This window comes from Sesamum indicum, linkage group LG9 (assembly GCF_026168435.1).
Source record: "Sesamum indicum cultivar Baizhima isolate 11 linkage group LG9, ASM2616843v1, whole genome shotgun sequence".
Taxonomy (NCBI): Eukaryota; Viridiplantae; Streptophyta; class Magnoliopsida; order Lamiales; family Pedaliaceae; genus Sesamum; species Sesamum indicum.
The window spans coordinates 21,324,894-21,396,467 of record NC_142665.1 but is presented as its reverse complement, the minus strand read 5'-3'; the positions used below and the strand labels follow the sequence as shown (position 1 = coordinate 21,396,467).

General features: G+C 34.1%; 8 protein-coding genes and 1 pseudogene across 10 annotated transcripts; 3 read left to right on the top strand and 6 right to left on the bottom strand.

Annotated features, from left to right (window-relative positions):
* The first annotated feature begins 4,808 nt into the window (after positions 1-4,808).
* LOC105177855 (EPIDERMAL PATTERNING FACTOR-like protein 2) lies at positions 4,809-6,625 on the top strand. The gene is made up of 4 exons (XM_020698999.2): positions 4,809-5,517; positions 5,605-5,639; positions 5,728-5,944; positions 6,166-6,625. The coding sequence occupies exons 1-4, from the start codon at positions 5,430-5,432 to the stop codon at positions 6,282-6,284; spliced, it is 459 nt and encodes a 152-aa protein (XP_020554658.1). The 5' UTR covers positions 4,809-5,429; the 3' UTR covers positions 6,285-6,625.
* Positions 6,626-11,051: 4,426 nt separating this feature from the next.
* NFS1 (nitrogen fixation S (NIFS)-like 1) lies at positions 11,052-12,894 on the bottom strand. The gene has a single exon (XM_011101125.3). It carries the CDS (start codon positions 12,738-12,740, stop codon positions 11,370-11,372), a length of 1,371 nt encoding a protein of 456 aa, XP_011099427.1. The 5' UTR covers positions 12,741-12,894; the 3' UTR covers positions 11,052-11,369.
* A 1,274-nt stretch (positions 12,895-14,168) lies between these two features.
* LOC105177857 (uncharacterized) lies at positions 14,169-18,101 on the top strand. Of its 2 annotated transcripts, none has more exons than XM_011101126.3 (2): positions 14,169-14,597; positions 15,492-18,101. In XM_011101126.3, the coding sequence occupies exon 2, from the start codon at positions 15,541-15,543 to the stop codon at positions 17,848-17,850; it is 2,310 nt and encodes a 769-aa protein (XP_011099428.2). In that variant the 5' UTR covers positions 14,169-14,597; positions 15,492-15,540; the 3' UTR covers positions 17,851-18,101. The 2 variants fall into 2 exon arrangements, with proteins under 2 accessions (XP_011099428.2, XP_011099429.2); XM_011101127.3 differs by lacking the exon at positions 14,169-14,597 and adding an exon at positions 14,693-15,365.
* A 770-nt stretch (positions 18,102-18,871) lies between these two features.
* LOC105177858 (cytochrome c oxidase subunit 6a, mitochondrial) lies at positions 18,872-22,118 on the bottom strand. Its single transcript, XM_011101129.3, has 4 exons — positions 21,880-22,118; positions 21,482-21,588; positions 21,280-21,322; positions 18,872-19,168 (listed from the first exon to the last, which is right to left on the bottom strand). The coding sequence occupies exons 1-4, from the start codon at positions 21,998-22,000 to the stop codon at positions 19,134-19,136; spliced, it is 306 nt and encodes a 101-aa protein (XP_011099431.1). The 5' UTR covers positions 22,001-22,118; the 3' UTR covers positions 18,872-19,133.
* A 2,807-nt stretch (positions 22,119-24,925) lies between these two features.
* LOC105178332 (uncharacterized) lies at positions 24,926-26,317 on the bottom strand. Its single transcript, XM_011101799.3, has one exon. It carries the CDS (start codon positions 26,118-26,120, stop codon positions 25,050-25,052), a length of 1,071 nt encoding a protein of 356 aa, XP_011100101.1. The 5' UTR covers positions 26,121-26,317; the 3' UTR covers positions 24,926-25,049.
* A 13,649-nt stretch (positions 26,318-39,966) lies between these two features.
* Positions 39,967-44,119, top strand: LOC105177859 (malate dehydrogenase, glyoxysomal). Its single transcript, XM_011101130.3, has 9 exons — positions 39,967-40,323; positions 40,635-40,850; positions 41,244-41,558; positions 42,390-42,479; positions 42,561-42,644; positions 43,330-43,365; positions 43,454-43,543; positions 43,659-43,753; positions 43,875-44,119. The coding sequence occupies exons 1-9, from the start codon at positions 40,246-40,248 to the stop codon at positions 43,945-43,947; spliced, it is 1,077 nt and encodes a 358-aa protein (XP_011099432.1). The 5' UTR covers positions 39,967-40,245; the 3' UTR covers positions 43,948-44,119.
* An 8,507-nt stretch (positions 44,120-52,626) lies between these two features.
* On the bottom strand, positions 52,627-56,617 carry LOC105177860 (Leucine-rich receptor-like protein kinase family protein). Its single transcript, XM_011101131.3, has 2 exons — positions 53,875-56,617; positions 52,627-53,270 (listed from the first exon to the last, which is right to left on the bottom strand). Exons 1-2 carry the CDS (start codon positions 56,462-56,464, stop codon positions 52,834-52,836), a joined length of 3,027 nt encoding a protein of 1,008 aa, XP_011099433.1. The 5' UTR covers positions 56,465-56,617; the 3' UTR covers positions 52,627-52,833.
* A 4,656-nt stretch (positions 56,618-61,273) lies between these two features.
* HKL3 (hexokinase-like 3) lies at positions 61,274-64,959 on the bottom strand. 2 transcript variants are annotated; one of them, XM_011101132.3, is made up of 9 exons: positions 64,261-64,959; positions 63,640-63,796; positions 63,269-63,448; positions 63,027-63,101; positions 62,788-62,943; positions 62,611-62,709; positions 62,395-62,525; positions 62,161-62,242; positions 61,274-61,980 (listed from the first exon to the last, which is right to left on the bottom strand). In XM_011101132.3, exons 1-9 carry the CDS (start codon positions 64,542-64,544, stop codon positions 61,660-61,662), a joined length of 1,485 nt encoding a protein of 494 aa, XP_011099434.2. In that variant the 5' UTR covers positions 64,545-64,959; the 3' UTR covers positions 61,274-61,659. The 2 variants fall into 2 exon arrangements, with proteins under 2 accessions (XP_011099434.2, XP_088740665.1); XM_088884539.1 differs by lacking the exon at positions 63,640-63,796 and having other exon boundaries at positions 63,269-63,395.
* Positions 64,960-67,535: 2,576 nt separating this feature from the next.
* On the bottom strand, positions 67,536-69,601 carry LOC148787005 (transcription factor bHLH19-like; annotated as a pseudogene).
* Between the last annotated feature and the right edge of the window lie 1,973 nt (positions 69,602-71,574).

Below are 71,574 nucleotides of genomic sequence, written 5' to 3'. Positions count from 1 at the left end.
GCGATTGATGCCACTAATTTTCTGTTTGTGGTCGGAATAATTAAATTCCTGCTCATGATTGAGAGGGTATTTACTTTATCAGTTTATAAGATTTTTAAAATATTTTGTAAAATGTCGGTTATATTTTGAAAATAAATAATAAGTTTACAGAATATAGAAATAAAATATTAAGAGTTTATAATTTCGTTAACAAGGAAATGAGTTTCTGACTTATTTTTAATACTTTAATAAGTTACTTGAAATTTTTAATTATTAACATTTTATTATTTTTTAATTTTATTTTATACAAACACTTTAATAACTTGAATAATACTCAAAAATTTATAAACTGAAAAAATATCTTATTAGATTTCATTAATAAACACTCTCTAATTCAACCCGATTCAACAAATAATAAAAAAGATATAATTTACAATACAATTAGATGCTTTTTTTATATTATACATCAATCATATAATAATTGAACTTAATTATTAAGTTATGTACTCAAATTCAGCTAATTTTCATTTGACATAGTTTTTCAAACGTAAATGCCTAATTTTTATTAGTACAATATAGATTTTTTAGACTATTTTATGTGCCTCTACAATTATGAAAATTGACTCTATACTAGTGTTCATAGTTGTAAAGACACATAAAATAGCCTAAAAAAAATCATATGGTACTAGTGTTCTTTTATAGGGTCATTTAAATGTGAAGATTTGATTCAAAAACTGGTTAAATACATACCACATTTCAAATCAGAGTATATTGAAATAATAATGTACCAGAAAAGTAAATATATCTACATCTATGAAAACCAAAGGTTGGTCATGTAAAAATAGCAAAATTTCTGGGGCATGATGACATGAGAGGCAACAGGTAGAGGGCATTAATGGCTGCATGTGGGCCTTAAGTTGGCGGGCCAAACTCTACATCTGGGTTCAGGTTGGCACTTTTGGGCGGACGAACACCACAAAATCTCCCCTCTGCCTCTCACGCTCGCTTCTACTTCTGGATTTTTGTTTCGGAATATGAATTGTGCTCAAACTTGTAGACGTGGTCACTCCACCACCATTTGTATATATCGCCATTTTTAGCCTTCTCTCCTCTATTTGCATTTGGACATCACTATGCAATCAATTACTGGCAAATTAATCGGGATAAATATATTTTTAATTTTAATTTTTTAATTAATATTAATAAATTTTAATTAATAATGAGATTATTTGTTAGACGAAAAAAAATTTATGGTACAAAATATAATTTTTTAAATTACAAGATATTTAAGTATAATACACCAAAATTTAAAGGAGGGTAGTATAGTTATTCTTTTTTAAATTCTGCTTTTGTAAAGGAAATATAAATTAGAATGTTAATAAGAAATAAACATATATCCTCAAAATTCAAATTTTCTATTGCAAATTGATAATGCAAAATTACAAGATCAACTTATAAGGAAATAATCAAATATAGATAATGAATTAATTAAAATGGTGTAGAAAAAAGAGCATACAAAATGTTGGTACATAGAACATCAAAATAGTTCTAAAAGCAGTAAAAGCGCATTCTCCATTTTGGGATCCATCTATTATGATGATCCATTTTGAACCCACCCGATAAGCTACCCATATCCAGCCTTACGCCGACACCGAAGAAGAGGTTTGCTGCTTGCGAGAGATGCAAATCGGGTGGGCCTACAAAGTGGGTCCGAGTTTGATATGATTTGACGAGGCTTTTGCTGACTTGGGACAAACAGATCGCTTTTATCCGAATTATGTAAAACAGAAAGGGTTTGGAACTTGGAAGGGCTATTTATAAATATTTCTATTTTTTTAATGAAAAAGATATAAATATATTGTAGATTTAATTATAGTAAAAGTCGGTAGCGTCTAAAAAATAAATAAAAATAAAATATTAAAATTTGAATACTTGGAAAAAGAAAAAACAAAAATTAAAGCGATAAGGCTGAAATGAGTCGAAAATTTAAAATACTTTAGCATAATGTATGCATTTCGGAGCTTTTATTTAAATTATTATATTTGATATTATATAATGTATCACAATATTTAATATTTTTTAAATTATTTTGCAAATAATGTAAAGTTTATATGCATATAGATAGCATATGTAACATGGGACATAATACAAAATTTTGCTTGATAGTGTAATATATATGTGGTATATAGTGAATGCATGTATAAAAGGTTATCAATATATATATATATATATAGCATAATAATTTAATATTTGAATTCTTAATACACGTGAGATACAGATATACCTTTTTATCAGTATATCAACTCATTCCAATTTTTCCAAAAACATTTATATATTATGCATTTATAAACATTATTATCAAATAAAATGGATGTAACAAATGTATTTGTACAGGCATTTGGATGGGTGCGGCAACATGGCTGGTGATGAAGGGTCCATCTATTAATAATTGTTAGACCGATCACTACATATCAATATCAATTAATAATGTAATATCAGGAGATTTGAAATTTATTTTTTAAAAATACACTCAGACACATATACGCACAGTTATACGTATCATGAGGTTTTTAATTGTGGAAACATATTTGGGACGTATTTAAAAAACCACAAATTTGTATGGTTGCTAGTACTTTCAAAAAAAGGAAAAAAAAAAATCAAACTGGAGAATCGTTGTTTATTTATTATAAGATAAATTACAGGTTTTTCTTGTGAGATATGTCATAATTATAAATAATTTTAGTCTCTCTGACACTTGAGATAAAATTACTATTTTTATGCTTGTCGATAAAAACATTTGAAAAATATAAAAATTTGAGGGTTGGTAAAATAAATAATCCATAAAGCATATTAATTCATACAAATATTTAAAAAATTCTGAAAACATATACATAATATGATCCAAATATTTTAGGCAATTAACTATAAAAATTGAATTGGATAGAAACTTAATGGAGGCTATGAAAATTGATTTATTGTTAGATGAATATTAAAATAAAAAAATATATTAATTATAATTTTTTAAATAATTAACGAGAATGTATTTGTAATTATTTCAAATTAAACATATTATGTTAGTGTATCGTTGTCCTCGTGACGACATCTTTTCCTAGGATAACTGGACATTAGGAGAGGCTTGAATTCGATGTAATTTATATGAATTGATGATAAATCAAAGGTAGTGGTGAGAAAATGGAATTGATAAAGATGGAGTAGAAAGAGAATAAAGCAGTAACAGCAGGTATAGGGTCTACGTCAAATAATATACGGGAAGGGGAGATGGAGATGGAGTTAAGACAGAGCAACAAGGCATTTGAATTAAATGAGGTGAGGCCATTTGATTAGGAGCATCTCACATTGACTCTATATTTGGATTGGATTCAGACCATATAACCACCCTTTGTCCACCTACCAAACCCCATTTTTGGTCCACATCCTTAATCCAACCACTCCTTGTTTGATTGGCGATATTGATGTCTCATAATTAAAAATTTATATATTTTTTAGTAATATATTAATTCAATTAATACATTAGTATAATTAAAATTAGTAGATAAATTACATCAATTCAAAACATAATAAAGAGTAAATAAATTATAATAATTCACATAAAAGTGAGACAAATACTTATATATCTGGTAAAACTCGAATCCATGACCTCGAACTTGTTCATGAAACCTCAATATTAACTTTAACCATTAGGCGAAGACGTCATCAGTCAAGAGATTGTGAATTTAAGTCTTGCAGATATACGTATTTAGTTTACTTTTAATAGTAGTATGTTATTTCGTTGTTTACTTTAAATTTGTTGGTTGATTTAGAAATATTGATGCGTTAATGTGGGCAGCTCTGCAAATTATACGATATATTACTATTAATTCAAGCCCTTAATTGTTGGGACAAATTCTCTTACATTGCTCAAAATCGATATCTAATTGAACAGTTTAATGAATTATAGCAATACGATTGTTCTGATTAAAAATATTATGCTATTTATTTGTAATGTAATTATGAGATTTATGAGTAAAGGTCGTTTGGTGGGCATGTTTCTAGGTAGTTGGCGCGGCCCGGCCCATCTTCATTGGCAGAAAGCCCAATTACCAGATATTCTACTTTATGCATCTTGTACAGTGGACAGACAGCCCAAAACCAAACATCACCTCTCTTGTTCCATGGAACTACTAAGCTCAATTCTAAGGGCAAAAATTACATGCAAACTTTTTATTCAAACTAGTTGGCTGGCTATATTTGATGTATGTGTACAAAAATTTACAATAATTAAGTATCATTTAATAAAAAAATTTATTGTATAAAACGTAACAATATGAAAATAATTATTATTAAAAAATTAATAATTTTGTTAGAGAATATCTAGAGTAAGAGAAAGAGAAAAAAATATTAACAAAAAATAAATAACTATTTAAAAAAATATTTTTTACCACCTATAAATAATGTGGGAGTTAGTAAGTAAAAGAAAATACGAAAAATAAGAAAAACACCGAAGAGGTACTCTCCCTTAATATATAATATACATTAGAATTTGATAGGAGTGTATTAATTATATAACAAATACAATATATTAGTGTCGTACAAATAAAAGAGTGATGATATCTAGAAAGTCACTAGAAATAATCCCTTTTGAGTTTTAGATCAAAATTAAAATATTTTTGGTAACGTTTTAATACACTTATTAAAAGTCAACAGTATCAAATTATCATTTTTAAAGGATAATAAATTCTTGAAAAAATATGTAATTTGTACTAGGAAATGGAAGTCATCTGCAGTGAAGTAGGTGGTGCTGAAGTGTGGAAAGTGAACAAGAAGTGCTAAATCCCAAGTAAACACGCTTGGCCTAACAGAGAAGTGATACGCCCTGTAATGAATCGGTACAATAATTCCCTGTCTTTGTGTGAGTATTTTTTTACTCTTTTTTCATTTTGTGGTACAATAATTCCGTGGGATGTTCCTGTCTTGGCCTCCCCTGTTCTCCCCTCCCTCATTCATTATTTTTCCACCCTCTCAAAATCCTAATCCTCTCCGTTTCGTTCTTGGCTCGCTCCACGAGGCTCAAAGTTTTTCCCTTCTTTGATCTTTCGCTGATCCTGATCGATCTGCTATACTCCTCTGTCCTTCCATCATTATCACATTCTCAACCTCACTAGAAATAAAATACAATCAACATTCGGCAGAGAGAGAGATTGACAAATGTGACAACACATGTTGTAGTTTGTAGCCTCCTCTGTTCACTCGCTGTACGCTGATTTCATCTTATTTCTTAGTTTTGGGCAAAAGTACAAAGGAGAAAATGATCTATCCCTCCATTGCCATCTCAATCACTCAACACTTTTCTACTCATCGTTGCTTGTCTTGATTGAGTTTTCTACCGGTATATATTGTTGCCTGGATCGGATCAATTTTCTCAGCTGCAAAGTGCAAAACTCCATCGCATTATGGTGTGCTGTCATCGCCTTGCTGTTTCTATTCTTGTCATTGTGATTTCCACCTCGTCCCAGTTCAGATTGTTCGGGATTGCTGAAGGTAAGTGATCATTAGCCATCCCATGTTCTTCAACACACACGCAATCATGGCCTGTGTATTAAAGTTGTCATCTTTTTCATGTTTCAGGCAGAAAAATGGCCCAAACAGCTGGCAATTTCCAGGTAAGAAAGAATTCGCCATTTCATCATGCACTGTGTGTTTTCGTGTAGTTTACGATGATACTGAGAGTAAATTCTATTCATCTGGCAGACAGTGGAGGAAGATAAGAAGACAATGTGGAGAGCCCAGATCGGTTCGAGGCCGCCGCAGTGCGAGCGGAGGTGCAGTTCTTGCGCCCACTGTGAAGCCATTCAAGTGCCGACAAACCCGCAAACAAGGAGCGCAATCGAGAACTCAGCCTCAGGTTCTTCCGCCGCCGACGCCAGAGGCGACGACCACTCCAACTACAAGCCCATGAGCTGGAAATGTAAATGTGGAAACTTCATTTTCAATCCTTAAAATCTTACCCTGTTGAATCCTGTACATCACTAATTGACATTTCCAGGAGTGAAATAACATTATTTTTCACCAGATTTTCAACTTTTTGGCTCTAATTCTAGTCTGAGGAAACAAGTACTCTGCTTTTATGTGGGCATCTTCAAAGTTTCCCCATCTGTCTTATAATTATTGATTCATAAATATTTACAGCTCGCATTGGCGATCAATCATACGCAGCTCTGATTTCTGGGGTTTTGAGATATTGTAGCAGAGATTCTGATGCGTACAATGCTGTTACGCATATTAAAGGGGAGATACGCATTGAATGAGGATGAAAGATTTGGTTGGACTGTGAAAAGCAGATGGAGATTCTTTCTCCGGCCCTCATTCACTGTGTGTGTTTGTGTGTGTTGGGAGAGTACTGATTTTAGCACAGGGAACCATATTGCGTTTGGGTCTTTCTTTCTCAGAAAGCTGTGCTTTCTGACCAATAATGTTAACACGCAACGCAACAGCAAGTTACCCTTATTAGGTAGATTTATTGTAGGGTTATGGGCAGCAGTGACTAGTGAGTGATTGTAGCGGAATGATTTCTTGATTTTCAAGAAATCTGCGCCTTGGCCTCCCATCGATCAATCTCAGTTTTACTTTGTTTGATTTGCTTAGTAAAGCAATCTGTCATCGTCTCATGGCAAGCTTGGTGAGTATTCTTTTCTGAGAAAACCATATATGCATTTTTAGTTATACAGTATTGTTTAACCAGAAACTAAAAAAGTAAAGAACTTTTAATTAAATGGTTGCGAGTTTAATATTCTTTATAGTGTAAGAATTGCATTCATACATGATTTCCAATTAGCTTTTTAAGCAATCTATGGTTCCAGATGCATGTAGTAATTCCTAGTGATAGACTGGAAAAAAAACCATTTAAGAAAAAAATGTAATAATAATAATAATTAAAAAAAAAAAAGATAAAGACATGTCATTGGACATCCTTATGTTCAATCATACACTCTTTGTCCTTGTATCGCGTATTTGATTTGACATAGATATTAAATATCAGTTCGACATATCTATATATTTTATAATATTACTTTCGAATTAGAGTTGACAATATAAAAATGATAATTTTACAACAAAGAGGATATATATATATTTTTTTTTTGAAGTGAAGAGAGGCACTGGATAAATTGATAATAATGATTAACATCAAATATTGATATCTAACAACTAACGACAACAATAGCAATCATATACTATTTTTTAATATCAAATACTATAAATAATTAATACATACTACCAAAGTGGAGACACCCATACATTAGTGAGATTTAAACCCACACCTTAGAGTCATGGTCATAATTTTGGTGATTGAGCTAGACCTAATCGGCACAACGAAAAGAATATCATAAATACCAAATTTCTAAAGAGATAAACCGAATGTTGGAGTCAACTTTAACTATTTGCATGCAGCTGAACGTTCTTCATTCGGGTCTATCCATCGTGCACAATGAATCAGGTGTGAGGTATGAGACATTAACACAAATTAAGCTTACATTTATTCGGTCTAATTGAGCATCTCGAGAGATAGCAAGCTAACTTGATGAGATGATAGAAAAAGGTAGGAATCAATGTGGCAAGAAATGGTAACTCTCCATCTGTCCATCAAAAAGGCATAATTCTTGTAGCAGATACATCAAAAGTTGTTGTTCCTATCTCCAATCAGTATCAGAATGATGGGACAATTCTTATGCCATCTCCACCTCCATCCTTCTCCACAACCTCAAAATACTGCAATCTAACTGCAAATTCATAATTGACCAATTTCACCTTAGTTGGGATCACATATAAATATTTATATGAATACACATAATTTGAATTATGTTATATCCTTAGTGAAGTTTATATTGTGTTAATATATAGTGTGGAATCAGGTAATGGCGTTGAGCTGCCCTGAAATCCCAAGCTTCTTTCTCTGTCCATTCTCCTAAAATCCAAAGTGAAGAGAATGTTTTTACACTCTTGATCGAGAGAGAGAGAGAGAGAGAAGCTAAAAGCTGACGGCAAAGGGATTCTGATTCCCAAACCCCCCGTTCTTATCCCGAAGCTTTTTAGGGGCGTCCACTTGAAATATCAGCATCCCTCCCAGGGAAGGACAAAGATTGTACCCAACTGCTTTTAAGTGGTACCCATCAACTATTCAGAAAAGCCAATAAGCTATTCGTACTCTGGGAATCAAATAATAGTAGAGGCAGGACCATCATGGTAGTTATGATAGCGCAATAACTCCTTGTGATCCTCCTCCACCAAAACTGCTCATCCTGCACTGCACCAACCTTTCCTTTTCCATTGCAAGTTTTCAAAATCAAGAATTTTGAATTGACGGTCCAGATTTCTATAACAATTAAATAACTCAGAGGTACTATGAATTTCCCCTGAATAAAATTTTTCCCGTTTAAGGGAATCCACAATCACTTAAATTTTTTCAACTTAATGTCTAGCAATTCATTTGTATAGGTAGATGATGCTTTTGAGTTGCACTTATTCCTTGATAGTTCTTGCGCGGGTTTTAGTGAAGATTCAAGCACATAGAGCCAGGTTTTTTGGCAGCATGTTCTCATCCCAAGCAACCTGTAGAATAATTCCTCTCCTCTTAGTAAGAGAGGTCCTGGATTCAAATCCAACTTCCTTAATTTGGTGATGTTGTGGAGTTTGCTCCAACGACCAGGGATCTGAAACCAGTATCGTCACCTGCTGTGTATATGGAAACCAATTCAAAAGATGTCCCAAGTTCTGAAAGACCCTGAAATATCGGACTTCAGGATGAAACTTCTCACTTTGTATTCTACTTTATCAAGGTCAATCCCAGACAGACTTGCTGTACAAAGGACAAGTAGAAGTCTCTGCTTGTGCCAGGGATAATTAGTTCAATATCTTCATTACAGTAGATACTGATGGAGAGACACCATCTCTAATTCAAAAACTGAGGGCTCTAGAAATAAATACAGGGTAAGTTTGTTGCATTATTTCTATATGCACACAACTACAGTTCTCAACTCCAAATCATTTGTTGAGAAATTGTTGAGAAAGGAATATGAGACATACACCAGACAACCTACACTGGTGCAAATGTTCAGTTGCAATTGGTGTAATTCAATCTACTGAGGGCACAGACCATCTTCATTAAACCGTATAGATCACTTCAAATTAGCAGCACACTTTTTTAAAAGGTTACTCTATATAAAACTCGCCAAGAAAAGGGAACACTACAACACAGAGATTTACAGCCTAGCTGTACATTACCTTGAAGACCATTTGCGGGCCTAGGACATGCCATTACAGTCCATGTTCACAGAGAAAGAAGCCATTGGGTCCAACTGGGACCTTTATCTTGCTCAGTAAATGAGGCCACAAGCTGACCGAACATTCAAATCCAACCAGAGACCCATCACATAAAAACAAACCATTAATGATTAACCTACTAAACCTTAGCTAAACAACTATAATAAGCAGCATCACCAAGTTGTCACTCACCTTTCATCTATTTGCAATCACTTTTTACTGCAAAAAGAAAGCTACAAAAGGATAAGGTTACAGATATTCAGGTTATACCATATGCCGACTGGAATCTCTCTGCATTAAGCAAGATTGTTGAATCACATATCACAAAGGTCTTCAACGGCTACGAGGAATTTCTTCAATCTTCCATTATATGTCACCTCATTTTCTAAGTGAACTTTGAAAATTTTCAAAATCAATATTAAAATTTGTATATTTCAATCGAAGTTGTGATAAAGCAAAAGTCCAATTCCCTGACAGATTTGAATTCTCTAACTCTTATCTCTTTGACGTGCAATAAAATCTTGCTGGAATATCATAAAATTACACCTTCTGAATGACATTACTGCCTCAATGAACTTAACCTTGAATCCAGTTAATAGACACAACTTTGGAGCTACAGAGAATGCATAGACTTTCAAAAGAATTCAAGTCATGGCCAAGCATCACTAATCAAGCCTAATTCAGAAGAGGACAGCTGTCTAGGTGAAACAAGAAAGAATCCATATTACGTGGAGGATATAGTCATTCTTGTCCTATCCTATGAACAAAGCCTTCAGAGCCTTTAGTATAAAAGTCTAAGATCCCATAACTTATTCCTAGCGGAACGTACTACATGATCGCTATATCACAATCAAACTCTTAATCCTATGTCTTGAATAGAAATGTAAAATCAAATAGAAGCAGGCAAGAGAAAATATAAAACTACACCAGGTCCCATTCTACAAGAACATCAAGATGGGTCATATCCTAATTATAACCAAGTAATTTACCCTCTCTTGCTAGAGGACCGTGATGATCAGATCTCATTGTCCCTCCTACTTCATATTATGCACAAGTCAGTCAGAATACCTTGATCCTAAATCATATGGGCACCACACTGTTCCACTTTTCTAAGGACTAAACAAGATGATGCCTACCTCCTTTTTGCCCAGACCAAAACTGGGAACATGCAATTCAAACTCAGGAACCACCACGAAAGACCAAATAATATGGCCACCAAGCAGAGCATACTTCAAATCCCATTTATGACATAATCTTCAATTAACACACAAAAACAATCTCTGGTGCAAAAAGCTGATATCAATTGGAAAATTGTCCTACAAGATACTGGTAAGGAAAATGAGTGTGTTAGGAGGAGGTGAGAATCAAGAGGATGAACACCAAGCAAGTTAATGTTATAAAAGTCTTTTACTTATAGTAACAATTTGCTAAAAGAATGAAAAGAGACAAACAGTTACTCCAAGAGCACACAACCAAGGCACCTGTAAACAAGGGTGAATGTCGATTCTTGGGAATACAACAAAATTATGCAAGTATTCAAAAATGTGGCACACACACTCACTCTAAAACATTAGCATTCAAATGAACCGCACCATCTTGAGCATAGAACAAAAATCTGCATCATTGGAACATTACAGTCATGAATACATCTAAGAGCGAGTGACAACTGAACACACCTCAACAGAGCTACAACCACATATTATATGCAACCAATTTGTTTATATTGAATTATGCAAAAAAGCATAAAGAGCAAGGCATCAAGAAGCATAAATCCCATTCCAATTCTTACTCTACCAAAAGTATAAGTACGTCCTGCTTATAACATGATATTTTATTTGTTTAATATCATGGCATAAACATCCAAAAGATTTCATCTAGGAACAAACTTAATTGTAATGCAACTACGTATTGAGGTCCTGAAACATGTAGAGCAATCTCAGATGAGACCTGGTAAAGCCCATTGAGCATTCAAATGCTTTGCCAGCAGAAGTAAGCACTCTGTATGAGTGACCTGCAACTCCATAAGGCTCTCTTAATTTATCATCACGATCACAATATCCCATTATTCCATTCACTCAGTGCTGTGCCCATTGGATACTCTTAATGTCAATCCCATCCTTATACATCTCATATAGTGGGCTCATTTCTCTCAATTTCTCCACCTGCTTTACAGTGAGCTCGACCGCTTTATCAATTTCCTCTTCGGTCGTGAACCTCCCTATCCCATATCTTATCGAGGTATGGGCCATGTCCTCATCAACTCCCAGCGCCCTCAACACATATGATGGCTCCAAACTTGCACTTGTGCAAGCACTGCCACTTGATACAGCCACCTCCTTCAGCCCCATTAACAAGCTTTCCCCTTCCACAAAGGCAAAGGATAAGTTCAAATTCCCAACATAACGGCTCTCCTCACTTCCATTCACTACAACCCCTTCTAGTTTTGATCTAATTCCATTCAATAACCGCTGCTGCAACGCCCTTATCCTCGTTTCATCATACTCCATTTCCTTCATAGCCAGCTCGCATGCAGCACCAAAGCCGACAACCAAGGGTGTTGGGACTGTCCCACTCCTTATCCCCCTCTCTTGTCCACCCCCATTCATTTGGGGCTCCACCCGGATCCTCGGCCGCCTCCTCATATACAAAGCCCCAATCCCCTTTGGCCCGTAAATCTTATGTCCACTCAAAGACATCAAACTTATATTCATTTTGTTCACATCAATTGGGATCTTGCCCAAGGCCTGCGCAGCATCAGTGTGCAAAGGAACATTATGTTCCTTGCATATTACCCCAATTTCCTCCATCGGCTGTATCACACCAATTTCATTATTCACCATCATCACAGAAACTAGCCCAGTATCAGGCCGGATTGAAGCACGCAGCTTGTTCAAGTCTACAAGCCCATCAGGGTTCACGGGAAGATAAGTAATTTCAAAGCCCTCCTGCTGCAAATGCCGGCAGGAATCCAGGACACACTTGTGCTCGGTCTGGGTGGTGATCACGTGGCGCTTCTTGTCCTTGTAGAAGTGCATAACGCCCTTAATCGATATGTTATTCGACTCAGTTGCGCCGGAGGTGAAGATAATTTCCTTTGGCGAAGCGTTAATTAGGGCTGAGACTTGGGCTCGAGCTGATTCAACTGCCTGTTCCGATTCCCAGCCGTAAAGATGGGTCCGCGAATGAGGGTTCCCGTAGCGGGAGACATAATAAGGAAGCATGGCGTCAAGCACCCTCGGGTCCACAGGCGAAGTTGCCTGCATATCCAGATAGAGGGGTCTGCCGGAAATTTTGACTCCTTTCATTGATATTCCACTGGAATCCTCTTCCAGAGGCTCGACCGCGGCCACGGCTGCGGCGGTTGAAAAACGGCAAAGGCGGAAGGAAGCCCCAGTGGACTTGCCGATACTACGGCGGATGGCGTTCGCGAGAAACTTGGAGGCCATCTCCACAGTTGTTGAATTTTTCTTGACTTGGTTTTGCCTAAATTGATACTACGCTGCTGCTGTGAGGGTTGTACCACAGATACAGTCCTCAACGATATACAAATCGGATTGCAAGAAGCTGAAAGCTTTGAATTTGATTTTTTATTATCCGGAGAAAGTAGGGTATAAATTGAGTGACCGACTCAAGTCACGGTCACCAACCGTGGGAGCATCCATCTACTCGCTCTACAAACATGACACGTCATAACGTTCATGATTCTCTAAGGAGTGAATGATTTTGACTTTGTATTTGGGCCAACCAACCATATCTCATTTTGCCTAAGCCGATATGGGCTGATATTAATTAATCATATCCAAGGCCCAATAGCATTCGGAGGCCCAGCCCACATGCCATAATATATTTAGACTTGGGAGATCTGGAGATCTTTGCCTGCGGGGCCGCACGTTATCTTTGCATCGCTGTCCACTAATATTTCAACAACATGTGTGCCAATCTGATTTCTTTTCCAATAAAATAAGCATTATTTGAAAAATCATGATTTTTATATGAGCAAAATAATCAAGTCTAATAGTCCCAGTTCTAAGAAAGAAAACTTGCAAAACAAATGTTACAATTTCAATGTTCAATTAAGTGATTGGATAAATAAAAATGTAATAGAATGAAGTATACAAGTACAATTGATTACTTGCGTATATAAAATTAAAAATTACTGATTGAGGGAACCTGCTATTTATAGATATCCTCCAAATTAGGGATAAGAAATAATCCCTTCAGATTCGGATATGTAATTAAAGGATATGTTTCTGTAAGAAGAGCTCCTTGATTTTCTGGTAGTAGGTTATGTTTTTAAATAAGAACATTTTCAACTTGTCTCTTTCCTGTGGCTATGGATCCTAATTTTGGTGATTGGGACATATAATGATGTGGATTAGAGATTAGCATTTGAATTTAGGAGCATTCTTGTGTCTGGACACTTACTCATATTAGGCTTTCATGGCTCTTTCGAGTTTATTTGAGCCTCCTATTTCCTTGGGTTTAATATTTAGATTAATATGTTCCCAATCTCAATTTTATTTGTTCTATAATTTTTATTTAATAATTCTCAGCATTAAAACCAGGACGGAGATAGGGAAATCAAAGTATTATTTTTTAATCTAAAAAATTATCAACTTGAGAAATATAATGTTTATGTAGAATTTGGGTTTAATCTAAGACTATATTTAAACTGATAAATTCAAATTGTGTATTTTAAATTCCTAATTATACGGACTTTACTCAAAGAGTTGGCAATTCTTTTTTGTTTTCATTTTTTTTCCTTCTAAAAAAGGTTGGAGGTGTCGGTTCGCTGACAGATTTGAACGCGCACGAAAGTGCGTGAAGACAACCTCGAAGTCCCTGAAAACCGAAAAGGTCGATAGCCCAACACATCTTTCTCTCTCCAGTCTCCATACACACACACATACATATATGTATATATACACACACACATTATTTACACAGACAAGGCGTAGAGTGAAGCAGATTTCAGATCTATTTCAGAATTCAGCAACCAAACCATCTTTTAGCATTGCTCAATCCCTTTGATAGTTTCATTTAACCTTTGGAAATTTACTTCATACCCACCACAAATCCTTTGCGTATCCTCTCAACAAGTGTTGAATTTGAAGGGCACTGCCACTCTCCCTGTTGCCTTTCACTGTATTTAAGCAACCCTCAAGAACCTATATTATATTCACATTTCAAACCTTTTCTTGGAGCTTAATCAATAAAGCCTTAGTTATCAGTGTAAAAAGCATACTTTCTGCATCATTAAAGAGGGATCTGTAGAGCTCTCCATTGTGGCGTACTGGCATCAGGTTTGGCTTCTCTCTTCTGGCTCTTTTTTATCTCTTTCTCTAAGATTTGATCTTTGGCTATTAATCGTGCAATGTGATGGGAAAAGATGCGTGGATCTGTATTGGATCAGTTACTGGATTTGGAATTTTTATCTGTTTATAGTCTTTAATTATTGCCTTGTCTTACTAATCATTAACATTTATTTCCTTGTTCTGGATTGGCCAAGAATGGTAATAAGTTACGTGATTTAATTACCATTTTCCCTTTATTTTGATTGAATTTTGTGGGGTTTCTCGATTGAATTCTTTAAGTTAGAAAAGTATATGTTGGTAGCAAAGAAGCATTTCAGGTAATTTCAGATTCAGTTCCTTAAAGATTGAACTCATTGTCTTGAGTTTTGGCAGTCTAAGAAGCTCTTTAATGTTTGTAGTTTGTTGTTTGGTTATAACTATTTCTGCTGTAAATTTATAATTACTTGGGCGGACTACTTAGATTTGATGACACAATTAGTGAACAAGGCAGTTTCAAGATTATGGTTTGTCAACATCACCTGTTGTTTTGTACTCTGTTCTTGTCTTTTATTAGGCAGCCGGACCTGGACGGCTTAAACAAGTCCTTTGGTCTTGCCACCCTTAGACAATTCGCTTTTTGCTCTACCTAATTTTCTTTAAGAGCTTGCCCTTTGAAACAAGATTGAACGCCTATGTTTTAAGTTTTCTCTGTTTTATGTTCTAGACTTCCGCTTGATTATCTCTATTCAATGAAGATTGTCTAGTCTTATACTAGAGGTAACAACCATCTAGGGTTTATGATTTAGTTGATCTTTCTGATGAATCTTTACCTATATTATTCTTAAAGTTGTCATATTGTCTCTTGCCAAAGGTTTCTTTAACCTTCCAGCTATTCTTGGACAGAACATTTGCAAATTGGAGCTTTTCTAGTCGAGGTTTAAGTGGACTCATCATGTTCCGGCAATCGCCTCATCGCTACCAGAGAAATAAAGGAATCAAAGTGAAGCATGTGCTGCAGATATGTTTGCTACTAGGAATTTGCATCTGGCTGCTTTACCAGGTGCAGCACTCCCGTGACAAGAAGGCATCCGTAGAAAACACGAGAGTTTCAGGAAAGATCGAGGGTGGGAGTGATAATATCAAGTTGGGAAGAAAGGATCTCCAGCCCCGGATGGAAAAAGAGGATGCTGAAGATGAAAAGGAGAAAGAGGATCAACAGGAGGAAAGAGCGCATTTTGATGATGAAAACAGGCCGGACGATCGGGGGCAAGAAGAAGAAAAAACAGAGGAAGAAAGTGAACATAGAGAAAATTCTGTGGATGGGGTAAGGGAGACGGAAGAGAGCAAGGAGAATGAAACTAAAGAAGATGAAAATAGTAATAAGGAAAGTAATGAGGGTGCTGAAACCAGCGAGGATAAGACCGATGGAGAAGAGAAGGAAAAACGGGTGGAAACCAGTGAAAGAAGTGAAGAAGAGGAAGGTGGAGAAAGAGGTGAAGAGCGTAAAGAGAAAGAAAGTGAAAGGAATGGGTCTGTTGAGCAGGATGTGAAAGAAGAGAAGGGAGAGATTGGTGAAAATGAAGGTGTGCATGCTGAAGTGAAGGGAAATCAAGAAAATGGTGGTAACGAAGGGGATAACAAAGAGAATAAAAGTGAAGAAACAGTAGAAGGGAATGGGAGCAATGAGAACGTGAATGAAGAAACAAGAAGGGAGAATGAGAGCATGGAGAACAAGAGTGAAGAAAGTACCGGAGAAAATGAGAGCAAAGAGAACAAAAGTGATGAAAGTACAGGAGAAAATGAGAGCAAAGAGAACAAAAGTGATGAAAGTACAGGAGAAAATGAGAGCAAAGAGAACAGAAGTGACGAAACAACAGGAGAAAATGTGAACAAAGAGAGCACAAGTGAAGAAACGACAGGAGAAAATGAGAGAAAAGAGAGCAAAGGTGAAGATACGACAGGAGACAAAGAGAACAAAAGTGAAGAAGCAAGTGGAGAGAATGAGAACAAAAGTGAAGAAGTAACAGGAGAGAATGAGAACAAGGAGAACAAAAGTGAAGAAGTAACAGGAGAGAACGAGAACAAAGAGAACAAAAGTGAAGAAGTAACAGGAGAGAACGAGAACAGAGAGAACAAAAGTGAAGAGGTAACAGGAGAGAATGAGAACAAAGAGAACAAAAGTGAAGAAACATTGCATGAAAATGAAAAGAGAGAAAACCAAAATGAAGTTAAGGAAGAGAAGGAGAACGAAAGTGAAAAGCAGAAGCCGACAGAAGATCAGGGAGGTGTAGAAACCGAAGTCAAGCAAGAGAAGAATGATGGTGGGGAGCTGAGCAATGTGAAGGATGGCGAAGGTAGCAAAGAGCAAGAGGAAAACAGCAAAGTCGAGAAGCACAAAGATGGTTCAATGGAAATTTCAAGCTCATCAGAGGGTGAGACCCAAGGCAGAACTGATAAAACTGAGGGTGTGAAGGAAGAAAATGGTGTAGGAGAAAGCACCTCTGGTGACAGTGACACAGTTCAGAATTCTCAAAACATAACAGAAACAGAGAAAGTTAGTCTGGCTAATTTGAATGGGGAGGAAAAGACAAGTAATGAGAAACAGAATGAGTCTGAGGAAAATAGCGGAAGTAATTCGGAGTCGAGCAATGTGAACGAGCCAAATAGTTCTTCAAATGCAGTATCTGCTGAAGGTACAGAGTCTGGGCATGATCATGATTCTTCAGCAGGAACAACTGGAGCTGATGAACACAAGCATGATGCTAATGACAACCCTTCCAATGATTCCACTCAAAGTAAAAACAACACATCAGGCGACGTTCTAAACGAGCAGAAAGAAAAACCTGATACTACTGCTGAGAAATCAGATTCAAATTCAACAAGTGGGAATGTCGATGTGGAGAATGGGGGCTCGAACGAGTCTGCTAGTAACATACAATCTGGTGCAGTAGATGAGCAAAAAGTTGAATCCAGAGGTGTGGAGAACAATTCTGAAACTTCAGCTGAAAACGAGAGCAACTCGGCTGAGAACCAGAAGACTGATGATGATTCTGGAACAGATGGGAAAATGGCTTCCTTCAATGACGTTAATGGTACTGATGCTGGCGAAAATAGATCGGAAAATTCTTCTGAGACTTCGCAGCAAGATCGTATTGATTCGTCCACTTCACTTCCTCAAGAAGTGAAAGACGCTCGTACAGACCTGGATACCCTTCCGGATACAGGAGATGGAGCTAACAGCCATGAAGCAACTGCCAAGTGAAGCTTGTCATAAATGATTTGTAGTTAAAAAGGTTTTTACTTTACATTCTTTCCGCTACCCCCTATTTTCACTTGCAAAGGCAAATGTGATAGTACTGAACTTTATCATCTCTTTCTGCTGAGCCTCATCAAGCAGCATAGAATATGGCAGCCATAGTCTCAAATGTGGAACTTTATTTGAGTGTTGATTAATTCTTCTCTCTAGTTTTCGAAGTACAACAATTGGTAACCTCAGTAGTACTTTTCTTTTCAGTTTATGGTTTAACTCTCATTATAGCGTCATGTCTTACAATTTGTCAGGCTTATATTTTCTTGTCTTCTGTGTAAGCAAACTGTCTTTTGGATTTTACACTACCAATAAGTGCTTATTTTACAGTTCTAATAAAATTTACGCAGCAATTATATTTCTTCAGCTCTTGCTTTAAACCATAAAACATGATTTTTTGCTTTCTGGTAGAGCAACACTGGACGCCTAGGAATGCAAACTAAGAGTGGAGAAATATTGATCAGACAGCTTACGAAACCAAGGAATTCAGAGTAAAATTCTATTAGAATGCATTTGAATTGATGAATTTGAATTTGAAAAAAACAATTGAAAATAGCATTTCAAATGACTCAATTTGAAAAGATTTTGAAATCCAACAACATTCAATAAAATATAATTCAAAATTAAAATTGAATAATTTAAATTTTTTAAAATTTAGAATGATCTAACCAAATTCAAAAGAATTTGTTATTAAAGATTGGACAAAGAGAGAGTTTTCCACTCCTCATTTCTGCTGTGAATCAAGAACCGTGTGGGGTATCGGCAATGTACCGAAACCCACAGATTTCATGCAACCATCCTGTGGGCCTGTACTACTATTTTATGCCCATCATCCTTTTCACATATCTTTAAGGTGAAAATAATTATTCCGTGAATAGATAAAGATAGTTGTTGAAAACTAAATTTCAAAAAGCTAGAATATAATTATCAAATCAGAAACAGCTGTAGTCAGAAATTCAAGTAAAATGCTGCGATATTGTAGTCTCAACAAGGGTGCAACCCGAAAGCGCCCAATATATTCCTCAGAGTTTTATTTTGCAGATGGAACGACAAAAAGTACAGATTAACAGAAGGTGAAAAACATCCACACTGCATTCCCAGGTCTGATTCCAAAGACTGACATTGCGATATGCTGTAAGGAACTACAGCACATCTGATAATCACAAGTTCAAATATTGCAGAAGCAAACTAAAAGACCAGTTATATCTTGAGCTTTTGCATTGGACAACCTAGAAGATTCAATGATGCTTGCTCTCAAAAAGACCATCTGGACCTGTAACGAAATCTTAAGTTAATATCACTAAACTGCTAAGCAATTAAAAGTAAAAATGTCATACGAGATAGACAGATTTTAAACAGATATATGTTATTGTTGCCAAGGCAGTGCTTGTTCAAGGATTTTATGCAACCTACACCATCAATCTATGAGTTGGAAAACATATTTATACAAGTTTCCTCATAAACTCTGCAGGAGAAGTGTTCATATGAAACTACACATTATTCAGTCTGGTTGCCTAGTTACATACTAAGGAAGAATAATCATCTCAGGTCCTTGCTTATGAGTCAGGTTTATGCACTGGCTATACCGTTAGCGTTTCTTTACCACTTGTTTTTGCACTAAATAGGAAAGAAATGCAATTAAAGGAACTAAAGAGCTACAAAGCAAAAATAATAAAATTCATGCAAGACAGAGAGTACAAGTCATCAAGTCCTCGCTTGAGAACTCTCACTGACTAAAATCAGCTCACTCAGGCACAACTTTCAATTTATCAGATTATGATGATCAGGATGTAAGTAAACAAGTCCATTAGTAATAAATTCAATAAAGATTGTGGGGCCTAATGTGTATTTTGGATAGAGATGCCAAACCGCCTAGCCAGTACTATAAGAGATTCTACTTCAAAAACTAGCACGTAGATTAAAGAGACACTAGGAGATCCTACTTCAGTAATTATAAAGTAGATCAAAGAAATTCTACCTCAACGACACTTAGTAGATAGATTGAAGGGCAATCTTAGAGTCAATACTTATTGTAAGTAGATGATACCAATGAGCATAACTAGACTTGTAATATTATGAACCAAGTACTTAAAAGATAATAAATTAACCCAGATAGTATTCAAATAGTTAGAATGATTCTGATAAGTTCCATTGTAATATCCAACCGCACCAATTATATATGATATCCACAATCACTACAAGTTATTGATTAAAAACACCATATAAACCCTAGAATGCATCCTAGAGCGTAAAATTGAAACACTTGCATCCTTAATCTGGAAATCCTCTAGTATCTTTTCTATACTCCATTATCTTAAGATATGCTTAAATACAGTTACTAGAACTGAAACTTACAACTTTTCAGCATCCAGCATCCATAGATTCCTTCCACTCGAATTAGTTTAGTTTCATTTCATTCCTCCTTGTATTTCACAAGAAGCCACTATCTCTATGTAATACAAGCCGGAAGCAGTCAAGCAAACATTGAATTCATAAACTTTGCCTAGTCGATATGAGGTTATAATGAGGTCACCGCTATGAGAATAATGTTGCTTACAAGTTGAGTCTCCTTAGACCATGACAGTACTAGGTTTGGCAAGCAGAAACATTTCTAAGGAGTTGAAGACAAGGTTTTTACATAATATGATAGCAAGATCTTAACCAACTTTTCATCACTTCTTCAAACCATCTCACTGTGAGCTAGTTTTTACCCAAAAATTAAAGCCTAAAAAATTTCATAGATGAGATTGCATAAAATCTCCTTGATGCTGCATTTAAACAAACTTTTAAGCTGCAGAACAGGGATTATGAGACAATCCTATTAGTAATACAACAACCACACAGGAAATCCATGTCTTGTATGAATATATACTAAACATTCAATTCAAGAAATACTTTTGGCAATTAACAGGATTTGCAGCCAAAGCAAGTCCGATGTTTTGGAAAGTATACAAGTGCGTTATATTAACAGCGTCAACATGTTTATCACAGTTGAATATGATTCAAATTAAATATTTACATGCAAAAGTTAGTTAAGAGCCTTTAGTAATACAAGGACTGGAGCTCCTGCAGACAGATTCAGGCGTCTCATGAGTTCTCCTATATATCAAAAGCCATCAACACATTTTATTCTGATCAAATACCAAGCACCACATATTTTCTTCTCTATTTGTTAAAAGATTGAATTTTCCAAAAGCTCTAATTGTCACCAGAAAGACTGAAATGTTAAGCTTCATCATACTTTTGATTATTCAAAGACTACAGATAGCATGTATATGGCCTGCTAATCGAAGCACATTGCATGAAATACGTTAAGACAAGGGCTGATGAAGCCGGGTAAGACTAAAGTATACAAAAAAGTAAGTAACATCCCAACAAACTTACCCCATGGAAACTCCTTATTGCGGATATGCAAGTATGGGTATGCCTGCAAGGCAAATTATATCAGAGACAAGTACTACTGTCCACAAGATTCAGAATTTTGCCATTTTGATTCTTGAAAGTAACACCTATACACAGACTTCAATCAAAGTGAAAAACAAAAATTTCCAGGGACGCATCCAAAAAAATATAAAAAAGATCTTACAGGAGGTTCTTCATGGTGCGGGTGACCCTTGGAGAGGTTATAGATGGCAAGAATAGAGCATGTTGCTATTCCAAGATATGTTATCTTCTCCCACTTGGCAGCCTCAGCTACACTCAAACAAAAGGAATAAGGGAAGGAAAAAAAACAGATCTATCAAGGATTTTCAATCAAAACCTCAATGTTAAATCAAACAGCCAAGCAGCAACACCTCTAAGCGTATACAAGCTACAGAAAAACTAAATGCACTTAAAACCCTAGAATGGAGATATGCACAACTGAAAATGGAAATAAACACGCACACACAAAATAAAGTTCAGATTTTGTATAATTTCTATGGCGCGACTTAATTCCAATAAAAGATGAATCTTTCAGTCTTACGGACATACATAATCACATACCAGCTTCATCATGATGGGAGGAAGAGGCAAAGGAGCGCCTGGAAGCTGGGGAAGCTCGTGGGGCAGACGCGCCACCGCGGAGGGCGGAGCGAAGGCCAGATCTCACAATCGCCGTTGCCATATCGCTTCTCTTCTCTCTCTCTGTTCTGACTGCCGGTTGAATTACTTAAGCAAGAATGAGATTGCTGGTAGTCTCCACAATAAATATTTTAGCAGTGGCGGAGGGTGACACGATTATGGCGTTGAAAACTAAAGTCGTGGGAGGTGCCAAGTGAGAAATACTCACAAAAGCGTCAATCTCAAACAAAAGACAGTTCTCAGTTACACAGAGAAAAGGGAGAATTGCATTGACCTCCCCTCAACTTCAATTATTAGCAAAGATCCCCCACGCATTTTAGCGAATTTCCATCTTTTCCCTATCAAAATTTAAGAACTTCTACAACTACATACTTTGAACTATAAACTGATCCGAGTCGGAGTCAAGTCGAGTAGATCCTGGAACCTGTCGTGGGATAGGCTAGTATGCTATTCTTAATGAATCTCAAATTGGACGACAATATTGCACATAATAACCAAACACATCATATTTCATGGGTGATATCTATTTTTATAAAATTTAATATTTAACCACTGGATTTTATATAAAAAGAGAATCTGAATCTCATAGTAATAAACTGATAGGTAGTCCTATGTTTAGGATTCATATGAAGTTGTTGTCAATCTCTAGACGACTTTGTGACCACTAATTTTATTATGTTTGAAAAATTAAAACACAAATAAAATATATAGATTGAAATATCAAAATGGATAAATCTCTATTCAATCCCTTGATTTCTTTCTTCAAAATATATTTTTGACAAATTTGACAAATTCAAAGGTAATTTCTATGTAGATTTTTTTTATATTTGGATTTAAATTTCTATAACGTTAATTCAAGGGTTCACGCCTGTAATTCGAATTAAACAATATAGTCTTGGTTTGGAATTTGATGATTTAAAAGTGAATTTGCCATTTGGATCTTTTTAAAAGGATACGTTAATTCGAGGGCTTAGCGTCCGTAATCCCAAATTAAACGCTATAATTTGTGGGCACACCTTTAACAAAAGAGTCGATCTCCGCATTGTATGCTTTTGAATATTCTTGAACCGAAAAACTACATAGAGATAATTATATGCCTTCTTTCCTTGCTTGGCTCTTCGTTCTCTATCTCTATGTGTGTCTGTGTCTCCGTGTGTCTTAATGAGATTCAATGACCTCTTTATATAGGTGTCAAAGAGGTAGAATTGTAATACACCTGAACACCTTTTGTATTATCTCTTTATAATTTAATTTAAAAAAATAAATACATCATATATTTGAAATGATATGATTGGTTAACTTGACATCATCTTTCTAATATTTGCATTTTCTTAAAGAGACAAATATTTATTTGTCTTGATTTAATTAGAGCGTACGTGCACTTGCCTCACATGGCGCGCTCTGATTGGTTGGAATCTTTGATTGCGAAGCATCATTTGATTGGTCGAAATACTTTATTTGAACACTTGTCGGCCATCGATAACACAATATATATTAAAATATAAATTAAATTAACTGTTTATAGTTAAAATTAATTTAGTAAATTTTAAAATATAAATAAAAAATATTATAATTAATAATTAATATATTATATGATTTTATTCATTATTTAATTATGAGCAAAATTTATTTGCCTAGAGACTCCATGGTATTTTAATCTATGAATGACATTATGGATCACAAAATTAGATTGGATGTAAATTGTATAAGAATACATTTTTTCTTTTTTTTTAAGTGTGATACTTTCTCAAATATATTTTTTTAAAAATTCATGAGAAAGGTAGTGGGCCATTACTAAGGGTATCCAGCAGGCCTAAGCCTGGCTGGCCCAGAGTAAGTCATAAAGTCCATAAATTATTTCTTTTCATAATCTGGTAGGCTGAAAGAATTAGCCCAACCCAGCAAACTTAATTACCATACAACAGGAATGCTATGCCACACAAGTGGCTGGCACCTTAAAACACGTCATTAAAAAAAAATTTTTGGTTACCTCCAAGAGATCTGGCGAAAATTAATACTTTACTCAACAAATGATTAGATCCCTAGATACACTGACAAACTAGGTAAAGCTTGATCAAAATATCAAATTTTCTTCTAGATAAATTCAAATTCTAAGATTTTTTTTCTGTTAACATGTGTAGCTATTCAATGTGGCACCAGATTTGACCTAACTACCTTCTGAATCCTGCTTTATAGATGCTTATAAATTGTATCATCATGCAGTCATTTTTTGTAACACAAACTATCACACTCATACTCTCATTTTCTCTCGATTTTTAGGCTATTTCATATTTTTTGCATTCCACACAATTTTCATCTTCTGAATATTACTTTCAACCATTATTCTTACTTTGATTCAAATTTTTCTTTTATTTCTTCAAAAAAATCGTTATTGACTTAAGTATGTAAGTGCTAACATCTATTTTTTAATAATTTTAAAATTTTTACAAAAAAATTTCGCTCAATATGGTGCGATTGAATCCCAATACGCATCAAAAGTGATAATTCATCTTTTGAGAGTTTATTTCAATCACGAATCTTGGCTACTGGTGACGATTGAGAGCAAACTGCATAATGTTAAAAAAGGATACTTATTGAAAATATTGTTTAGAAATAGCTGTGATGGTGTGCAGTACTCTTCTACGGCTAAATAGAAATACAGCTAGGCCCAAGATGAATCGATTAATTGTGGCCTCACGAGCGAGATTCAATTCAACCCATCTACTCATAAATTCGAGGCTAATTTTGAGCCCATTTTCTTTCCAAATCAACCCCAACTTTAGTATACAAGTTCTTAGAAACTCTGATTTTAATTTGACTAATTTGTTGCAAATTGAATATGATTTGGAATTATTAACGTAAGTTAAATCGAGTTGACTTGCGAGCTTTGCGAGTCGATTCAACTCAAACTCGAGTTAAATCTATTCAAATTGGTATATGATTTTTCAATAGTGATCGAGATTCAGAGTTTGAAAATATAAAATGAGAGCTTATTTTATTTGTTAAAAAAAATAAAACTAAAAAATTCAGTGGCTAGTCTAATTTTTTCAAAGAAAAAAAAAAAGAAATGAGAAGATGCTATTATAATTATGCTATTGATCACCACAACTTGCTGTATGATGGAAATCAAAGCAGGAGTCTCCATCAAGAACACCATTCTGATGAAGATCATATGGAAATCCAAGAGACTCCACCACATCCTCCGTGCTCCATCCCGCACGCAACAATCTGGCTGACAGCGTCCGTACGCGACATTCCAGGTCCAGGGATTCACTGTCGACTGCTTCATCAGAACTCTGATTATCCTCCTGATTAACCTTATCCCAGCCGTCCATCATCATCATTTCCCTAACATCCTCCTCTTTCCACCCTCCCACCCTTAACCTCCAACACACCTCCTCCAAACACCCTCCCAACTCCCCACTCCACCACCGGCGTGTACCCATACGCGCCGCCTCATTCTCCCCTCTTTCCGCCGCCTCCGTCCAAAACTCGATCCTTTGAGCTTCCGTCGCGGCCCATGCAGGCGCCGTGAACAAATTACACAACCTCGGCCTCCTCAAAACCTCCTCCCCACCGCTCATTCTAAACTCCACCCGCTGAAAGAAACCGGCAATGTCAAAGCTCCATAACTTCACGTCGGCTCCATACACGTAAAACACTGGGTTTCCCGCAGTAGCCGGCGTCGAGGGGATGTAGAAGTGCCGATAAATCGGCACAAGAACCGGCGCTTTTTTCAAGAACCCTCTAGCCAACCTCGTAGTATGATCAGTGTCATCAGGTCTAATACCCCAAGAATCAACCCAGAATTCATTTCTTGAAACTTCTTTGCAAATTCCCAGGATCGGCAGATTTGTGAGAATCTCGAGCTGTTGTTTAGATGACGATCGCCAGTTGGGGAAGCCGGGGCCGACGGGGAGGCCTTCTTGGAGGATGGAGCGGAGGTCCGGCGGGAATGTGAAATTAAAAGAAGACTCGACGGCGGAGAACTCCGCCTCTGAAAGGCCGGCCTCCACCGGAATATTCGAGGAGTGGAGGTAATGTATCAGATTCTTGGCGTAGGCTGCGTAGGAAAAGCAGACTCTTAGTGGTTTTGGATTGGGGAGAGTCATGGGGGTGGGGCGGAGGTTCTTTGTGAACGGCTGTACCACCGCCGTTGCCATTGAAGCTGATCAAGGCCTACACATATACGTACAGAGATGCTTGCGTATAGGTGTGGGGAGTGAGTGAGCCGTGGGGTTTGGGGATATGGAGTTTCGTATATATGTAGGGCGTGTTTGACGGAGGGGTCTAATCTAAACGACGAATTCTTCGCGGGAGAAATTTGGAATTGAATTTAAGAATGGAGAGACACTTCTTGACTCGGTCCCATGAATACTAATGCGAAAAGTATTAATACAATAATTACTTCTAATACATCCGTGTGCGAGACTTTCCCTACAAACTTATTATACATATTTCAATGCAAAAATGTTTTCAAAAAGATTTTTTTTGTTTAAGTCGTTATTTTATTCGCGCACACATCTGCATCCTAGTTCAATTGTCTCCCCATTGCCAAAATTTAACTATATAGTTAGTCGAGTTCTATAAGTACTCTGCAGTAACAAATCGAATTTTATATAATCTTCTGATGGTATTATAGAACATAACTTTTCAATCAGTTTGAATAATAAGATATGTATGCCTATGCTTATGGCAAGTCATGTTTCATTTCAAAGTGCACATATTTCGCCATATAATTTGTATTATTTCCTGTATGAGTTTAAAATGAAACTATAAGATTTGCAACTGAGAACATAAAATTTTGTATATCATCAATATTACATACAAGAAAATAATTTATATAAGCATGGTCGAATTGCTCACTGATTTTAATACTATAACTTATAAGTAAAATTTAATTTAATTTAATTACAAGACATTATTCAAATAGTAGATCCAATTATTAGGGGTGGATAGTATGAAGAAGCTTTATTACATGCATTAATTTTGTAGTAAGAATTTTTAATTATGAAAGAAAGTTGGTGCAGCCATAGTTATAAATGAAAGCTGAAACTTCATTCAAAAATCTATTATCTTGCAAGGCGCCGTCGGCAATCGGCATCACTCACTCTAGCTAGAGACTGACACTGTCTCTGGCCTTTTAATGTGCGAACAACAACTGTTGTCTACTACTCTTTAATCATAACGAGGAAACAACGCTTTGAATTTCATTTCAAAATCGAAGGCAATAGGAATAGCCGAATGGGAATAGGAATAGGAATAGGGTGGCCTATCAAGCAGTACTATTTTAGAACCACCTTAATACTTGCGTGAATATCATTAAATGCATCAAACATTAATGCTTACTGCGTGCGCCATTAAAACTGCTTTCCATCGATTTTATGTTTCAATATTTTATATGTCATGTGTTGTAATTTCTTTTTTTAATATTAATAGTCGTGATATCTCGTTTCTGTGTGTATATAATAAATTAATTTTTTTTATTTTAAAATATATTATAAATAAGAATTAAAAAATACCAACTTAAGGTATTATTTATATAATAAAAGAATTAGGTGCAATGGTGTTGAATGACGTGGAGTCACTTTTGTTATGAAAAAAAGAGTAATTATAAAAGATTTTTAAAATTATCTAATTTAAGAGTACAATTGTCATATTTAATTTGTGCTGCAATAACAATCGTTTATGAGTATAGATGATATTTTTTTTTATATAGAATATAAATAAATGTTTATCTTAACTCTATATCATGTGGACAAAATTTGTAGGCAAGTATGTGGAAGTCAGTATTTCCTATTTTAGAGGACAGTCTGCCATACACTACTCTGTGTAATCCCAAATTGAAGCAGGGAATTATCCGCTTTTCAATTGATTTTCTTAGAATGACTCCTTTAGAATCTCTACAAGCTCTTGAGTACATGTCTATAATCGTAAAATGGATTTGAAAAATCACTGTTTTGCCCTTCCTATATGTAATGCTTCTTCTATGGTAGCTGTCCTATGAGGGTGGATTGATGCGACCATCCCCACCTGGAGTTCCTTTGATGCCCTTGTGGACATTCATTTTAGATTTAAAAGAAATATTATATTTTACGATTTTTAGATGATTGATTTTCAATGTCTCTTAAAATTTACGAGCGTAACAGTTCAAATCTACTTATATATCCAAAAACCTAAAATAAAAGAAGCGATTGATTGATATGGGATCCAGTAGGTAGCTCGACAAAAATCAAAATACCTCCAAGAATCGAATCGTGCGAATGGTCTTGCATGCCAAAGATCCTCGTCTTTATTTTCGTGATCGGATCAATCTGACCTTTCTTGATGATCTCATAACATATTTCAATATATCATACAATTTACTTTCAACTTATGGCCTACATTTGCTCACTACATTTTTATATGACTGGCCTTGATATGTGATTGTAGGTGGATGCATCAATACGATTTGAGATTGGACTATAGTCGGAGACAACCTGCTATTTTGAAGGAATTTCGAATCTGAGTTAGGCCTGATCTATGTATATATATGTATATACATGAGCATGTCTGAAGTGAAACAATTGTCTGATCAGATGCTCTTCGGACGAGAGTGAAAGAACGGAGACATTGAAGTTTGAAGCTGGCAGCTTTATACAGCGGTGTACATGAATTGGTCCAATGGGTGAGAGAAATCAGAAGTGATGCCAGCCTGCTCCGTGGGTTTTGACTTGAGTTTATAACAATGATTGATGATCATATATATGCGTCCATCAATGTTTGTTAGTCGCCAGTTGGCCTCGTTCCATAGCTACACTCACTGCTACTGCTAGTACTTCCTCAATTTGCAACTAGTTTTGCATTTATATTTTGGTATATTTCTTACATGTTTTAATTTACAGGGAAACCCAACAGTTGGTTAGGACAGAATCAATGTCAGTGGACAATCAATTGTTCCAAGTCCGACATATCGAACTGGGTGACCCTCAATCCAACTGGTGAAAAACCTGTAGTCGAATTAACCTGTCTCAACTCTTGCAAGTCTCAGTACAGTAAAGACTATTTATGGGCCTTCACAAAATTGCTAGGTAAAAATTGCACGTGGAATCGAAGTTTTGTTTGTGGGGTGTTGGTTGGTTGTTAAACTTGTGCCCTGACCCTGCCCTGGTTCTCTTTATGGGCCTGGACATTCTCAAGTTATACTGCTAGCCTGGCTATGATGTTCCACACCATTTTGTTCCTAGGATAGAGGTTTAATACATTTTATCCTCTGATTTATGGGATTTTAGTTAAAAATAATTTTAAAATTACAAAACCTCCATACATATAGTCTTCTGCCTTACAAAATTTATGAGATTAAATATGTCGAGTTTTTTAATTTTAAAATTATTTTAAAATTTTAATAAAATAAAAGATTAAAAATGTTGAAATTCCGGGACTCAAAGTGTAATTTCACGTTTTGAAAATTCTGTTTAAGGAAGAATGTCTGTAGAATTCAAGTTTTTCTTCCCCTTCCCTTATGATAAGGTGTTTGGATAAGTTCAAATAAATAAAAGGAAAAGTATGTCTGAATTGAAAGAATTATATTTTAATATGCGGACAAATGATAATTAAATTTGAGAGGTATTGAATGGTAAATGCAAACAGAAATGTATTAAAAATTGGGGACAATGCCTTTTACTTTTATAGTAAATGTGTATTTGCTAGCGTCAAACAGTGAAATACGATTTGGATCTCTCAAGTGAAAAATTATAAAAATTACAATAGGCAGGCGTAAGAAATATATTGACTACACTCATGCAAACGTTGTTAGTTGTGGTATCTGCGATGGTGGCTAAAATATTTGTCATGGCTAAAAATTATGATAAATAATATTTTCTTGATAGAAAATCTATGCTATTACATTGATTTTATTTAAGTGTGGTCAATAAAAATGATTTATTACGATTTTTAGTCCATAACTATTAAAAGTGTAGTCAATGGTCATTTTCTTTCTAGTGTAAGTTTATAAAATAAACCACCATCAAAATTATATTGAAAAGGCCTCGATTAATAACCTATTGATGCTTAAGTAAGGTAGATTGTACGACATGATAGAAGGTTGCAAAATATTATGATAACAAAAGTTATACATATTGTATGAAGCATTACTATTTATAGATTTGTCCCAATTTTACTACAAAAACCAAAATGATTCAAGGATCATGGTGAACTCACACATATCATAGTTTAGGATACACCGAGGACGCGATAGTTTAGGATACACCGAGGTCGCGTCGTGAAAACTTAGAATTAACAAAATAAATTCAAAACTTGTTTGAAAATTGTACTGGGAAAAGCCCTTGGTACGGCCTGTATAAGATATGCTCCACATCAAGCTATATAAACTAAATAAGTACTTGGGAAAAAAATAAACTAAGAGTATTAATAACATAGTACTAATAAAACCCATGATGTTTTGGCCTAATATTAAGATTGAGATTTCCTGTACAATTTTAAAGTTATAAATTTAAATTTTACTAGATATATGGGTACTTATCTCATATATTTTATATATTTTTTTTATAATTTGTTTCATTATTGCTAATTATATTGACATATTATATAATTTATTAAACTATTAATGTAATGTATCGCTTGATAAAGAAAACATACTACTAACAAAAATAAAAAGCATAGAGAGAAATCACTAACTAAATTTAGGAATCGTGTGAGTTCCGACCTGCCGACAAAACAAATCCAGCGTCGCCGTTAAGGTTACGCTCTTCTCTTAGAAACCCGACGAATCAATTTTACTCCCCCGAGGGCCTGAAACACACACACACACACACACGTGTGTGCGTGAGTGCTGTGTCTGTGGTTTATATAGTAGGATATGGAATTCTTACATGTTTGAATGAAAGAAGATGATGCCATCAAATTCGTGGACATGATCCTGTCTGTATATCTTCTGGGAACAGTTACCGAGATTGAAGAGAAATGGATGCACCTCATCCACTGGATCGTCTTGAGATATACAAATTAATTACAAGGCCAACGCAACCATATACATATAGTCTATTAATTTGTTTTCTTAAAAAAATAACGTAACTATTGATATACTTAATTAATTTTGATATTTTAATAAATCGAATAATGTACTTATGTCTTTCTACTAGAAAAAGTTTACTCTTAGTTATTGACCGCAAATAAGTACGGATTCGGGGTGAATTTATAATTTTTTTAAAATAATTTGTAAAAAGTTTAAAATTTTATAAGATGGTATAAAATTTTAAAGGTTGTTGACTTATTTTAAAATAGGTAACAAAGTCTTTGATCAATTTTGATTATAATAAATACGAGATTGAAAATTATTAATACGTTATAAGTATTTGAAAAGATTATAATTTTAATGATGTATGTGAGAAGGATTGGTATTTCAAATCTCTACGAATTTATTTTAAAAATTTTATCCTGTAATTTAAAATTCTCGACATATTGATGATGAAAATGGCGAGAATTTACTGAAATGACTGAAAAAGTGAACGCAATATAGTTGATTACATACATTTTTCCAACCTATTAATTTAATATATTCTTTTTTTTTAATAGTAAAGACAATTGGAAGTATGGTATAAACAGTAAAAAGTGTGGAATCAATTAATTAAGTCTAATGATTAAAAGTTAGTTCAATGATTATCCTAATTTTCCGACCTAAAGAGAGTTAAAAAAATGATGAGGCTGCTTTACATAATGTCAAAGATGTGGGCTAGTGCCTTTGTATAGAGTTTTGGAGTAACATCATTTTTTAAGATATTAAATTGGTTCAGAGTATTAATTGTATGATCATTACATAAAATTTCTGATTTCAATAAAAAAATTCAACACATCATTCAAAATACAAAATAAAATATTAAAATAGCAATAAAAGATGAATGAGATTCGAATACACCATATTATATTTATTAATGGAATTTTACCTTTAACAATGTGTTATTCTAATATTTCGATATAATAATCATTAACTATATATGCCTACGTAACGTTTAAATTGGTAATATTTTTTTTGTAAATATGGCTAAATATTTTTCATAATTAAGAAGCATGCCAAATATTTTAATCATAACAAATAAATTAAATATTTATATAAATTTTAATTAACTAAAATGAATAATTATGAATTTTAGTTCATAGGCGGAACATGGCCGTGGGAGCTTATACGTTGGCCTAGTCATTCAAATTCTTGTTAAATATTAATAAAGAAAAAGAAAAAAAATTAAAAACATTGCACCAAAGTATATAAAATAATAATATCATACTAACATCCCTCTCTACCTTAAATATTAATTAATGCAGAAGTTGGTTTTTCAATGTTGTTAAATTCCCTGAAAATGAGGAATTGAAATTCCTTGGGTGAAAAGGGTCACTCAGAATCCTCCACACCCAATAAATCAAATATATATTAATTAATTAATTATTAATAGTAAAAAAATAGTGAATGCGGTTGGGGGGCTGGGCTGCAGTCTGCACCAAGAAACAGCTTCGGCTTGGATTTGGCCGCTGTCCTCTTCACCCAAAATTGGAGATTCCCCTTTTAATCAACTAATCCAATACTAATCAATACCAATTATAGTAATCATCTTCACGGATTAATGTCGAAATTATTTCATTTTATCTTATTCTATTTTACCCATTTATGGTTTTATTTTTAGATTTTGAAACAGTAATTAAAGTGAAAACGTATTAATTTATATATAGTCCTATTGGAAATACACTGATTTGACATCGCAGTCCAATATAAAATACAGTCTCATTAACTGATCTAAATATATTATTATTTCACAATCAAAATTTATATAAAATAAAAATACGCATTTTCTGCTGAAAATTTGAAATGAAAACATAAACAAATAGGCTGGTTCTAGATTTGTGTCCTAAGTATGCATGTTAATCAAATTTTTCTTGGTATTTTGGGAGATGTACCTATTTGATCGGGTAAGCTAAGATTGTGCAATTCACTTACTCTAATCCACAGTTAGATGGCAGTCGAAGTTGCAATCACTTATTCTAATTCATTCAGTTGGATGGTAGTTAAAGTGAAACGAACTGTACCTTCTCGTAAGATAGGATCAATTTAGAAACAAATTTATTTGTAATAATAGAACTTTATTAGAAAAAGTGATTTTGGTTCTCTTGTTCTAATGATTGACTCCTAGGATTGAGATATGTAGTTAAAACTGAGAATTGTCCCATGTTGATCTAGACCACTCCAAGCACCAAGGGTTCCGATCAGATCCGTGTCCATGTATGGTAGACAATAATGCTACACAGATAGAGTCAACAGAATTTCCGACAGAAACGTTAAACCCGTTTCGCCGGCTTCATCAGTTTGTACGCTAGTCCTCGTGATATTGCAACGTTCCATACAGCAGCAGCAGGAGATGTTGGCTACAAACGGTAACAAAATGGCAAATGCAATAAATGGAAAAGAAATTGTTCTGTCCTTCATTCTTGATTCTCATTATGACAAAAGAGCAACAACCATCCCAACTGGACCCCCCTACGTCCCAGATAGTTGACTTCAATTTCACCATTTTTACTATGGATCAAGAAATTGATTCATTGCAAAATTCTAATTAAAATAGAATTATTGGTCAAAGTTAAATAAATTATATAACAAATACAATACTCTTATTGTGTGATTGATTTTTAATTCGATTAAACCTAATTTGTGTAAGAATTTTTTTCTTCACCCAGATGCCTTAAAATTATATGCTTTGCATATGAATCTTGGTGAATAATTACCAGGATTTGGGAAAAAAATATCAAAGTATTTTGTATGTAGTAAACCCTGGATCATATGCTTCTCGGGTATTCCTGCTTCAACTGATTTATCATTACAAGAACCTAAATATAGGATGAGTAGAAAAATAAAATTACATGTACAAAATACTAGTTTCTTCACTCTTAACATTATGATAATCGATCATTTGCGTCAAAGAATATTAATTTCTCGAGGATTAAATAACTAATGTCTGTGCTCCATTTATGGTTTTAATAATTTGAAATGAAATACTTATGTCATGATCCAAACAAAAGAATTTTCTTGAACGACATTAATTCTCACTGACAAGAAAAAAACTAAATTAGAACTTCAACCTCAGATAAAATTGAGCGAAAACGTTCGAAAAAATTTCTGCCATGTCTTAGCATCTGTACCTCATGATGATGATGATTTCAATTTTCAAATATGAAGTCAACTTGCAGAATAAATTAACTATATAGTACAACTCGAAAATCAATTAAATACTGATAATGTAATTAAATTAATCGACGCTGCAGCAATTTCTGACATTTCTAGTATTACTGTGAAGAACATTAACAGACAGAAAATATATAAAAGAAAAAAAAATTAATGGGACTTGGTTGCAAGAGATCAAGAACGTTGATTTCTTGAATTAATTCATCAGATTAAGGTAGTATAATACAACAGATAACAAAGAATCATCCTTAGATCCTTTGTTCTTTAATTAGATTGATGAAAGCGAAGCAAAAACAGGAGGTGTATATGTGTGCATCTAGGAAAGTAAAAAAATAGAAAAAAAAAAAAGACAGTAGACCTCGGAGAGGAAAGAGATCTAACATTATAAGTGAAAGTGAAAAAAGAAAGAAAAAGGTATTGCCTGGCTCCGTTCTGTCTGCCTCTTCCATTATAACCAGCAAGAGAGCCCTCATCAAAAAAACACTATGTAAATCTTCTTCATCAGTTGATTTGCCTTCGGATTGCAGCTACGAATTACTTAAATGTAGTAGACGACGGTTGGGCGGTGTCCGAGGCTGTACTGTCCATTGTCGGACAAGGGCAAATCGGTGGTTGCATGCAGGAGATGAGAATCAATGGCGGTCTTGAGAGGGATGAGAAGTGCAAGTCCTGATGAACCCATTTTCATACTTGCTTTGTACAACAACATATTCCACCAACTCTCTCTCTCTCTCTCTGAAATGGATGTATATATTGTGTCAATGGGGGGTGTGAGTAAGCAGGATATATGGTGTGTGTATATATGTGAATAGTGTATGTATACATTGCAATTATTACTATTTGGCCCTTGAGCTTTCCTCTCTCTTTCTCTCTCTATCTTTCTCTCTCTCCACCATAATGTTAGTGTTAATGTGGCGGGGTGGTGGAGGAGGCGTTGGGGAGTGGGAGAAGGCGAGGGAGGGGGAGTGGGTTTTAATGAGGGACCCAGCCCGAAGAGGAATGGACATTTTGTCGATGCGGGTTGTTTTTTTTCCACACCCGTTTCCGGCTTTCGGGCCGGTCAAGTCATTTTTCTCCTACTCGCTTCTCTTTACTCTAAACAACGAACTCGCCGTAGAAGACAAGACACGTCAACTTCAATTTACTCCAAAATCCCCTCTCCCTTTCCCCCCTTTTTTTTTTCCCAAGTAAATCTATTATAATAATTTTCATCCGGTAACAACCATAATTATCAAATATATTGGATGTGTATGTATAATTTTAAATTTTAAAATATTTAATTAATTAAAAAAATTGAATAATAAATCAACATTGATTAAATAAATTAATTTTAAACCCATATGAATGGGGATTATTGATTTTAAATTATAATTTAGTTTAATATATTTAATAAATTTAAAATTATATTAGCTAATATAAATAATATATCAATGAAAATGTTCATTATATTATATGTATTTTATATTATTTATCTTAATTTTACTTAATTTTATAAAAAAATTAAATTATATTTACTTTTCTTTCCTTTCGATTCCTAGCCGACGGCTACCACATACCGTCACTCACTCTGGATCTGAGCGACGACAACTGCCCAAATGAGTAGGTGACCATAGTCACCCAACATTGGGAGGCAACATCACGTCTCCCCCTTTTGAAGAGGCGGCCATCGTCGCCCTCGCTCAGATGAGTGGGGGATTGGGAGGCAACAAGGGCAATGGCGGGACAACGTCGCCACCAAATTCGACACCACCTACAATGGTGGTTGCCGTTGCTGCCTATACATATTGTATTACATATGGTATATATAGTTGTATATATATAAAATATATTTTTTTAATTACTTAAAATTGGGATATTTCATTTTTAAGTATTAAAAATTAATAGGTATTAAAATAAGGGTATAACGAACAATTCAGTAAAAAATTAATACAATTAAACCCAACTAACGAAAATAAAAAGTGTACATAATTTTAAAAAAATACAGAAACTCTTTCATCAATTTTTTTTTAATAAAGAGAATTTTAGTAAAAATTATAAAACACTGGAAGATTTTCTGCAATTTATCCTAAATAAAATGTTGAATCAAATTTGAGTGGAGGGTGAAAGGGCACTTTCAACTTTATATGTTGGGTGTGTTTTAATTTGAGCTAAGACACAAACTTTCCCTCTCTTTCAACCCATCAATGATGTCAACTTTCTACTATGATGAATCAATCCCATTGCGATTTCCAATTTCCAATCTGCACTGATCTCTTCCCTCGTCTTTCTTTCCCTTGGTTTCATGCAATCTTTTCCCCCCACTATGATTATCCATCCAATTGCATTCTTCCCCAGATGGATTTCCTTTCTTTCTTTTTCAATATTCCCATTATTCATTTTCACTTGTCTTTTTTCGCCCCATAAATCTTTTCTTTTTTTTATATTTATACATTTTTTCTTTGTGGGAGATAAACATTTAATTCACATTCGCTTTTTTTCTTTTTCTCCTCATATATATAATTAGGCAAAAACTTTAAAATATATAATGTGGGACAAGAACAAATATTTGTTACTCGCATTTGTTATTGAATTGCATGAGGTTTTGCTCAAATGATAAGATTCAGGTCCCACAATCAAAATGATGGAACAAAATCAAATATTTGCAAAAATAATTAAAGAATAAACCTCCAATTTTCGAAAAACTCATTATTTGTGAAGGTAGTAGAGTTTGTAGGTATTTAACAAAAATAGTCATAATCTAGGCAATATGCCTCCATTGCAACAAATTTAACATTGTCATAGTCAAAAGTAAATAACCACGCTTGTTGACTGTGATTTTTGCGAGTGGCTAAAACATGATTGGTCATGACTCATAGCCATGTTAAAAGTAACATGACGAATAATCTCAATCTTTTGTATCGATTTTTATTTAATCATGATTAATAAAAAATATTCATCACAAGTTTAGTTGGAGCCAATCTTCTAGTGCTCACAACAAATCAAATTTTGGACTATGTCAAAATGCTATAAATAACATACTTACAATACCCTCGTAAAATATAATGCCCAAATTAAATGAAAATTACAAGAGTATGCAATTTAATTAAAGTCTGTTAAAAAATAAACTTCTTTGAAGAATTGCTGAAAACAATGAAATTTGGCGATGAAAAGTGGCCTTTCAAGACTGTAGTAGTGGATGGTTTAAATCTCCTAAAAAAAACGACTGTGCGCATAAGATGCCCATATCTTCTTTTAGATAAAAAATTGTGACCATTCAAAATTGTATCGTCAAAAATTATCTCCAAATATTGTAACTATTTTCTACAGTTATTTTATATCATAAAAAATCATGAATTTGAACGTATATCTAGTTTCTTAGTATCTTGAATATGAGGATATTTTGAATATTTAAATTAGATTATAGAAATAATATATGTATGTATAGGGTAGACAGTGACCATATTGGAAAAGGAAAGCATGGGTGTTGTGCCTTAAACGTCAAAGATTTCCATCATCTAAAAAACATCAATCATTTGCCCCTTTGAATTGCTCCACAATTTAGTTTTTCTTCTAGAAGCCCACCACTTTCTTTCAATAACTTGCCTTGCAGTCTGCTCTTCCTTCCTCCCTCCTATTGCTGCAATACATACTGCCTCTCTCATATAAAATTCTACACACTTTTGTCATTCCTCCTCCATTTATTATTTCTGAGAGAAGCCCGGCCCCAAGCTTTTATATATACCGTGACAATACATATATGCTGTTTTGGCAGAATCGTATTCTGTATTCTGGACAGATAGTAGACATTGTTCTCACGCGTGCTCAAGCCCGGCCAAGAATCTTTTACACGGTGACGAAATATATGTGTAACTATTTAATCTCGAGAAAATTATATTTTATGCATATTATCAACTTCTCTTTATGTACGATCTGAAGAGTTGTTATACAAAGATTACACGTAGAAATGGTTCTAATAGAATCATGGATTCTATATTTTGTATGGTTTTAATTTTTAAGTATGCACACGATTAATAAAATTTTTATATTATTTAAAATTATAATAAGTATCGTTTCAAATATATATATATATATATATATTAAGTGATTTATAATGATCAGTGCATAAAGTTCATGTCTAGTCTAGAGATGAAAGGCCGTTAAAAACATAGAGAAACAAAAAACAGAACATGGTTTGTCGGTACGGGGGATTTCCGTTCAATTTGTTCCAAGAGATTGGACAAGAATGAGAGTGGAATGTTTGGGTGGCCAGGAAGAGCTACCATTCATCATATTGGAACAGTGAATACGGACCGACCGACACAAATCATCAAGACGTATATCGCCACACTTCTTTTGCCAAAGCAATTTTTCTACCGCTTTGATTATTCATTCTTATGATGGTATGAAAATACTTATCAAAATAAAGTTTGGTGGAGTCAAATTAATTGTACATCAATTACATAATAAATATATTATATTTACTATATAATTAGATCAATACGTCGAGCTTCCATCAAATCACATGAATCTCCTTGTTTTTTCTTATAGTTAAGGGAAAAGTCTTTAATGTCCTCAACTCAATATTTTTTTTGATTTTCCATCTAGTGCAATACTTGTAACTACGAAGAGCGGTGATATGAGGTTGAATATGATGTCGACTCTTATCCAAGGTTGTTCCTTGATCTTATTCGGTTTCAAATCATATACCTATTTCCTAAGCTTGAAATAAAGACGAGGAAATATTAGTAAATCTCAATTATAACTTTCAATATTTAAATGGAATCAGAGAGCTCAGAGGTAAAAAGAGAGTAGATAACTTGAATCAACATTCCAAACATGACACTTGGAGAGTTAGGACATTTAAAATATCATCTCGACTTGAACCAATCACATTAAACGATAGTAATAATTGAGCCCTTCGATGTGGAACAGATGAAATGATCTTCACAAATCATAATGTTAACAAGCGAGTCCTTGAAGTATTTAATAATTTTCTCCCAAGTCCTAACTAGCTATCTGTACCAAATACTTGGTCCTAAAATCAGTAACTCACTCTTGGTAATATAGATAGAAAAGTGGGAGCAACTGTTGTTGATGATTTTTGTTTAATATCTCACGGGATTCCACTGCATATGTACGTAGAGGTACAGGGAGGGAGAATTGATGCCCATCTCTGTGAAGTCTGAATCCTGATGCCGACTTCAACCAATGGCGTCAAGCTCAGCTACCACCAAGGCCCAAGCACCTGCCGCTGGCTGTATATTCCCCTCCTCTCTAATTCTGCTTTGTATACCCATTACGATCATGTTTTCATGGACTTTTTTTAGTTCAGAAAATAATAATCATATGATTATGTCAATGTTTCAGTAAATTTAATTATAGACACTCGACGTGAATCTTGGGTTGTTGATTATAGTGTCGAAAATATGTCATTTCCTATACTGATACAATTGAATGATTTTTTTAGTGTCGGCTCCTTGTAACATGTCGTGTAGTGTTTTTTTTTTTTTTGATATAAGCATACTCAACATACTTACCTATACACTTGAGTTTGAATACAAGTCTAAATTATTGGACTGTCCATCCGGATACAACATGTACGATTTTTATTTTTATTTAAATGTTTTTCTAGAGGTGATTCGGGCTTTTAGCTTGGGCATCCAAGGGAAACGGATCGTGAACTTGGGTATTCTGGGCTAGAAATAGTTTTACGTTTCTGTAACTAAACCTTGAGCCCCAATCTTGAAAGCCCATCGGCAGCTCCGAGTGATAGTTTACTGCGAAAGCGTATAAGATAATGCAAAAAAATGAAAAAACAAACGACCCCCATACGGAGACAGCTCGAAACCAAATCCGAATCCACGCATCCCAACGAGCCTGTGGCATCAGCTTTCTCTTTCCTTTGAATTTATTGTTCTTACCCCTATACGATACAATTTAGTCCCATTTGTATACTTGTATATATACGCTGTACACACCGGGACTCTTTAATTGTTTCTGGTTCGCTTTCATCAACATCATATGCGTATTGTGACTCCAAGAATTTGCTGCTTACACTACGTTTGGAAGATTCTTTGAGTGCAAGTATGCAGGACGGCGCGGATATTCATCAACGTATTGCCAGAATTTCAGCGCACCTCAATCCTCCCGCTGATCGTTTCCGGGTTTGTGTTTTGCACTTTGATATGCTTTTTTTCGCGAAACAAGAAAGAAGTAATTGATTGACTTTGATATTGAGTTGAGGGTGCGTATGAATTACTGGTACTCCCAATTGTGAAGTTGTCCTGCATCTTAAGATATTATTTTGGTCCCTAGGCAGGCGAAGATCATGATTGTTTGAAATTCTGGGATTCTCGGACGATTTCCTTCTTAAGCTGCTTGATTTTATGTTGATTTTCTTCAGAAAAATATTGGGAAAAAATTTCAAATTATTCCCGGGTAGGGCTGATAATTTCTATGTGATTTGGATTTAAAGGTGGAGGGGAGTTCGAGCGTATGGCGTGCGGATTGCCGGGCAAAAGGAGGGTCACCGGGCTTCAAAGTGGCAATATTGGGGGCAGCTGGCGGGATAGGCCAGCCGTTAGCAATGCTAATGAAGATGAACCCATTGGTTTCGGTGCTTCATCTTTATGATGTAGTCAACACCCCAGGCGTCACCGCAGATATCAGTCATATGGACACTGGTGCTGTGGTAATGTCACCTTGTCATCCTTCTTAAGTTTCCATTAGCTTATTATTCCATTTTTCTCCTTGATTTTCCTTGAGCAATTTGATTACTGATATTGCTCTAATTCTATGGTTCAAATTGATTAGGATGGTAGTATTCAAATGGTGCCACGAACTGGTCTTTCTTTGAACATTTTTGCTTTTTTGGTTAATTTGTGATTTTGAGCTGTTATGCGTGTAACCTGTGCCACGGAAGAGAATGGGATGGGAATTTGTTCAATTTTAGGACTCTCCTAGTTTATGGCGCCCACTTCAGCTGCTGGATCAACCAATATTTCGAGCTATCATTAAACAGTTCCTTTTACAACCATTCTTGAAACTTTGCCAGTAGAACTTGACTGATTCTTTTGATATATAGGTTCGTGGTTTTCTCGGGCAAAATCAGTTGGAGGATGCGCTTACTGGCATGGACCTTGTAATCATTCCTGCCGGTGTTCCGAGGAAACCTGGAATGACGAGGGATGATCTTTTCAACATTAATGCAGGAATAGTTAGGACTCTTTGTGAAGGAATTGCTAAGTGCTGTCCTAAAGCCATTGTTAACTTAATCAGTAATCCAGTGAACTCTACAGTTCCAATTGCAGCTGAGGTCTTCAAGAAGGCTGGGACCTATGATCCAAGACGACTTCTAGGTGTCACAATGCTTGATGTAGTCAGAGCTAATACATTTGTGGTAGGAAACATATTCATTAGCACATTTACTCTTATGTTGTTTTTGAATATCCTGCTTTTAGCTTTTGACCTTAGACTCTTTCTTCTTAAAGATAAATTTTTTATGTAGTCTCAATTTTTCCTCTCTTCACATACTTGCACTTGAAAACCCCATATCTTCCTCAAAGTGGTTCTTATATACTTATAAGTTACATAGTCTGACAATCCGGTGGTAGATTGTTTATATTTTAGTTGGCTGCTATAATTTCCACTTCTAGGAATCTCTAGGCTGGTTGCACTCTTAAATGTGGTAGTTCTATTGTTGTTTTCATTCACCAGAATGTGCAGTTTCTAATTTGGTCACTGGTATCTGTATGTAATGCAGGCTACCACAATTATTCTTTTCTGCCTACCCCGTGATTGTCCTAAATTATTTTATTTAATCATTTTCTTTTTATTTATTGTGTGTTATGGAGCATGGCTGAATTCCATTTGCGCCAAAACCTGGAGTTCGTAATTGGACTTCGTTACTGCATGGACATCAATTTGTTGCTGGAAAAAGATTTGCATTGCTGGATTTAGTATTTTGTTGATAAAACTAGATTCATTATTTTTTCTCTTTAAGTTGGAAAAGTGCAGAAGTCCCTCTGGAATTTGACAAGGGACCTTGTTTTTTACAAGGTTATGCAAGCTGCCGCATTATTTAATTTTACAACTATATAAGTTGATCGAATTACACTTTTGCACTTGGCTATGCATCCTTCTGTAAATTAACTTTCAAAAGTACAGCTCCATCCTTTATGCATGTAATTTGACGGATCTCGTTGCATATGATATGTTTTTGTGCATAAAGGCTGAAGTCTTGGGGCTAGATCCACGGGAAGTTGATGTTCCAGTTGTAGGAGGTCATGCTGGTGTGACAATTTTACCTCTTCTCTCCCAGGTCGAGATAATAACAGATTTCATGAAGTAATTCTTAAGACTTTGCATGCCTACATTCATTTCATTTTTCTGTCGCATGTAGGTTAAACCTGCATGCTCTTTCACCCAAGAAGAGACTGAGTACCTGACATCTCGCATCCAGAATGGTGGGACTGAAGTTGTTGAGGTAGGCTTGCCTCTTGGTTGGAGGTCTTACATAGATATCCAGTAGTTTTATGCCATGAGGAAGTCCAAGTATTTATTTAAGAAGCTAAATATAGTTCCCTGTTTGGTAAAGTATTTTTGAACTCGATCATTTAAATAATCAATTACAGTTTTGTAGGAAAAGCAAAACAAAAAATTTCAGAAAAAAATATCCTTTTGCTAGTGAAATTTCTTCTCATCCCTACGATTTGTATGGAAAATTGTCTCTATCTCATATTCATTTGCCAAATATGTACTATGAAATTCGTTCTGATATAAATTGTTACATTGAATTTCGAATAAACATACCAGTATAATAATCTAAATCAAACATGTAAAATTCTAGCTGTATGATATGTGAGTATGTTTTACTTGAGTGGATGTTGCCTCACTATTTTTTCAAAGAGCAAGAATCATGTCACTCCAACTGGAACGACCATATCGATTGAGTTGTTGCCCTGATATTTTGGTTACCAGCCCTCCATGGGCGAAAACTCTGTTGTTGGCTTTTGATTTACATAATGGTTATGCTTTATCTATTTATTAATAGTGGTATGTTCACTATGATTGTTGACTCATGAACCAAATTAGTCCCTGGCACGTATTGAATCTTCATGTTTCTGTAACACCCACAATGACTGACTAGAAATGACTGTTTTATGTTGCAGGCCAAAGCAGGTGCAGGTTCTGCAACTCTTTCTATGGTAGGGTGCTGTTTTTACATTATTTTGTTTTGGGAATGCCGAGAATTGCTCGCAAATGTTGAAGAAAAAATTTCAACAAATGTTACAGGCATACGCAGCTGTGAAATTTGCTGATGCTTGCTTGAGAGGATTGAGGGGAGATGCTGGTGTTGTCGAATGTGCATTCGTGTCTTCTCAGGCATGTTTTTACTTGTTCTGGTTGTTTGATTAGCCATGTTGATGTTCCTTGATTGTATCAACTAAACCTATGCTTTTCTACCTCATGATGCTAAAGTTGTCGAGCTCTGTCTCAGGTAACTGAACTTCCGTTCTTTGCTTCAAGAGTGCGCCTTGGGCGCAATGGAGTCGAGGAGATCTACCCACTCGGTCCACTAAATGAATACGAAAGGTCTGACGGAATACGCTTTACGTCATCCAGTTATAATTCCTAGGTTCATTCCTTATAATTTGTAGAAAATCTTGGAATTTTGATTCTTATTAAAATCCCACTCGACTCTTGCTATTATCAGGGTTGGTTTGGAGAAGGCAAAGAAAGAGTTGGCGGGAAGCATTGAAAAGGGTGTTTCGTTTGTGAGGAAATGAGCATGGAGCTTTAAGGAGTTTGTCGACCAGCGTAGCTTGCATCCTCAAACGATCACACTTCCTGTAATAAGTGGTAGTCCTTGTTGTTCCTAAACTGGACAGCGACTTGAGAACGCTGATGTACCCTTTTTCTATAGAATAATAAAGATAATAGGTGAATGGATCCTCCCAATTCTCATTTCTCTCTGCGTCTTTTTGTCGGAGGTTTACCTCTATACTAATATTTAAGAAAAGACCACCTTCTCTCACAAGTAACACTTATAATATGGTAATATTAATTTTATTGTTACGTTGATAAAATCTCTAAATTAATTTTTTTTGTTGTTGCTTTCTGTTTTTTTTTAAAATATAATATGTTGGTTTATATATATATTTTAAGATATAAAATATTATTTATTATATACTTATATGAAAAATTCGGGAAAGTTGCTGCAAATACGAGGTTAAATGATACTAGAGAAAAGAGACCGTCTCACCATACAAGTCTAAAGCCTTACAATTTTGTTTGTGTTTTATTTTTAATTTTTAAAACAGTAATTAAAATAAATTTATATTTATTTATATATTTTTTTATTAAAAATATAATAATTTAACACTATAATTCAATATAAATATATAAATATATTTTTATATGAAAATAAAAATACATATTTTCCAGTTAAACGTGAAAATGAAACACAAACAATCCGGCCTGTTCGGCTAATGGATTTACTACTTGGGCTCCATGTATGATATATTAACTATAGGTTGATCACAGCAGGACTGATGCCCCAATCCCATCTACAAACAACAACGCCATCAATTTTAGAATCCATCCAACAACTTCGACTCAGCATACTTATTTAAGAGCTTTATCGCATGTTTCAGCGTAAATTTTTACATTAACTAATTATTTACTTACAGGATGAAATTGCCAAAAAAAATCGTGCTTTACTACAACTGACACCCTCATACTTATCGGATTAAAATTACAATTTCACCAATCAGATTTCACAAAATTCATGATCCCATATTAGGGTTTTCTTTAAGGAAACATTTATAGGGTTTGAGTCATGAATTAATATCGCTTCAATGATTAGATCAAGACCTAATCGATCAAAATGTGGGGATTGAGCATGGGTTTGCTGTGTGGACAAAACCATTACCATAGAGAGAAATCAAGAATCAATCTGATTGCTGTTCCTTCATTACAACATTTCTACTGCGATGTAATGACTTTAATTATTGTGCTACCTTCATTCACTTACATAAATTGATGCAAACTGAAAAGCTGCTTTTGCTTTTGTGGAAAATATGTATCAAGTGTATCAAACATAAATGATTTCCAATCTCACCCTACAATTGCTCTACATGTCCGATTTCCTGCAGTACATGCAATGATAATTCCATCCCCTCAATTTCTTCTTTTGTCCTCTTTCTTGCATTGTTTGGGTGGAGATATAACGTTGTTGTCGTCTTCATCTTCCCTGTGTAGGTTGCATTATTGCGTAACTATATACTTTGATAAATATATTATACTTATTATGTAATTAATTTAAAGTTAATTAAACTCAGACCGAAATAATTTAGACCCTTAAGGTTTTAATTCCTATCAATAGTATATATTTTATTCGGCAAAATTATATAAGAATTGCCGGGTAAGTAGGGATAGATTTGGAATTTCACTTAAATTTTTTGCTGGCCTCAATATAGTTTAATCTAAAATCCATCCTGCACGTTGTATTTGTAATCTTGTAAATTTTGCATTTGAAATAGCTCTAATTATAATTTTGAAAACTAGAAGAAGAAAAATGAATATCATTAACCCTGAAATTATTACAAAAACTCATAAATTATGGTTCTAACCTTAATTAGTCAAACAACCTCCGGTCTCATTCCACACAATAATAATAGGGTTTTGTAAAAGCAGAATATTAATTTTTTATTAAAATAAAGAATCCCATATTTCCGTTTTCAACTTTAATGAGGTGAAATTATTACAAGTTGGTAGTGGAAAAAATCTCTTTTGGTTCACTTTATATATATATCTTTGCCCCCCATCTCTGTCCTGCTTCCCACTGCCCTTTTTACGTTGAATTTTCACTACTTTCTAAGTATTGCCCATCGCTTTACTTTTAGCTTTTCAGAATTTGCCTCGGACTCTTCAGTTTCTCCAATTTACAAAAAATAATAGAAATAATTATATTTATACGATTTTTTATTTATGATCTGTTTACACAAATTATTTATATTTTTTTATATAATTTCAAAAATCACTTATGATAATAAAAAAAATAAGAATAGTTTGTGTTATGATATTGATGTTCCTGAGGTATATGTGTAATAATCCAAAAGGTATGAATAAATTGTGTAAAAAAAACCATAAATCAAGGGATATAAATATAATTATATCAAAATAATAATACGTAATAATGTTAAATTTGTCACAATCAGTTGGTAAGGACAGCAATTTTAATTTTATTTTTTTAACCTCAAGAATGATTTTTGCGGAATTAATTAGTAATGGTTAAGAGTTATGTACATATATATAAATATACATCTATATTATAGGTCAAGGGAGAGCACCTCTTTGATTTTTCTTCTTTTTTTGGTATGTTTTTTTATATTTAATTTATTTCTTAAAATTTTCGTCTAACTTTTCATCCCCATTATCTTTTGATAGTTATTTTATTTTAATTTTCTTTCATTTTTTCTATCACCATTTTTTTACAAATTCAATATTAATTAATTATTGTATATATACTTTACTAAATAATACAATTTTATAAATATTTTATTTTAAATAGTATTTACAAAAATTGCACAAGTATAGGGTGAATCACAAATTACTAGTATATATTATTTAACACCTGACAATTATCAACCAATATTAATATTATGTTGAATGGTCACAATATAAGTATCACTAAATTGTCGATATTGTCGGTACGTCATTTTTTGTATTATTGAACTTATAACGATCATGATTTTATAATTTAAAATAAAATTTTTGTCATTAAATATATGTAACTAATGAAACCATATCAAGCCATCTACACATGAAAAGCTCAAAAATTTAAGCCGTAACATGTTTCGTTGGGTGTTAATTAGTACCAACTTAATTAGAAATTAAGAACAATGCATGTAAGAAATATTTATTTGTTTAGTAGTATTTTTTTGTTCTATTTCTTTAAATTAAAAAACAAAAAAGCAAAGCCACTTTCTAAACTTTTTGAAAGACAGTGAACTTTTTAAAAAGGTATAAGGGGTTGTATTATTTTTTATTTTAAAAATATTTATTAATATTTTTATAAAATGACAAATGCAATTAACCCATAAAGTAGTAGAGTGAGACGTCGAACAGTTGAATTTTTGAATTATTGGATTGTTAATGTAAGTGTGAAAGGGGAGCAACAGGGGCCAACGAAAGAGACTAGGATGTCTGATTACAAAATATTCATGGATTCTCCCAATTTCCTCTTACTTTATTGCCCACAAAAGGTTTTGTCCTTAAATTCTAGTTTTAATTTTTTTAAGTTGATGAGTTGGGATTGATTTTGATCGTTGTTACAGTTTTTTAACCAGTGTTAAGTGTTAAATAAAATAGATGTAAAAATTTAATTTTTGACCACGACTAACTAAATTTCGCTATTATTTTACATATGTCAAAAATTTGTCATAATTTTTATTTTTTAACTAATATTTTAATTATGTAATCATGATTAATTAGTATTTATCATAATTTTTTATTTTTAACTATAGTAATTAATTATTGCGCTATTATTTTTCACCGATTTGTAATAGTTGCATCACCATATTCTATTATTTTATGGCGGGTAAACCTTACGATTTGAATTGTATTGATTATCTGTGTTAATGATGTTTCATTTTTCGCATGCTTAATTAATTTACATAAATATTTTCAAAAGGAGAATGTAAAGAAGAATTCATTATACTAAAATGATATTAATATCTTAATACGATATACGTTAATTAATCTCATTTACTTGTTTCAAACATTCAATCACATTAATCTTTAATCTACATTATACTTAAATATTTGAGATGCAAAACTTCCAAAAATGTAAGCAAGCAAGTGTAATTTTCCTGCATGTCGTCTTTATCATATTTGTCATGTAATACTCCTTTTGTTTTGATCAATAGTAACATGTAATAATTTCAAGCATACAGAAAATTTGTATTGTTTCACGAACAAAGAGGAGTTCACAACATTAACTTCTCCAAAGTTTCATGCATGGGAGGGGAACAAAGTATAGTAGTAGATTGCAGCAGTCCCATCAGTGACTGGCATTGAGCAGTCAATCAAGCAATGACTCACTGTACATCACCAGTGCCCTTGCTACACTGTTAAGGATGATCGATGGCAGGTGTTTCCGGCAGATACAGACACAGACACCTCACATAGGAAAAAATTGGGTCGTATATTTGATCCGTGCGTCAAGTGTAGTAGTTGGGTTGACCTTCGGAGTGCCTGATTTTTACTGCTCACTACTCAACTTTCATATACTGAGTTGGAACAGTTAATAATGGGCATTCCTTTCAGACAATGTTACTGCAATTTCTGCACTCTTTCAAGCATTTAATTCCGGAAGAACCAAATCAAACACCTGCTTTTTTCATTTACTGCATCCGTCCCACCAAAACTAAATGCATCATTTAATGGGCCCCTTTAATTTAATTGCAAATAAAGGTTTATGCTACTTATAAATTTCAAAAAAAAGAATCGAAAAAATAAAAATCGGGACAACAATAGAATGATCACATAGCATGGGATCCTGTTAAAGAAATCATACTAAATAAATAAATATAAAAGCTCTCTAGAATAGAATTAGAGGCAGAAGGAGGCTTAATTTACAGGTATTTGCCACCACCCTATTCAAACTTTTACATGGACAAAGCGAAATAGCATCCATCCATCAATCAATCATTCTCGTCCAATCTCATCATCTAAGGGAACAATACTTCCAAAGAGCAAAAATCCAACGGTTTCCCGATCGCCAAGTTATCAGTATGTCCTCCTGTCCCATCAGTGCCCATCACCGACGATGCTATATTACTCCTTCTGTCACAAAATTAACATCACATTACGAAATTTTCTCTCTAAAAATGATACACAATTTCAAATAAAAAATTTTCAAACAAAAAAAAAAAAGATCGTACATCATTAATCTTTTGTTTTTTTTAAAAACAATTAAATAAAAAAATAATAACGTATTATTACAATCATTAATATTAAATATTAATATTTAAAATATACCAACAACAACAATAATAATAATTATATATTATTTATTAATATAAGATAATTGTATTTAATAGACAACAACTATTAAATAGAACCAGCCCACACATTTGTGGGGTTAAAACCCATGATTTTAAAATCACAGAATTTCAATTTCGCCAATTAAATTAGACTTAATCGACTAATAAGCAGAGAGTTAATTTTATCATTTTTTTTCCTTGTAAAAATGATCAATATTGATCTCTCAATTCCTTGTAACCACCGAAATCCATGAAATCTATTTCAAAGGTGCAAGATAATTATTTTTTTTATTAATAACAATAAATAAATTACAATAATTCATATAAAATAAAATAAATATTCATATACTCGATATCAATCATATACATTACATCGAATTTGTTCATGAAATATAAATTTTAACGTTAATTATACTATATATTATTATAAGCCCAAAAAAGAATTGAAAACAAAAAATTACAGTGAAAAAAAAAAGAACAAGAAATTTGAGAAAAAGAGAATTGGAGGACAGATTTTAGAAAAATAAAAATTGCAAGAGAGTGCATGAGAAGATGAGATGCAATTGCAAGAGAAGAGACAAGATGGTACTGATATCGATGTACGTGCGGTTTTCAGATATTATGATAGATCAATTAGTGGAATTTAGACCCAATTGTTTGTGATTAAATTATTCATAATTTATTTGGGTATATACGTCCCTTTCTACTTAGTTACCACTCAGCAGCAGTCCATTTTATAGGATTCCAAATAGGTTAATAATGTACTAGAAAAGTGGCAATCATCCGCTCCTTCTGTCGGTCTACGCTGTAGGCCCCCAGTCCATTCTTGGACTCTCAGTTTTGCTATGTACACATGCCACTCACACTATTCTAAATTAAGATTAATATTTCAAATTTAAGATCATCAATTCCAGCTACATTTTAATGTACAAGTGTTTGGGTGAATTTATTATCATTTAGGGATAATTATACTTCTTTTTCATAAGATTTGGGTGTAATTTTTATCTCTTCTAAAATTTGCTTTAATCTAATAAATAAATTTTTTTATTAGTCAAATTTTATTGAATTTGCTAATATTAATAGAAAAAAAGAATGAAAATTGATATTTACTCCCGAATGATTTATTATTGAATTTTTTTGGGCTAAACTACCCTTATAACAGTGAAGACATACTTCTTCACATGCATTAACGCGTGAAGACGTGTGAGGGTAATTTGATTATAAAAAAATTTATTTAACATACAATAAGTCAATTGGGGATAATTATAAATTTATTTTTTATTTTTTTATTAATATCAATAAATTTGGTGAATTTTAACTCACGAAATGACTAATTTGTTAGACGAAAGCAAACTTTAGGGATGCTACATGTAATTTTCCAAACTACATAGGATCTACATGTAATTATACCAAATTTTAGGAGAGGAGAGTGTAATTATCGCAATTAATTTATTTTGTTATTTTTGCTATATTTTTATAATGATGTGACTCGATTTGTAGTTGAATTTATTGAGAATCTGACATATAGATCCAATCATATAATTATTGTTACTATAAAAAGACTTAGATATTTCTTTTGAAAACTGTTTTTTCTCCTTTTTTTTTCGTAAAATTTATTACAAAGCAGAATTGGTGTAATTTGTAAAATTGGGTGAAAAATGTGTAGATTATGAGTACCCAGTGTTGGGGTTCTATTATTGGTAGACCGAAGAAACGTGCCCAGGAGGAGTGGTTTCTTTTTAGACCAATAATTCTGGTGTCTTATGACAGAATATTGTGGGGACTTTATGTGTCTGATGTAACAACCGAAATAATTGGGACTTATGGTGGTATCATTCATCACTCTAATCTTGATCCAAATAATAAAATCTAAATAAAATTAATTCAAAATATACAAACACTCCATAATTTTTTTTAATAAAATTATAGTTACGTTCCTTTTAATATTATAATTATAATTGCAATTACACTCCTTATTTAAATACAAAACTTACACAATACTTTCTTGAAAAATATTGAGGTGTAGCTGTAGATTTGTAAAGCACAAACGGTATTTGTATAATTTGATCTAATCTCGAGAATTTACCCAATAATAAAACATTTGATTGTTAGTAGGACTGAAATTTACTTTTATTTTTTTTATTTGAGTAAGAATACAATCCTTAGTCCTAACAATTTTAATAGTTAAAGTTAAACATTGTCATATACATATACGGATTCTTCAAGTAGAAAATAATTATTATTACAGACATTTTAAATTTTTCTAACCTTATTGATTTAAATAATTCATAATATTATATTTAAAATAAAATCTAATGTTTTATACGCACACTGATACCATAAATAGTTCCATCAGGGCTTTAAACTACTCATTTTATCCAATAATAAATCCCTAAACGTAAATTGACATAAAAAATATAAATATAAAAAAATGTAAAAATTTTAAGGTAGATGTTTGAGTAAATAGAGCATGATGCTGCCTCGAACAATGCTACACCTCTCCAACCAAGCACTTTGTCTCCCAAAACTCTTAAAATTATATCATAATGTTTGGATTCATTTTCTAAGTGGAGATAGAGAGAAAAAAATAAAAATAAATAAGTATTTATTAAAAATAATATGTATGTTTGAATTTATTTTTAGAGATAATTTGAAATAAGTATTGTATGTTTAATGTTGTGTTTTGAAAAATAAAAATTACTGTTCATTGTCAAATCATGTTTTTTTTATATATATATTTATGTATATGTATACATATGCTAAAACAGATAAAATCATCCAAATAAGGTATTTTTGTATGATAACAAATATTAAATATATTTTGACTCATCCAAAAATAACTTAAAAATAAAAATAAACATAGTGTATACTTTTGCATTTCTTGACAAAACTGTGTACGTTGAGGCTTCGATTTGTTAACATTGGAAATATAAGAAAGAAATAATAAAATAAAAATAGTGCTATATATTATTAGAGATTTAAATGTGTATATAAGTTGTAGAGTGAGGAAATGCAGCAAAGGGGTGGGGTGAGGACAATGAGCATTAATTGAAGTAGATTTTGTATAATTAAGAGAGAGTGAGAAAGAGGTGTTTATTATAGTTTACTTGCTTCGAAGGGAAAGGGCAGAGCAGCAGCAGCAACCCTAATTGCCTCGTGCTTCAGTAGAATTTATTTCTCATAATGAATACCAGAAACGCCACCCATAAGTAGCGACTTATTTAACAACCAAACCAAACCAAACCCCACTGTCTTGGTAATTGATAGCTACTGCACACCACTCCATACACACTCACTCAGTCCAATCTTCTTGGTCCCCGCCCAACCCCCATTTTCATTTTTTAAAACAAACCTGTCTGTAATCCACACCCCCTTAGTTACTACAGCTCTACTTTGCAATAAGAACAACCAGCGACATCAACAAGATAATTTATACTACTTTTAGAAAATACCCCTCACTGTTTCTGTACACAAACTTTGAAACCAATGACCAACATGTTGAAGTCAAGATTAAATAACCCAATCCCTAATGAAATACAGGACCAAGAAAAATAAAAAGGGCAATAAGAAAATGAAGAACAGACTAATTAGCTTATCCGAATTCAAGAAACACCATTGATGCCTTCAGATGCTGAGAAGATCTGGTGGTGGTGATTGGGATGCCTGGCGATTATGGGTTTTTGTTTCGGTAGCAGGAGAATCTACGCTAGAGTCGGTAATAGTTGAATCTCCCGGTTTGGCAGCGGTTGGCTTAGGAAGCTCGGTTAGTATTTGGATGACTTCGCGCATGGTGGGACGCTCGACTGCCTGTTCTTCTACGCAAAGCATTGCTACGTAGAAGACGTGCATCACTTCATGGAGGGGGACCGTGGGGAGTCTTGGATCAAGTACCTTGAGAACGCCTTCCTTGTTCCCGTCCGTCATTTTCCTAACCCATTGGACTATGTCCACCCCATCGCCAAACTCACCAACTGGCTTTCTGCCAGTAACAAGTTCTAAGAGAACCACACCGAAACTGTATACATCGCTCTTCTCATCCACCTTGAGTGTGTAGGCATATTCTACAGAGAGGGATAATAATCAAGCAACAGAAGTTCACTACTAGTGATCATTTAATGTTATTTTTGTCTATTCATTAAAATTACAGCTATTGTAAGAAAGAAAGAGTTTAGTAAATTTTGGGCAAGTATAGGCAGATTTTATAAATCATTACTGGTTAACATTCAGACACAGATCAAATAATGCTATATAATTTACAGCAACTGTAACTTTTGCTATTCAAGAAAGTAAAACCTGCAATAAACTTTGCAACCAAGTCACGATCTAAGTCATTCAGTATCGTTTTCATGGGAGCAGTCTCATTTAGAGACACCTATTTTCATATAAATTCCGATCAAAGGTCATGGATTTACACCTAATTTTTTCAAATGGTAGTTGAAAACCAATGACATGAAAGAGATTGATTTCAACAAAACCAGGACTAAGCATGTTACTTTGAAGCACAGAATTCAATTCGATAGAACTTCTAAAACAAATGAACAGCGACTAGATCTCGAGTCAAAAGTTGAGTGTTAATTTTCAACACCATGATTGGCAAATTAACAGGTTCAGCTACAGTCATAAGAATAGTAGTCATAAAAATTAATCAAGATTGATAGTGCATACCTGGAGCAATGTATCCATAAGAACCAGCAATGGCGGACATGCACTCTGATGTGCCGGAATCTTGCAAGAACTTGGCCAGTCCAAAATCAGCTACATGGGCTTCAAAATTAGAATCTAGGAGGATGTTGTTTGATTTGACATCACGATGAACAATCAATGGTGAGCAATCATGATGAAGATAGCAGAGGCCCTTTGCAGCCTCCACAGCTATCTTATACCTTGTATCCCAATGCAAATGACCTCCTTTCTTGCCGTGAAGCATTTCCCCCAAGCTCCCATTAGGCATGTATTCATAGACCAAAAGATTTGTTTCGTGATTGGAACAGAAACCCAATAACCTAACAATGTGCCTGTGCCGGATCCTCCCCAGAGTCTGTATCTCGGCATTGAACCCATGATCATGGGAAGAGCCACGACTCATTGCCGGCAACCTTTTCACAGCTACCTGTTCACCACTTGGCATCAGTCCCTTGTAGACAATACCAGCACCTCCTTTACCAATAATATTGTCCTCTTTAAGACAATCCAAGACATCATCACAAGTAAAATCCAATCGTTGGAAGGCAGTAAGCTTCCAAGCACGAGCCTCGCTCGCCTTCTTCAATGACCGTGCTTTAATAATTGCAGCCACCGCAAACACAATCGAACAAACAAGCAACCCAATCACAAGCAAAAGCTTCATAGAAGGAGAGAAAGTCCCCTTCTCATGAGGCCTTCCAGCACCACTGGCAATGCCCTCTTTGCAAGGCCCCAAATATGGTCCACAAAGATTGGGATTGCCCAGAAACGAAGTGTAATTGAAATAACTAAATTGACCAGTCCCAGGAACCAAACCAGACAAATTGTTATATGAAAAATCAACAGAAGTTAAACTCTGCATGCTAGCAATGGAAGAGGGAATGCTACCCACCAAATGATTTCTTGACAAATTCAAGTAGTTCAAAATCCTCATACCAGTAATCTCTGTTGGAATGTCACCAGAGAGCTGATTCCGGCTAAGATCAACGAACGTCAGCAGCTTACACTGGCTTATCTCCGGTGCAATGAGGCCCGTGAGCTCATTGTGGCTGAAATCCATCTTTGACAGCTGCTGCAACTTCCCTATTTCAGCTGGAATCCTGCCGGAAAACTTGTTTCCATCAAGCAAAAGCTTCTGAACACCAACAAAATTCCCAATACTTGGCGGCAGCGGCCCGGTGAGATGATTATCCGAAAGACTAATTTGCCCCAGACTCGTGGATAATCCATCAGTCTCCGGGAAAGTACCAGACAAAAGATTATCTTGAAGCTCAACTTGAGTTAGCTTAGGCAAACTTAATAGCCCTTTCGGAATGGACCCATTTAGATAGTTTTCCCCCATTCGAATCCGAGTCAGTGACTTGCACTGTCCCAGTGACTCAGGAATAGGGCCGAACAAGAAGTTCCCTAGAGTAATCAATGTGCGCAACTGATTGCCGTTGCAGAGATTTGGGGGTAGATTTCCGGTCAATTTGTTTGAACTAACATCTACTTCTTGAAGATTTCCATTAGTTCCCAAACTCTGTGGAATGATCCCAGTGAAATTATTCTCCCACAACTGCAAAACCTCCAGCTCCGGCAACTCCCCAATAAAATCCGGTATCGAGCCGGTAAGCTTGTTCCGGAAAAGATTTAAGAGGGTCATATTTTTAAGCTCTGCAAATGAGGGCGGTATTTCACCGGAAAACATGTTGTTTGACAGATCCATAGATTTCAAGCTCTTCAAGTTGCCAAGCTCTGGTGTCAAGCTGCCGGAAAGCCCGTTCACTTGGAGGAAAAGAGTGTCCAGATTCTGCAGATTTCCTATCTCCGGGGGAATCTCTCCGGTTAGCCCGCAGTTGGCGGCGTCAAGCCGCACCAACTGCGACAAATTCCCAATCTCCTTAGGCATTCCCCCGGTAAATGCATTGTAATACCCAATGTAAAGCTCCTTAAGCTGAGTCAAGTTTCCGATCTCCGGCGGTATGGCTCCAGTGAGCTCATTGCCCGAAACAGCCAAGTATTCAAGATAAGGAAACGAACCAAACTCCGGCGGGATTTCACCTGAAAAGAAGTTTCCGCCAAGATGCAAATGGCGCAGATTGGCAAGCAAATAAGCCTTCGAAGGGAAGTCCCCGGTCATGTTATTATTGTAGAGGTCAAGAACTTGGAGGTTCCTAAGGCGGTAAAGCTCTGGGGGGAAGCTGAGGTTAAACACATTGTTGGAAAGATTGAGGTAGCGGAGGTTGGGTATGTCGGAAATTTGAGGAGGAACAGGACCAGAGATGAAGTTGGCGGCAACGGAGAGATTGACAAGGAACCGGAGTTGTCCCACGTCTGGAGAGAGCGTACCGGTGAGACTGAGGTTGGAGATGTCAAGTGACGTCACGTGCCGCCGGGAAGGATCGCACGTGATTCCCTTCCACGTGCAATGGTTGGTGGTGAGGTTCCACGAGGCGAGTGCGGATTGCGGGTCGTCGGTGATGGCGGCCTTAATGGAGAGTAAGGCGCGGTATTCCGACATCCGGGGCGGTCTTGCGGCGGCGGAAGGGCGGAGGTGGAGAAGGAGGAAAAGAAGTATGAGGAACCGCATTTTGTACAACTTCAGCTTTCTTCTTTCTCTTACTATTTCTTCCTCAAGATTTTATGTTCGCGAAGAAAATCAAAAGAGGAGAGAGGAAGTGTTGAGTGATGAGAGTGAAAGAAGATGAGGTTGCGGGGGAAGAAGTGCGGGGGGCGTATTTTAAATTAATATGTTTATTACCTTTTCCTCGTTTGTCCTAATGTCTTTTGGGGGGTGTTTGGACATTGGAGTTTGGGAATCCGGAAAGAGAAAAAAGGATTTGTAAAAAGAGGATTTTGAATATTTGATTCACGGTTGTAAAAATCGAAGTATATCGTAGGAATCAGGGAAAGCTGCACCCCCCCCACCCCGCAGTAGTATTATTTAACTTTTACAAAAAGTTGGTCGAGAGGAGAATAATCTTTTTTCTTTAGGGTGTGGGTGGGGAAATTTTTGTCCAACAATTAAATTTGAATTATTCATATAATAAAAATAATATATTTTTTATATAATTAGTGTATAATTTAAAAAATAATTAATTATAAAATAAGTATAATATACTAATTTATAATTGAATTAATTTAATCGAATCAAGTTTAAATTAGAATTTTTTCGATCGGTGTTCAAAGTGGGTGTATTTGTGTTCTTCAGAAAAATGTGCTCTTTTCCCTACAGTGTTTGCAAGAGGAAAAGCTTAGCTTCGATCATTGCTTGCTCGCTTTTCTTTTTTTCTTTTTTACCTCTGGGCAAAACAAATTTGAAGCATGGGAATTTTATTTTCCTTTTCTTTATGGGAATGGTAAATTATGGCCAGCTTTACTCCAAGATTGAATAGTTCTGCAGGTTAATGAATAAGCTTTTGTATTGTGTTAATAAAATATTCGAATACGTAAGTTTTATTTTATCATGAAAAATTATTTTGTAAGTGAAAAGAAATTTTAGAATTATCAGTGCAAGCACCTCATTTGTAACTGATATGAAATTTTAACATAATTTTTGTTGCATGAGTCAACACATGTCAGAATCAAATCTCTCATAACAGTCTTACGATTGTAAGAATATTATATAAGATAATTATAAAGGGCTTGAGAAATATATAGATATTTAAAAAATCCGATAGAAGTGACTAGTCTTGTAGATAAGTGATATCAGCAACTCGGTGAGTAGCATAAATAATAATTTTTAATTTTTTTTTGTTTATTTTTAAGTATTTTTTACTGAGCATGGAGTTTAGATAAAGTATTAGAAAGTAAAAAATGATGCACATGTTACATTACTATCTTAATAATAATAATAGTTAATAATTAATGATAGTATGCCATTATTTAAAAAATTTAGGTACCTTTGAGTTGGGGAAAAAAGGAGTTCCATTTTATGAAATAGTACCCGATTTGGGGATATTTAGAGAATAAAATAAGATAGTACATTAATAGGAAAAGTACTAAATTATTTTCAGTAGCATAAATAAACTCTTGCGGCGTGTACCACCTACCCACATCTAATGTCTACTGACAATTATGTTATTTTGTTTTGGAATTTGGTATAATTTCATATAATTTTTTGTAATTTGATCAATTATATTTAATATTTCTTACATTTGTTATATCTAATAAATAGATTTTTACTATTCAAAATTCATCGATTTGTTCATATTAGTAAAATTGGATGGCAATTCATATTTGTCTCGATTAACTTATTATTAACTTATTGCAGGTTAAATAATTTTTTTTTTCTAACCAAACTGTCTTCATCCATTTTTACAGGTAATTACATGCGAGGAGCGTAAATATAGATTTTTCGTTCATTTTTTTAATTAATATCAACAAAATTGATGATTTTTGCCTAATGAAAAATTTATTTATTTGACGGAAAAAAAAAACATCAACCGTAATAAACATAGTTTTCAAATTATATAAAATTTATGTAAGTATATTAAATTTCAATAGAGGGTGGTACAACTATTGTAACAAAAATGACAGATTACACTAGGAGCATAATAAAGCTTATACCATGATTGGTTGGGTCTTGGTAAATTTAATTTAGGCAAAAAATTCCAAATCAAAACTTGATGATCTATGCATGAAAGAACTACTTTTTTCTCTTTTTTTTTTGTATTTACAGAAACAATAATTATATATTATATTAGTATCAATAAATTGATAAATAAATCAATTCAATCAATAAATTTATAGTATAATAAATTCACATTAAATACGAAACATACCCATTTTAATAAAATTCATATTAAGTAAGACAGATATCTACATATTTGGAGGGATTTAAATTCATAACTAACTTATTTATGGGACGCCAATTTTAATTATCAAGCTAAAATATTATTGTTATTTAACGCACTATTTTTAACATAAAATTTCAATACTAATTTTGGCATATAACTAAAATTAATATCTACAATCACACAAGATGTAGGAATCTCGATAAGACTAAAAATGGATCATTTTTCTAAAATTATATAATTGATTCGAGTATGATTAAAAAATATTTTCGTTTTTTCAATTAAACCGAAAGACTGTGAAATGGTTGGATTAAACTCTAAAACGGACAAAAAAACAAAGGTTGAAAGAAAGGGAAAGTTTGGTGAGTATAATTGCAATAATTTAGTTTGTTTGGATAAAGGTGGTCAAAAGAGGTGGAGTGACGTGGAGGTGCAGGAGAAGTGTGGTGGTCTGGTGTTCTGACAGACGCTACGTACCCCATCTCCATCCAACTTTTTCTTAAACTGGATTAATAATCATTATGCTACTCTTAATTAATTATGTAGTTAATTACGTACTAATTAATATATAGTGTTCTTTCAGTGTCATTATGACAGCATTATCTGCAGTGTAGCCCAAACAGACTGAATAGGTACTGAATCATTACTGCCGCAGATTGAGAGCGGAAGAAAATGACTGTTCAACCCTTTTGTCCCTCACCCAACGCCAAGAAAGCCAAGGCCAGTTTGGAAGGTTTAAGAGGCGATTGCAATAATTTTTTATTTTTGTGACGAGAGTAAGATGTGACAAAAATTATAAATTAAATAATAATGGAGGATTTGAATGTCTGAAAATTAAATTCTTATATTTGAAAAACTAATTTAGTGCTTATAATAATAATTTAGCACTAATAATTTTACTAAAAACTGTAAAAATTGGTTTAGAATTAGTTAATACTTTTAACTCAATTTAAGTAATTTAAAAATTATATTTTTGCAATAAGTTAAGAATTGCTTATTTTAAAAGGCAAACACCCTCGTTCCCTTAGATTTTTAATTTGTCCCTTAGGCTCAGGGCCAATTCAGTCATTTAGTGTACAATTCATTTTTATCCATTTTATTTTATTGAGTTTTCAATTATTAACAACAATAGCAATTTATGTACTGACTATTAATAATAAATAATTTATAATTAACCAATTAATTGAAGTAAATAATAGATAAAATCTGGGCATTAAAAATTTGAAATTTATAACTTTAGAGTGGTGAAGCCTTAATTTTTTATCTTATGTTTTAAACATATTGGACATTGAAATAATTGTCCAACACTTTAGCAGGAAAAGCAGAAAAAGTTTGACTTAATTGATGTAAATCAATAAAATGCCGACTATGATTATTTCTCAGGTAAAATAGATGTATATTATATACATCAGTCTTATGTGATCATGCGACTACATTGCATGCGGATTTCTAGAAACCCAATGTGTCAAATTATGGGCCATGTATGCATGAACCATATCATAACTTTATCATCATACTTTACGAGTAATTACTGAAATTTTGTCGCAGGATTGATTATAAAGTGAAATAGGTTCCAATATTAATTAGTTCCACGATTGCTACGAATTTATCATATTTGAAATTCTAATAATAATTGATTTTTCTTTTTGTAAAAAAAAAATTACAAAAATGATAAAGAAAATAATGATTTTACTTCAGATTAAACTATCCTTTTGCATCTTGTGGGACTTAACCACCACTTTATGCGTTTCAAACAAATACGTCTCATCATACCTAACATTTTAACGATGAAGTTGAACATATAATATGATATGATACATTCGACTGTCTTGCTTGTGGACAGTAACGATTGATGGTTATGGTGCAGAATTTGTGTTGCATTAACAAATATTTGACTATGATTTTATTTGAATTGAAATTTTATTCAGATAAAAATTAAATATACGTTTTAGTTTGTAGTTGGTTTGTTTTGTTCTTCTAAAAATAACAACAAAAATGATCTATCAGCGACGAATGTCAACAATATCAAATAATGAAAATGTTTGAAGGAGTTGATGATAACACAGGCCACCTACTACTGGATCATGCACAAACTAACTCCTGCTGCTGTCGTGAGCTTGCACAACTGAATTCTAACATCAAATACAATTCAGAATGCGTGATCAGTAGTCCATCTTATGATGCAAGAAGAATTAAAAAGGCAGTGGTCCAAATGGGCTTATAGTGGTCATAAAAGGGACCACTTTATTTTCACCATTCCGGCATGGGCTTCCCAACCAACATCATCTCACCTCCCTTTGAATAATTCACCAACAGATGGTCACAGTAGTCTTTATTGGACGCATTAGCAGATTCTAGGTGACGGAAATAATGTTGTACATTGCTAGAAAAGAGGTGAACTTAGTCTTGAAATTAGGGTGTCCTAAATGACTACAACTACTAAACCACACCCTCGTTCTATTTTACAGAATTTTTGTATAGTCACTGTAGTTTGAATATCGGAAAAATTCTTGTTCGTATATAATTTAGTTGCATAGCAAGTCATTTTGTTTGTATGTGTTATGTGATTAATCTCTTCTTATCGTGAATGTAATCACATGACATGAAAAATAACTTAGTTTTAGACTTGTCCAAAATTTTGTTCCAACGAGGAGAAAGCATTTACAGCAAGAGAGTCCAGAGAATACATAGAACATATGCTAAGTTATTGTCAGGGTGACCACACACACCAAGATCATCCCTCATCATTCCAGCATTATTAGGCTGGAATTGTCTGTACGCATTTTTACATTTATTATCATTTATTTGTACAGATTAAGGAATTCCCTTTGCAGTTTCTTTAAGTTGGCAAGACAGTGCTGCATCAGACATCTTCCCCCTGCACCTCTAGTCTATTCAACCTTGTCTTTTCTCCAACTGTTTGGTACAAGTGGGGGCTTTTCATTTCAAATAATTTAAGAATAAAGATGGTTGGCTTTAGCAGTAATAATCAACGTTCAAAATGCGACTGTGAAGCAGCCAGAAATACAGAACCAGCGCCGGAGCCTCCATGAGAATACTCGATGATGACGTTTTCTGAAAGGTCGCTTCCCAGCATCTCCCAAACACAGCTGTGCAGATAGTTCCTAAATATGCGATAATGCTCGTACAGGCCTCCTTCGATCGTTATCACACTCTTCCTGTTCGCCATGCGTCCTGTCTTCTTCACAACTCCCACAATTCCTGCACCAACGAGTCGAGCCCCACGTTCTGCTACAATGTCACAAACCTCTGAAACTATTTCCCTCGCCATTGGAGTAGAATTGTTTATCTGATTAGTAAGGTAAGTTAGTCAAAATTCTGTTTTTAAAATATACGGATAATATCAATTTTATACAGTGCCATATATATATCAAATGTAATACGAGATGTAACATGAATTTATAATACAAAATCCAATCTGCAGGAATTAATGTACGGTACAAGAAAAAACAGACAAATAAAAACATACATCAAAAATTTCCTTCAATTTCTCTCCCACTACTTGATAATCCTCGGATGCGTCTTGGTGCATCGCAGCCACATCAGGTGACCTGTTGGAATAAGTAGAATAACCCACTGTGGGTGATGATTTTTACATTTGTGCAAGAAAATCACATAACAACCTTAAAGAGTTACATGATTTTGCATAAGTCTTCATGAAGTTGAGAACATTAAGAAAACAGATGAGAGAGCTCATTCTTACATTAATAAGTAAGGAGTGGTTAGTTTAGGTGGCAAACAATCCCCGAACAGGGCTGCTTCCTGAGCCATCTTAAGCAAGACCCTTCTAACAATCTCTCCTAAAAACATGCCTGAAATAAGCTTCTCAAATACCTGGGAGAAACCAAGTTTCAACAATAAATGGATTTGCTTAAAACGACAAGCCCAAATGGTAACACTATGACTATCAACTTTTTACCCGGCTTCCTGGATCCTTGCTTTCAGCATCTAAGTAGGTATCGTACTCCGTTAATGGAAGATTCAAGGAACTGAAATTTCCCCATTGCACATTGATAACCTGCAAGAATCATCAGATTCATCATTAACTACCGCCCTGTTTGCCGTGGGAATGACTCAACAGGCCCACAAAACTAACCGTTTCTGCTGATCTTGATGATTCTTTTGGTGAATTTGGGGTTTGTTTAGACAATTCAACATAAGCAATATCGGTGCCCATTGATAAATTCACCGCAGTAACACTCTCATTGCTGTAATACCTTCCTCCAGCCAAATATCCTACAGTATCATTAACCTGCATGTATGATAGACAAAATGTCGTTTTCCTCATGAATAATCTATGTTTAATCAAACCGGAGAAAACTTGGACTATCTTACGACTGCAAAAACACGCATGTCTATGCCATGCTTCTCCAAGGCCTGATTAATCTCAGCTGCCAGCTCCTTCCCAACCTGATCAAGTTCACATAACTGCATTAGATCACAAATGGGATACTGGCTAGTATACCAAGATCGAGTTAACAACCGTGCTTATCATTTATCACTATCAAAGTATTTTACATAATACTAGTAAAATTTTTCTCTTCATTAACATCACTGAGGAGGAGAAATAACTCAACTGTGTCATCGACCAATGACCTATTCCATTTGATTGCCATGCCAGAAGATTCAGGAGCTTCGTCCATCGCAAATGACAATGTAAATCCCAATTTTCTTTCTGTTGAGCGTGCATCACTATCTGTTTCACTGTGGAATGAAACAAATTTTGCTAGCTCAAGGGCCATGAAATCACATAATTCCTGATAAATAGGACGAACAAGGATGAGGACAGAAGGAGATATCTTATGTTAACTTTCAAGAATCTTACAGTTCTCATAGCATCTGAAATATGTTTGTCAATCCTATGTCCTAATTATAAGGAACTGAAATTTAAAGTCTTGATAATGAGTCATACAGATTTTGACAATACAAACTAAGTATCAGCTCTTACCCTGGTACACTCAACTTTAGCGATAATATCAGAAGGAATTGCAACCTCATGCCTGCTTACTTCACTCAATGGTTCATCTTTGCCTTCCAGTCTTGCTTTTACAATAAGAAAATTTGTTCCCCGGAGATCTATACCATAATATATTCCTTTCTCTTCCCTGTTAGTCAACCCAAAATATATAATGGAGAAATCTATTGAATTAGTTACTAAATTTTTAATGGGTCTTCACCCAAATGAAAAAGAGAAATATAATCTCATATTTACATGTAATGTATAAATACAGAACTAATTATACTATATCCTTCAAGAATTAATGTAATTAACAAAATTCATGCTCTAAAATTCTCCTCATTGAAAATATTTACGCTTCCCACATGATCTGTTTCAGAAATTAAATGATTGCACATATATGCTTTTACAAGTAAAATGATATTGCAATTTCACAAATACTACATTCTCAAACGGAATTAAATTGTACATAACTAGCTGCCGCCGGATGCAGCTCCCACTGTCATAATTTCCTAAGTTTAAATTCAAATAAATATAAAAAATCTTTTAATTGTAAATAAAATAAAATTATGTATTCTTAATTTGAGTGCACGCAACATACAGAGCACGTACCCTGTAGGAAGTGGTGCAAGATATGCGAAAAGCACGCGTAGGTTGGTGGCTGGATCACTGGACGAGAGTGTGGCTTCTATTTCAGACGCCATTTCATCCGCAACATGCCAAAGCTTCGCTGCCGGTGTGGCGCAGCGCCTTGCGAATCTGCGGAGGATCCGTCGCGCTTGCTCATACCGCTTCCGCCGTCTCCAGTGCCTCACTAGTACAGCCACCGCTACGGCTGCTGCGGCCGTTGTGACAACCGCCGTCACCGTCACCGTCACTCCCACCCCCCTTTTCATTATTTGCCACTGCCCTTATTCTCACGTTGATTTTTAATTACTTATTAATTCTCATCTTTCTACAGTACGTACGTTTCACTCCTCAGATTTCACTGCCTTTACATCCATATTTTCCAATACATCCAAAGGAATTGAAGAAGTAGAAACAGAAGAGCGACGGTTATAAAGAGAAGATCGAGATCCAAATTTCAAGGCAAATTAGATCCATTTTCATCGTTTCATTCGGGCATATACGTTCTCCCGGATTATCAGCCAAATCCGTTTCAGTGCACCGACAAGGCAATCTGGGTGGTTGTTTGAACTTTGAAGGCAGCCTATTCAAATATTCTTAGCTCAAGCTCAAGTGATTGAAGTTGGGCTTTTTTATCGTGCGCCTGTCAATGGGTTCGGGTGAATAAAAGTCCCACTTCTTTAAATAAGGTGTAATCGTGTTCAATTAAATGGGGCTCGACATAAATTTGCGTTTAATCTTTACGAACCCGTTTGGGTACTGGCGGCTCCCGGTGCGATTTTAATTTTTTAAAATTATTTTTAAATTGAATTGCCATTGATAATTTTATATAATAATTTTTTAAATTATAATTTTATAATTAAAATTAAAGGTGCGATTTTGTGTGGTTTCGAATAGTTTGACGTTTTTAATATTTGTAACAAAAATAAAACGTTGAACCTAACGAAATAAAAAAAATAAAATAAGTGTTTGTATGCAGCAAACAAAACACACCAAGATAAACCAATGATCGATTTTAAAAAGAATATATATATATATAAACAGAATACAAAAGGTGGTAAGAGAAAAAAGAGAGAAGAGGTGGGGGGGGGGGGGTTGGAACAGGTAAGAAGAGATGAATAAAAATTTGGGACAATTATCAAATGGACTTAAAATTTGAATGAATTGAAAGAATTAAATATATTTTATTTTGTATAAAGTTCAAATATAAATTTTACAAAAATGAGCTTTATTTTTGTTTTTATAATTTTTTTTATTGTTATCAATGTGTATTGATTTTTCTAATCAATTTAAAAAATATATAGATATTTTCACATTGCATCTAATAAAATTATGTACGCAGGGATCGTGTGTCACCGTTGCTAGTTGAAAAAATAGAAACGGTTCGTTTAATGCACTACAATGAAATAGGGTATCAGAGATGGAATTTTCCATCTTTGAGACTAGGATTTCCATCGCTGAAAATAAATAGCGAAGGAAAAATCTGTCGCCGCACTCTGTGGCTGAAAGGTATTTTTTTTCGTGCCCCTACCTTGATTGACTTATATCGAGAATGATAATATATATGACATTCTTGACGGTCCTTGTTCTTTTTGTAATACAATATGCAATTTTTTACACAAGAATCAATTTTTTTGTAACCTAAACCAAGTCTACTAGGTGTTTTTTGGTTTTGTAGAAGTTATCTGACAACTTTCATCTTCAGACAATATGCTTTTGATTGTTGGCACAAGTTGATTATAGGAAGCTTCAGGTAGATTGTACTCTAAATTTGATACTTAATAATTGAGTCATAACAGAGAGTTTTGTGTGGTTTTTACAGTCATCCCATAATGGTTCGTCAGCATTATTGCATCTATCACCATTGTTTTGTAATGAGACGTTTCTACCTGAGGAGCCTTTGAAGAACCCCCACATCATCTCTTGTGTTCAAGGATTAACCATGTGTATACCAAATATTGTAACCTCGAGTAAATTCATTTTTTACTTTATGTAAATGTGCGTTACTCCGATTAAAAAATTTTGTTTTTCCGCATTTAGAGCATGGACATTTGATTTGTCCATTATTTAGAGATCGTTGGTTATCAAAGGCAAACTTCAAGAACTCCAATCAACCTTTGTTATGAATTTATCTAAAAGAATACCATTATCATCCAAGCACCCCCACATCCAACTATGGTTCATATTCATGATTCTGCAACTTTTTGCGATTTTTGATATACATTTACTTGATATAAATAATTTAACTAGTTAGGAAGAAAATTATAAATACTGAAATTAAATTAGTAAATATGAATAGTGTATAATATCCTAAATATACTTATGGGTATGGGTAAAGGTAAAAATTATTTAAGAAAATGTAAATTATGATAAGTTATTTGTGTATTTTATTTTTATCTTTTTCTGAATAAGTATAATAAAAATTGAATTATTCATGCATATTGGGTGTGGTTCAATTAATAGCTAATTTTTGTATGTTTGAATATAAATTATTAAATTTCACTAATTAAAATCTCCAATTGCAATGCGAATTGGCCAACGAGGCCTAGTTTATTGAAAAATTGAAATTCCACAACTTCTTAAGTTTCATTAATGTGGTGGGTATTGATCTTGTTAACCGTAGTTATTGACTTATTGTAATAGTAATTATTGGTTAGTTATATATATATTTGATATTGATAATTAATACATAGTAATGATTAATTAAAATTTATAATATAAATATTAATTTATTTAAAAAATGTAAATTGGATGCACATGATTTTTTTAGGTAAAATTTATAAGGCGTTTAATTTATTAATATATATTTTTGGATCCCGTGAGATGAAAGTATCACATGAGGTCCGATTTAAACTATACATGTAACGAGGACATTGATATTTGTCACCGTTATAATAATGAACAAATTTTTGTCGCCATTTTAATTATGTATATTTATATTTAGAATTAAAAAAAATTATAATTTTAGTCTTATAAATATAGATGGATGATAGTTTAGTTCCTGAACGAATTTATTTCGACAATTAACTTTGTCCTATAATTTTAAAAAATTTTGCACATTAAAATGATTGAGAAATTGCAACCCATTAAATTGGTTACGTGCATGTCACCTCATATTTATAGGATCAAAATTACAATTTGTCTTGAAAACTAAGAAGCAATTGCAGCTAAGGCATTCTTTTAAATAAGTAACAAAAATAACAAAACAATGAATTGGTAATAGGCATGAAACGTCGTCCACTGTTAACTAAAAACTACATTCATGTGTCGCGCACCATAGCAGAATGAAGAACCCTAACAATTTCTTTGGGCGACGCGGGTGATTCTTTCTCCATCTGTACGGAAAAGATTAACAAAATCAATGTAATAAATTCGAAAAAAACTATGGGTCGATTGTTCAAATTCATAACAGGATTGATAAATTTCTTGGATTTTGAAAAATTATGTACCTCAGCAATAATGGTGACATCGAAGGCGTGATTTCCAAGTGACACGACAATAGTGTTAAAAATAGTTAGGTTGAGCTTCTCAACCTGGACAAGTAATCTTGCAACAACTCCCTTGAGTTTAGCGCACTGAACTCTGAGAACGATCTGGTTATTGCAGATTTTGACTTCAATTTCTGGCAGTAGTGGCTGTTCCTCAGAGCAGTCATCTTTTTCATTAGACAATCCACTATCTTCGTTGTCTTGGATGAAATGTGATTTCTTAACAAGCACCACCGATTCCACTGTTTGCTTTGTTGCTTGTTCCTCCAACATTTTCACTTTCTCTTGGAGCTGGTTCAAGTACTTGATGGCATCTCCCAAAACAGAAGTTTTATCCGTCTACCATATTATAAATATTTTCAGTATTTAATTTATACTACCGGAAAAAAAGAAATATACATCCCAATTTTGTAAAATAAAAGTTAATAATTATATATGTACTACTCCAGATATATATATATATATATATATATATGTGCACGTTCATTGCCGAATAATATTTAATTAGTATTTATCTCTTAAATTAAATTTTAAAATTAAGTATGAAGAAAGTTGGAGATTTAAGCTGCTACAGTAATGAAGATCACTCTGCTATAGGCGATGAAGAAGAAGTCTGTTCTCAGTCATAAACGTGTTTTGAGTTTTTATGTTTTTTCCTTACCGCATTTTCACTTAAAACCGCTCACATGTCTCATGAGTTGTTAGTTAGCTGATAAGTTAGTTTTAATCGTTAGTCTGTAATTTTTCCTTCTTCTTCCTCTGTTTCCCACTGTTATTCAAACTGGAGCTCTGCAACTGTAAAGATTTGAATCCTCTTCCAATCTATGAAATGAGAAATATTCTCCTTCATACTACTGCTTGTAACTCTATGGATATCTTGAGCTATTTCTTCAAAGTATTACGTGTGACGTTTTGAGTAGGAAAATATTTGGTGGACTGCCCTATGCTACGTTGGACCACCCAAATATTCTTGTCGACCAAGAATTTATTAAATAATCGTACTTTGAGCAGTTCATTTGCAGAAACTCCAAACGATATTCTCCTACTATAACTAGTAAACGACAGGTTCACGTTAAATTAATCAATCTTCAATATTAATTAAACAATAATTAATACCTTGGTGAGTCCAGGTACCATGCCTGAAAGAATTGCAAATCGCTTGCTGAGCAGCTCGCGCCGCCTTCTCTCTGCTACTATGTGGTCATAGGTTTGCTACGGCGGCCTAGGACGGCTTGTTCTCCTCGCCGGCAGCGACCCTTGAGCTGCCAGAGCTTGAGAAACCACGGCCTCTTCCGCAGAATTCAATGGCCTGGGCACATGCTGATGAGGGTTTTCAGAAGTGGGATTGCCGTTGGCGAAATTGAGAATTATCGGAATTGAATAAGTCCAATTATCAGAGTTCGTCTTCCTCTGCTTGGCCGGCGGCTCGGATTCAGGTTGTGGTTGTTCGGTGGGGAAGAAGGTGTCGGAGCTTGGGATATTATTCATCAAAGTTTGTGAAGACGAAGAGTTGCTACCTGGAGATGGGAAAGTGGTGTTGCAAAAATCATCTCCAATTAGGGTAGCCAGTTCTTCATCTATGCAGTCCATGAAATCACATTGATCCATGAAGATCGACTCATCCAGCTCCTGTAAGAATAATCATTTTGGAAGAAACAATATATGTAAAATATACAATTGTGATTTGTAAGGACTAATTATACATGCATACATGCATGAGCTTATAATATATGCGGGCGCAGCTCTGGATAAATAGCGTATCCAAAAGTGCATAAAATAAATGAAACCTGTTCATCAGGATTATTAAGATGCGACGTAAACGTATCCAAGGAATCCATACTAATTACGCCTTCTTCTCCAAAAGATGATCAGGACCTGGAAGATGAGGAAATGCAGCAAAATGTTCACTATAAGGAACAATAACTAATGGAAACTATTAATGTTGTATCCAGATTTAAATCAGGGAAAGGGAATAATACAAGTAATAGTATACCAATATGAGTTGAGTCTTCTGCAGCCCGCAAGTGTTTCTACATGTATATATATAGGAATGCGTTTCTGTAGCGCACATGTCCTGCTTACAATTTTCTAATAAAATATTATCTCATCCTAATTTTATAATAGGATACATGCTAGAAATCCATTATGATCTTGCTTTTATTGAATATATTGCGGCAATAATGAAGTTCAACTGCACCACTATTCAGTCATCGGAACTATAGCTTTTGATTGTTTGGAAGTGTTACTAACATGCAGGTTTGTTAATGCTGTCCGAACTTGTCCTCGTGAAGCCTGTTCCAATCATGTTGGAATACTTTGTTCCATGTTTCTAAATAAAATATTGAAATCGTGAAAATTTTAAAAAGATGTTGAATCAAAATATTATATTAAAAAGTTTAAAAACTGAAAAATATCAAATGATGTAATTTGATAAAAAAATTTATTTGATCCTATATATATATTACCCTGTGAAAATAAAAAAATAGGAACCAACCCGTGAACTAAGAAAAATGGTAGACACTAAGAAAGAAGCATAACCCCCTTAGTCAAACAATTTTTGATTGATTTATGTTTTTATTTGGATATTGTTTATTTTTCCTCGTTTACTCCAGCGTCGATGCACCTCATTCTTTAGCATTTTGGGGCTGAAAAATAGTTAGTACTAATATAAGTTAACAAAGGGTATCTTTTGTAATCTACCCTTTTCAAAATATTAAAAATATATATTTTTTATTCACAAAATTTTGTGCTTATTTCAATTTTAGTAATGGGGCAGCTTGAATTTAACCCTAGCAGCATACATATACGTATGTTGTATTGTTGTCGTGTACATAATTTTTTTCAATTGAAAATCACCCGGATAGCTTTTTCAATCAAAAAAGTAGTATATAAAACTTAACTACTACATATGCCACATTTGTGCTCAAAATAAAGTGGCGGCTGACTGAAGCCTAGCTTTCATACTTAAATGAAAGGGATAATTACATTTACATACTTTAACCTATGGTTTGTTTATATAAATTATTTTTATTTTTTAGATAATTATACATACACCCATTAAATGTCGATATCACTTACACAACCAACCCCTTACTATTTTGAAAAATTATAAACACACTCCTTAAAAATATTAACATCATTACATAAATTATTCATATTTTTTGACTGTCAAAAATAATTTTTGTACTTATGCAAAAGATATTAGTGATTTAAAAAGCTCAGATGAAATCAAGTATTATATATATACTTGTCTTTTTTTTTTGTTTGGATACGTAAGTTGCATGTCTTCATCTATTAGGAAAATTGCGAGAACATGTAATAACTATATATTTAACCTCGAAAAAAGAAACTTCATGGTTATGCTTTGAATAATTAGAAATATTTCTCATGATTTTAGTTCCTAGTAATATTTCTTATCATTTATATAAATATATATACGAGACATACGTAAAATTATCAACATGTTGCAAAATTGCAAAAAGATCCTGAACCCTATATAGAAAAATAAGCGTTGCTCACTATGTTACTGAACCTAGAAAAAGTACTGATATATGATAGATTTTTATAGGTAAAATGGACTCTGGAGCATCTGCGCACATGCATTTCCAAAAAAATCACACCTGAAACAAAGGTTGGTATGACTTGGGTCAGCTTTTTTCAGATACATACTAGGAGTTACTCAATACACAAAAGAATATTTCTAATTTCGTTTTCCATTGGCTACAAAAGATTGTCTTATTAATTGGATGTGTTTAAGTTGTGCATATTCTGATTCCTCCACAATGTATTATTTTTAGTATAAGTTTCAATA

Bases quoted from the DNA above. Each gene is read 5' to 3' on its own strand.
- LOC105177859 (XM_011101130.3), top strand. From the start codon at position 40,246: ATGCAGGACGGCGCGGATATTCATCAACGTATTGCCAGAATTTCAGCG. The intron at 40,851-41,243 runs GTAATGTCACCT...TTTGATATATAG, and splicing joins ATATGGACACTGGTGCTGTG to GTTCGTGGTTTTCTCGGGCA. The intron at 42,480-42,560 runs GTCGAGATAATA...TGTCGCATGTAG, and splicing joins TTTTACCTCTTCTCTCCCAG to GTTAAACCTGCATGCTCTTT.
- HKL3 (XM_011101132.3), bottom strand. From the start codon at position 64,544: ATGAAAAGGGGGGTGGGAGTGACGGTGACGGTGACGGCGGTTGTCACA. The intron at 62,944-63,026 runs GTAAGATAGTCC...TCATACATGCAG, and splicing joins ACATGCGTGTTTTTGCAGTC to GTTAATGATACTGTAGGATA. The intron at 61,981-62,160 runs GTATGTTTTTAT...CTTACTAATCAG, and splicing joins AATTGAAGGAAATTTTTGAT to ATAAACAATTCTACTCCAAT.
- LOC105177857 (XM_011101126.3), top strand. From the start codon at position 15,541: ATGTTCCGGCAATCGCCTCATCGCTACCAGAGAAATAAAGGAATCAAA.
- NFS1 (XM_011101125.3), bottom strand. From the start codon at position 12,740: ATGGCCTCCAAGTTTCTCGCGAACGCCATCCGCCGTAGTATCGGCAAG.
- LOC105178332 (XM_011101799.3), bottom strand. From the start codon at position 26,120: ATGGCAACGGCGGTGGTACAGCCGTTCACAAAGAACCTCCGCCCCACC.
- LOC105177855 (XM_020698999.2), top strand. From the start codon at position 5,430: ATGGTGTGCTGTCATCGCCTTGCTGTTTCTATTCTTGTCATTGTGATT. The intron at 5,640-5,727 runs GTAAGAAAGAAT...TTCATCTGGCAG, and splicing joins AAACAGCTGGCAATTTCCAG to ACAGTGGAGGAAGATAAGAA. The intron at 5,945-6,165 runs GTAAATGTGGAA...AAATATTTACAG, and splicing joins CAAGCCCATGAGCTGGAAAT to CTCGCATTGGCGATCAATCA.
- LOC105177858 (XM_011101129.3), bottom strand. From the start codon at position 22,000: ATGGCAACGGCGATTGTGAGATCTGGCCTTCGCTCCGCCCTCCGCGGT. The intron at 21,323-21,481 runs GTAAGATCTTTT...TTTGCCTTGCAG, and splicing joins CGCACCATGAAGAACCTCCT to GCATACCCATACTTGCATAT. The intron at 19,169-21,279 runs GTAAGTTTGTTG...ATTTCGTTACAG, and splicing joins CAATAAGGAGTTTCCATGGG to GTCCAGATGGTCTTTTTGAG.
- LOC105177860 (XM_011101131.3), bottom strand. From the start codon at position 56,464: ATGCGGTTCCTCATACTTCTTTTCCTCCTTCTCCACCTCCGCCCTTCC. The intron at 53,271-53,874 runs GTATGCACTATC...CCCTCTCTGTAG, and splicing joins TTATGGATACATTGCTCCAG to AATATGCCTACACACTCAAG.